Consider the following 72,089-nt stretch of genomic DNA (forward strand, 5'->3'; position numbering starts at 1 on the left):
CATGTGCTGCGGCGGTCCGCCACCTGCTCGCTGGAACGATCTGTTGCTGCGCGGCGACCGCCAGACATGCCGCGGCGGGCCGCCACCTGGGCGCAATTTCCAGCGCGAATTTTTCTAAATTTTTCGAATTTTTGCCCAGTCAAGCCTCGACGCGAAATTTTTCAAGGTACGTTTTTTTCAGTAGTTTACTCACGTCCCTACCAACTCTACAAACTTATTTTACACTTTGTTGTAAATAAGTTTGGGGGGATGAAGTGGTGGACCGTGAGTTTAAGTGTTTGTTTTAGGAAGTTTCTTTTTGTTTTACAGTTTTTGATTTTTTTTTTTTACTTTTTTTTTCAAAACCCCGTAGGTGAATTTTGTGTTCTAAAAATGTTTTCTTGAATCCATGTCGTGAACTTAACATGAAGAACTTAGAAACACGCATGCTTAAGGACACACTTTAGACCGACTTGCCAATGATAATACAATCCATCTATGTTTAAGTGTGGCTTAACGTCTTGATTTGATGGTTTGGTGAAAAGGTGCATAATTAGTGAATTGCTTGTTCACATTGAATCAAGCTTTATACCTTGTGAGGATTTGAGCCTAAATTTCATTTTTGTGTGATTTATCTCCATTCATGTATTTGTTTCTAGAACTTTCTCCTAGTCTTGCCTAAGTTTACATAGTGTTTAAGTTGATTTAGGAGGATGATTTACCATCTTTTCTTAGCCTACTTTTATCCAAAAAATTTCGACCCTCTCAAAAATTTTGAAATATTTTTCCCTTTGTAGCCAATTTTGAGCCTTTAAGCCTATTCTTTGGAAGCCAACATAATGGGGACAATTTCTTGGGTTAGTTAGTTTTTACTATCTTATTTTATAAAGGAATTGGAGAGATAAGGTGAAAGTATATAAAGTAGTGTGCTTAATGTAATGAAAGTACAAGTTGTGAAATTGAGAAAAATTCCAGATATGTGCTTGAGTTTAGAAAAGAAAGGAAAGGATGCGTATGAAAAAGTAAAAAATAAAATAAAAAGAAAAAGTGTGAAAGGTTGTGAAAAGAAAAAGAAAATCAAAGGATTGGAAAGTGAGTTGAAGGAGAAAAATAAATAAATGTTAAAAGTGTCTTGAGTTTAGAAAAGTGGAGTTATTTTTACTCTACTTGGGATATTTTTATTTTTAGTCACTTTTTAGCCAAATATTCCTCGCCTACCAAAGAGCCTACATTACAACCAAAGATAAAGACATTTTTGACTTTTGATGCTTAATCACATCTAGTAGAGGAGGGAATAGACTTTGAGCAAGCCTATGGTAAACTTTGCATGATGCATGATTTGAGTGCTTATATACACATTACCTTCATACACTTAGAGAGTGAGAGAACACTTCCCATCTTTGGAAGTTTGCCACATGTGAGGGCTTGAATTCAAGGTGTTCCACGAGTTAGTAATGAAAGTGCACTAATAAGTCTTGCTTGATTTGATTGCGTTAATGCATGCTTAATCTATTCTTTCATCTTTCGAGGCAATTATGACGTCTAGTCCTTGTGCAATCCGTGCGCCTATTTTTGTGTCTTTATTGTTTTGTTCGAGGACAAACAAAAATGTAAGTTTGGGGGAGTTGATACGCTCGGATTTTGCACTATTTTAAGGCCATTATTTGGTCCTTTTTTATGTCAAAGTCACTCTACACGTCCATTATTTGCATATTTTGTCTATTTTGGTATTTTGACGTGTTTTGTGAGAAACGTGCATAATTGAGCCGAAAAGGGAGCCAAAACGCAAAGTCTGGAAATCTGGAGTCAGACGGCGACCGGCGACCCCCGCGGATGTGTGCGGCGACCGCCGGCGCCCGGCGGGCATATCAATGCAGCGGTCCGCCTCGGAAAAATACGCTTGGAAGAGAAGTCTCGTCCGGAGACCGCCGGAAGTCGTGCGGCGTCCGCCGCCGAGGGAAAAGACTCTTTGGAGTCCAACGCGGCAACCGCCGGCCAAGGTGCGGCGGCCCGCCGGAGAAAGGCGGTGAATCCGAGAAGCCCTAGATTTGTGCCCAGATTTACCATGTTTTGGAGATCTTTTCCTTCTACAACAAGGATTGACTTTTCCCTATAAATAAGACCTCAAGCTTCATCAAATGAGAGAGCTTCTACTTGCAAAATACTTCATAGACATCAAGAGCTAGATTACTTCACTTGTGCAAGGAGTTGGAGAAGGATTTAAAGAACATCAAGAACGACAAGGATTCAACCTACGGGTTTTATTTGCTTTAGTTTTATGTTCAAATTGTTTTCCCTTCAATCTATGTTTTTAGCTTATTCAATTATGTGTAACTAAACTCATAGGATTCAAGGGATGTGTTAGTAACGACTTTGGTTACGCAAGTTATTTTTTCTATTTAATATCCGTTTTGTTTTTACTTTGTTTCTTCCCTAAGTAGTTCTGATGTTGCATGATGGAGTGACACAATCTTGTATGATTTAATATAACTTGCTTCATAAGTGTGACAGAGTTCTAGCGAGTTAGATCCACTTAGTAGACGCTACAGTTAGCTTCCCTTAAAACGGCACTGTTAATTGAGAGTGAGGACTTTTCAAGGGTCTTAGGAGCTTTTTGGAGTTACGTGTTAGGATTGACAACCCTAATGTTGTAATCAACGTTTGTATCGCATGAGCATAAGCTAGGTGACTCGTCCTTTCAAAGTATAAACTGTGCTAGGGTATTGTAGTTGGAATTTGTATAACCATAACTGTGAACGCACATCCCTGGGATTCCCTTATATCTATCGCTTATCTCCGTGTTTTATTTGCTTTTAGTTGTTTTATGCTTTTTATTGTTTCTAGTTTTCAAAAGTTTTCCAAAACCTACTTGTTTTTCCAGATAGTAATTGAGTCTTAGTAGAGGATAGAAACTTTGTGTTTGCCTTCCCCGTGTTCGATATCCGGTACTAACCTTTAGCTATACTATATATCCTCTGTATACTTGCAGGTTTACTTAGTGCTAATATAAAGTGCATCACAGATGTGTGTGGACCAATGTCAACCGAGGCAAGGTACGGTTTTTGATATTTCATCACGTTTATTGATGACTTCTCGAAAATTGGATACGTCTATTTGATGCGCTACAAGTCTGAAACTTTTGAAAAGTTCAAGGAGTTTAAGGCTTCCGTAGAGACGCTTCATGGCAAGAGTATCAAATGCCTGCGATCTGATCGCGGAGGCGAGTACCTAAGTGCCGAGTTTTTGGACTACTTATCAGAGTCGGGAATTCAATCCCAACTGACTGCGCCAGGGACAACCCAGCAGAATGGCGTAGCTGAAAGAAGAAATAGGACTTTGTTAAACATGGTTCGTTCGCTGATGAGTTATGAACGGTTACCAATTTCGTTTTGGGGACATGCCTTGCTATCTGCAAGTCATATATTAGACAATCTACCTTCTAAATCAGTTCCTACTTCCCCATATGAGTTGTGGACTGGGCGTAAGCCCAATCTAGAACATCTCAAAGTGTGGGGATGTCAGGCTTATATATTGGAAAATGATCCAACTAAGCTGGAACCTAGGACGGAGGTATGTGTGTTTATAGGTTACCCTAAAGGATCGAAAGCTTATGAATTCTATAGTCTCCGCGATAAGAAAGTAATTGTGAGCACCCATGCCATATTCTTAGAGGAAGACTCTGTAATGAATCATAAGTCCAACAGTGAGATATCTCTTGAAGAGCTAACTTCAGTCACAAGTTCCATTAACCAAGAACAGACACCTAGTGTAACAACAATTCCAGAAATTTCAACTAATACACCGAATGTTGTAGTGTCGCGTCGCAGTGGGAGGGTCTCTCATGAGCCCGAAAGATACATTGGTTTGACAGAGTGCATGGATCACTCCTCGGACAGCAATGTACTTGATCCCTGGAATCTTGTTGAGGCGCAGACAGATGTCGATCATTGCGAATGGGTGAAAGCAATGGATTCGGAACTACAATCAATGGTAGACAAAGACGTCTATGATTTGTCTATCCCACCCGAAGGTTGTACTGCCATTGGGAGCAAGTGGGTATACATACGTAAATGTGGACCCAATGGACGAGTTAAAGTCTTTAAGGCAAGACTAGTGGCTAAGGGGTATACCCAAAGGGAAGGCATCGACTACGATGAGACCTTCTCCCCAGTGGCCACGCTCAAATCAATATGTATTCTTTTGTCTATAGCAGCTTACATGGATTGGGAGGTATGGCAGATGGACGTTAAGACTGCGTTTTTAAACGGGAGTCTTGAGGAGACCATCTACATGGAACAACCCGAAGGCCATGTGGTAAAGGGAAATGAACAAATGGTTTGGAAGCTTAAGAAGGCCATTTATGGCCTCAAGCAAGCATCTAGATCATGGAACTAGTGTTTTGATCAAACTGTTCAAAAGTGTGAAAAGTTTGGATTCGGAAAGTGCCCTATTGAAAGCTGCGTGTATAAGAAGGTTAAAAAGGTAATGTTGTGTTCTTAGTTTTGTATTAGATGACATTCTTCTAATTGGAAACAATAAAAAGATGTTGTCATCAGTACGAACTTGGTTGTCCAGCCAGTTCGAGATGAAAGATATGGATGATGCGGGACACATTCTCGGTATCAAGGTTCTTCGGAACCGTGCAAAGAGAACGTTGTGCTTATCCCAAGAATCTTACATCGATACGGTACTTAGACGCTTTAGCATGCAAGATGCCAAGAAATGTTTCTTACCTTTTAGACATGGCATCCATTTATCTCAAGAGATGTGTCCAAAGACAACATCTGAGATAGCAGAGATGAGAAGGATACCATATGCCTCGGCTGTTGGTAGTCTCATGTATGCTATGCTTTGTACTAGACCTGATACCATATGCCTCGGCTGTTGGTAGTCTCATGTAAAGCAGAAATGCATTGCAGACTCTACCATGGAAGCCGAATATGTGGTTGCTTCAGAGGCTGCAAAAGAGGTTGTATGGCTTAAGAACTTTCTTGTGGACTTAGGTGTGGTTACGAATATGCCCAAGAGCATCACCATTTATTGTGACAATTTTGGTGTTGTGGCGAATTCGAGGGAACCACGGCCTCATAAAGGGAGCAAGCACATAGAGAGGAAGTATCATATCATTCGAGATATAGTGCAGAGATGAGACATACAAGTGGTCAAGATTGAGTCAGAAAACAATCTGGCAGATCCTTTCACGAAGGCATTAGCGGTCAAGCTGTTTGAGAGCCATGTTGAAGGAATGGGAGTTAGACTAATACAAGACCTCAATCCGCTTTCAGTATAAGTGAGAGAATTAGACGTTAGCACATTTTGTATACTCGAAAGTGTTTTGAGTATAAGTGGGAGATTGTTAGAGTTTGTATACTAGAAATCACGTTTCGAGTGATTGAATACTGTAAAACTCTTATTTTATTTCCTAAGGAATAAAACAGATTATTTTTGTCATAATGGTGTTATGTTTTACATTTAATGAGTGTTTATGCACGTTTAAATGTATAAGTTAACTTAACAAAGTCTAAGTCTTTGTTTTAGTAGACCGGTTGTGGGCGGCGTCCACTTTAATGTAACACAGCCAGTCCTAAATAAAAAATAAGAAGAATTTCACGACCTAGATAGAATTAGACTATCCATCGTGAAAGGTTGCACTGTCAGTCCGCATATTTCTAAGCCTTACTAAAATAAGATGACATTGGTGTGGTAAAGCACTGAACGGATCTAACAGCAAGACTTGTCCTTGGGCTATCTACTGAAAGGTGAGGTCTTGATAAATATTTGTTTCTTAATCAATATAGGTTAGCATTGAGCATACGGTATTGATTATGCATTACTTCTGTAGTGGCTGCTCGTAATTTTCCAATTAAAGATTATATTAAATTGTGGGTTCAATTTAATTAGTAAAAAGTGAATTGGATGAGCCCATATCCAAAACCTTCCATAGATCCCTGTCTGGGCTCAAAAGGAACTTAATATAAATAGGAGAATAAAAGAGACAGAAAGATAACACAAATCATTATTATTTTTCTCAAAATTTTCGCCCCCCCCCCCCCTATAGAGCTGGACGAATTTTTCCTATCCTCTTAGGAGTAGAATTTCTGTCTTCTTTATTTAAGTCCTAGTATTCCGGTGAGATCAGCCCACACTGATATTGGAGTACGGTTCGGGAACCAGAGAGAAGATTCGTGGTCTAGTATTCAAAGCGTCACGTGGAGAAGTCGCTAGCCATCATCAATTCTTTGGAGAATTAATTAGGTATTATTTCTGCTCCGTAGAAAAGCATGTTTTAGGTTTCAATATTCTTAAAGCATGATTAATTCAAGTTATGATAATCAACACGCGACTACGCTTCCACTGCCAGTTCCTTCACCTCATAGTCCTAAATCCTCTAGAAACCGATCCACTAATAGCATGAATAGAAATCAATGGATTATCATCATCATCAATAGGTTTATCAACTGCATTATCAGTTTTATTGTCTAGAGCTTCCCTATTGACAACATCATCTATTTCCAGAATGTATAACTGATTCCTAGCACACTTATGGCCTCTCTCACACTTCTCTTTGCAGCCATAGCACGAACTCTTTGCTTGTCGATCAGTCATTTCCTCCTCAGTCATAAGTCGCTTACTCTTGAAGGCAGGCATGATAGGGGTAGGCAACACGGTGGATTACCCGCATTAGTAGATGATAGCTTCGATTCCTAACCCCCCAAATTTGGGGCATAAACAACCGCACAACCTTTTCGACATAAGGCCGCAATCCATTTATGACATGACTAATAACATACGATTCAGATAGAAAAACATGACCCAAAAGTAACTCAAACTTATCTTGGTAATAAGAGAACGAACCCGTTTGTTTAAGAGATAGAAGCTTAGTCATTGGATTTTCGAGCAAGTGATCACCAAAACGCCCTTCCAAAGCTCGCATAAATAAAGACCAAGGAGTTTCCATCAGTTAATCCTGGTATTTGGACCAATTTTGGAACCATTGGAGAGCTCGACCTTCAAAATTAATGACCGCCGACCGCACCTTCGAATCATCAAGTGTCAGTTCGACGGAGAAGAAATGATCGTACCTTAGAAACCAGCCGGCCAAATCCTCTCCAGAGAAGATTGGAAACCCACCATAGATTTGCGTGTAGAGATATAAGGTGCTCTTGGTTGACCCCCTACCCACGCAACACTGTCGCCCGAAGCCAGCATCCGAGACATCAACTTATTCTATTGCATCTGCAAGGCAATGAACTCCTCGTGAAGTTCTTTCAACTGCAGATCACGCACCACCTCTGCACGATCACGGAGCTTATCCAGATCCTCCCTCCGACGATCAGTATCGATCAACTTAGCCGAGAGATCGGTCATAGTAGCGGCAAACATTGTCCCCCCTTTATTAAGGCTCATTTCGTGCATTGGTTATGGGGTTTGTGATTTCAATGAGCTAACACGCGTTTATAAGTTTAGGTGCGTAGAAAATCTGTCGGACCCAGGAAGCTGATACGAATTTACCAGGCAGATGGAATCAAAGGATAATCGAAGTGAAGTATGTCAATTCGAAACCTGACCTAGGAGATCACAACAGCGATGGTGGGAGTAGAATGAGAAGCGAAGAACATATTAAAGGATCTTTTGCGAAGGGAACAAGTGTAAAAGCAACAAAGAAAAGCACCCTAGGGATCCGAGCCTCAACGATAAAAGGAGACAACTATTTTGAAGAGAGGCAGCTTGTTCGGCCTTCCTTTTCGCGCGCGCTCTTCTTCCTCTTTAAAGAGTGTGTGTATCGTTGCGGCCTTCCTAATCAGGCCAGCCTATTTCTTCCTGTTTACCTGCAGAGTACGACTTAGTGGATCCAGTAAAATCTCAGGCTGATCAAGCTGAGTGGCGCCGACTCGAGTGAGAAGAAGGGAATAGCTGACTGGAGGGCGATCGAACAAAAACCTTAACACACTAATACTAACTAACTAGTATAGGGAAGTAACGATCGATCCCACATAAATGAGGCGTTGTGACATGTTTGTGTGATATGGCTTGGGGCTTGGCTGCTGCCACGCTTTACTTTGGAGGTGGGTTAAGTGTCTACTGGCTCTGGAAAGGAGAAAAACTAACTAAGCTGAACAACTAAAATACCCAACTGATCAACTCAAAAGACATTACTATAAAAAAAAAATACGCTCGGATTTTGCACTGTTTTAAGGCCATTATTTGGTACGTTTTTTATATTAAAATCACTCTACATGTCCATTATTTGCATATTTTATCTATTTTGATATTTTGCAGGTTTTGTGAGAAATGTGTATATTTGAGCCGAAAAAGAGAGTCAAAACGCAAAGTCTAGAATTCTGAAGTTCAGACGGCGACCGGCGACCGCCGCACGTTGTACGGCGACCGCCGGCGCCCAGCGGTCAGAGCTATGTAGCGGCCCGCCTCGGAAATTTACACTTGGGAAAGAGTCTCGCCCGGCGACCGCCGGAATTCATGCGGCGGTCCGCCGTCGAAGGAACAGAGACTCTGGAATGCAATGCGGCGACCGCTAGCCAAGGTGCGGCGGCCCGCTAGAGAAAGGCGGCGAATCCAATCAGACCTAGATCTGCTTCAAGATTTACCATATTTTGAAGATCTTTTCCTTCTACAATGAGGATTAACTTTTCCCTATAAATAGGACCTCAAGCTTCATCAAATTAGAGCTTCTTTTTGCAACATAAATTCCCAGAGATTAAAAGCTAGAGTACATCTTTGTGCAAGGAGTTGAAGAAGGATTTCAAGAGCATTAAGAACGACAAGGATTCAACCTACGGGTTTTATTTGCTTTAGTTTTATGTTCAAATTGTCTTCCATTCAATCTATGTGTTTAGCTTATTTCATTATGTGTAACTAAACTCATAGGATTCTAGAGATGTGTTAGTAACGACTTTGGTTATACAATTCTATTTTTCTATTTAATATCTGTTTTGTTTTTACTTTTACTTTGTTTCTTCCCTAAGTAATTCTGATGGTGCATGATTGAGTGACACAATCTTGCATGATTTAATATAACTTGCTTCATAACTGTGAGAGAGTTCTAGCGAGTTAGATCCACTTAGTAGACGCTACAGTTAGCTTCCCTTAAAACATCACTGTTATTTGAGAGTGAGGACTTTTCAAGGGTCTTAGGAGCTTTATGGAGTTACATGTTAGGATTGACAATCCTAATTTTGTAATCAATGTTTGCATCGCATGAGCATAAGCTAGGTGACTCGTCCTATCAAAGTAATAACTGTGCTAGGGTATTGTAGTTTAGAATTTGTATAACCATAACTGTGAACGCATATCCCTGGAATTCCCTTATCTCTATCGTTTATCTCTGTGTTTTAATTGCATCTAGTTGTTATTCGCTTTCTATTCTTTTCTGTTTTCAAAAGTTTTCAAAATCTTTCGGTTCTTCCAGATAGTGATTGAGTCTTAGTAGAAGATAAACAGTTTGTGTTTGTTTTCCCCATGTTCGATATCCGGTACTGACCTTTGGCTAAACTATTTCTATTATGTATACTTGCAGGTATTAATAGTGCTAAAAAATAGTGCATCAAAAGACAAACAGAATAAACGGGGTTGTCAGGCCCCTGCAGAAAGGAACGAAAAGTAAAATAACTTTAACAAAATCATCTTCCTCAACAGATCAGTGTAAAGGAAACAGAGCAACAACAGATCAGAAAAGCTGAAGAAGACGAAATGACTCAATTACAATGGAACGTATTAAAATGGCAAAATGACTCTATTACTATGGAACGGAGGGAGTACTTAAGAAAATAATATTATTTTGTTATTTATTTAAAATTTATAGTTTAGTTATTTTTTTAAGTTTAAGGTATTTTATATTTATTGATATTTATTTTACTAGTATATGATTATTTTATGAATAAAATATAGTGAAATACTCAATTACAAGAAATTTTTTTGATGGAAGGCATTTGATCCCACGGTCCACGACCTCGCAAATATGTTTATTTTGCTGATATTACAAAATGCAAGTTTTGAATATAATAACATAAATATCATTGAGAGTTGCGTAGTATTTTCAGTCTCATACTACATTTTTTTGGCTGAAGAGAAATAGGTATAGTGATGTTCTCTACATTTTTCTTTTTTGATTTTATTTTTTTATTTATTATAATTATTTATTAGTACTATCATATTTTTAAAATAATTACAAAAAAGTGTGTCTAACGTGGGACGAAGTATTAAATAATGTAACATAAAGCAATATTTATTAGGCTCTTCATTTATTGCATGAGTAATTGTCCACTAAACGAAATAACGGTAGATAATATTTGTGACATTCAATGCCACTTTTATAACTAGCCACCCATAACCTATTAATTTTGGAGTGATGTTAAATGGCCATAATGTGGCTGGCCACACACCTAAAAACTAAATAAAAAATTAGTGTAATTAATGCTAATTCAACAAAATTAATTCACCTCAAAAACAGCAAACATAATTGGGACAATTGTACCCTTTTAGTCGGGGAGATATCTTTTCATATATATAACGCACTTGTGTAGTTGCATTCTTTAAATATTTTTAATTATTATAGTTCATAAATACATCGGTTTTATATTATTAATTTATTTATTAACCATTTTATAGTTTGATTCCATAGAAGTAAATAGTATGATTGTATCGCAATATAATTTATTACTAATGATTAAAAATAAGAATATGTTAAAATCTATTAATGATAAACTAATGCCTTTTAATCTATTAATTTTTTATATTTGAGTGATTGTGGACTTAAACTTATCTTAAGTTCAAATGAAAATTTAAATTTGATCTTGTGTTTATGTAATTAAATAATTTGGGATTTCGGTCGTTATTAGATACTCCTACAATATAACTTCGATTTAGTTGAATAATTGAAATTTTTAATTTATGTATTAAATTTAATTGAATGATTGAGTAATTCAATTTATCTCAAATTCAATTACTGGTTCAATTGATTTCAAATTCAGCTAAAGACATTGAAGATTTCAATTCATCTTTGATTCAGTTTAGGAATTATAGATTTCAGTTAATCTCTAAATTCAGTTTAGTATTTAATTATTCAATTAATTTAGAATTAAATCAAATTTCTATTTTTTTTAAAAAAAATCTATTTCCAGTTGATACATCTAAACTTCAATTGATTGTAAAATTAGTTGAATACTATTTATTAAAAAAATACTATTACATTATTTTTATAGCTATTTTTATTCAATAATAATTGGAAATTATAACAATGTACGTATATAATATTACAAACTATAGCTATTTTTTTCTTATTTGTAATTACACTTACTGAACTATTCATCAATTTAATTTATTAATTAAGTATAATATTCGTTTGCCACCATTTAAACATTGAGATGGTTGGTTGCAATTGAATTATTTAGAATTACGTTTACAACATCTTCACGATTAAAAATTTTGAATTTTGCATATAGGCAATGTAATTAACAACTACCATCAATCCATGTATGCCCAAGAACAAAGTAGTGATTCAAAATACTGTACAAGTCCCTTAAAACAAAATTTGATGATGATATTATGTTTTTTTTTTAAATTTAATAAAAAAATGATGTGGCAATTATATAGTTTATTAAGTTAATTTAAATTATTGTGAGGTTATAATTATTTAGAATAAAATAATTAAACATAGAATAAACCCTTAAATTATACTCCATAAAATATGTAGTTAAGTAGTAGTATTTGTTTTGAAACAAATTAAAGTTATTAATTAATTTGATACATACAAGTACTATAATTTAATAATCATTGTTTTATAAGTAATTCAACCATCATCATCGGCTAGCAGCTCATTTTTTAAAAGTACTAAGCTTATACTCCATGTTAACAATTATAATATTAATTGCTATTATTATTAGATTATATCACACCTTATAATTGGAAAAATATATTACTTGTATAAAATATTATGTATAATTAATGTTATATTTTGATATTGTCATTTAAGTATTTTTTAAATATATTAGTATAGGGGGTGCATTAAAATGATAACACCTCTTAAAGTAACACTATACCACCATTCCTAGTCAATCATTTGAACACGTGAACGAATAATCAGCTACCATGTGGCAATCATAAAAAATGCCTAAGGGTAAATTTTCTCGGTCAGCAATATCCAATACGCTACACAACAATTTACAATAATTTTTTCTTGACCAGCAATATCCAATACGCTAGACAACAACCTATAGATTGATGTCTAGCGTTTATAATATTATTGACTACGTGGTGTCACAATGTCACTTTAAGAGGTGTTGTCATTTTAACACAAACCTATTAGTATATTATAGGCTATACATTAATATACTAATGCAATAGGGAAGGATTTTGATTTTTCTAAGAGAGTGGGAGATATGAGTAATTTCATGTTTTTTTCAATACAATTACTCTATTTTAAATTTTACTTTATATTTTTTGTAATAAAATTTAAGTTGGAACTAATAGTTATGCCGTGTTTAAATTTTGTACACGCTACTATAGTATTCAAAACCATAAATAGTACTATATTGATGTATGAAATTATATTCAAAACCATCAATATGAAATTATATTGATGTATGAAATTTATATCATAAAAAGTAGGTTTTTAATAAAATTGATAATATTAAAATATAATATGATAATATATAGTATCACAACTTATAAATTACTATTGACTTAAACTTTAGTATCGTATAATATATACAGTAAAAGATTTTTTTTAAAGAGATTAAAGTTTAACCATAAAATAAAAAATCAGTATAAAATAATTACTGAAAAAAATTATAAAAAAAAAGAAGAATAAATCTGAAAAGGAAATGTTAAAATCGGATTTGTGAAGAGAAATTAGAAAAACAATAACAGTTATATAGAAAGGGCAATAGTGTAAAATTATTAAGGCATTAATTGAGATATTTGAAGTATTAATATCTATGACATCCAAATTTACTAAAATGCCATTTTATGGCCAGCTATAATATGGCTACATAGCATTTCCCTTAACTTTAATATGGCTACATAGCATTTCCCTTAACTTTGTACGGCTAAAAATTCACAATCCACCTCACACTATTTATTGCACTTAAGACGCCACAATAGTGTAAAAAAGTGTGTTGTCATTTCCACAATTATATCTTTTTTTTGGCTGAATATAAACATCTTTTTATAGATTTTGATAATTGCAGAATTTCAAAATTTTTTCTTATCCTAAGGGGAGAAAGTGAAAGGTTTTGAAAGTGTATCATAATTTATTATTATTATTATAAATGTATGACATTTGGTAGCTTCTAATATAACGTGTTGTAGTGATAAAATATAAATTTTAAATATTGTATAAATAATAAACTTCAAACTTTTATTTGGATCATTAAAAAATATCAGATGGTAAAATAATAGCAACAAAAAATGTAAATACAGTTTCAACACAATGTCAACACAGTATCAACCGTCAAAATACTATGTTGACATTTTTTTTGCTATTATTTTATTATTTTTTGACATTTTCTAACGGTTCAGATCATAGTTTGGAATTTGTACAATATTTGGAGTTTGCATTTGATTACATCCAAATCTACAAATTCCTATCCTTTTCTATTATCGGCTGAATTTTTGAAACTTATTTGATTATATAACTTTTTATTAGTATAATATACTGCTGTTGTATACATTTGTGATTTTAAAACTTGATATAATGATTTGTTTCGTATACTTGTTTTGTCCATAGAAAATAGTTTCATTTGATTTAATAAGAAATTGGTAAAGAGGGAATGAGAAAAAAAATGTTAAAATAAGAGAAATCTCCCCTCGGGCATAGGCCTGTTTATCACAACCGCACTGCAGCTCCTGTGTATCACCTCGCCGCATAGTTTAGGGTTTAGGGTTCCCTTCAAACGCTCCAATTCCAAACGTCTCAAACTGACCCCCTTTTGGAATCTCCCCTTCCAAGTCATTATCCGCCACGCTGAATTCTGACAGGAAATGCAGCTTCGTCAGCGATTTCGAAATCTCTCCCGTCAGATCATTCCCTGACATGTCCAATTTCTCTAAATTTGTCAGATTCGAAAGCTGTTCAGCAATGCTTCCGGTCAACTTGTTGTTGCGCAGTTCCAATCTTTGGAGGAGCTTTAGTTGCCCGATTTCTGTCGGAATTCGGCCGCTGAGGTTATTGTTCCCGAGTTTCAGGCTGCATGGAAGGTTGAAGAGTCGGTTGTATTGAAGATTGTTGTATAGAAAGGGCAACGCGAGATGGCTCAAGTCTGTGCTGCTTTTGTCGGATATCAGCGCAGGCAGCCTCGTTATCTCACGTGGGATCTCTCCAGTGAGTGAGTTTTGAGTTAAGTTGAGGATGTACAAACTTGGCATTGATCCTACCCACGCTGGAATTGCGCCTGAGAGTTTGTTTAATGAGAGGTTCAGAACTTTGAGCTTTTTCAGTTTTGAAATCCAAGTTGGGATTTGGCCTTTGAGTTGGCATCCTCCTAGAGTCAGAATCTGCAGATTCTTGAAGGTGTCCGAGTGCAGCAGGTCGTCATTGTCGGGCATTCTCTCGTCGTGGAAGCATCTGTTGAGGAAGAGGACTGCCAGATTTTGGCAGTGTTTGAGTGTGTTCAGGGCTCCCACAACGTTGGAGAGGTGGTTTTCGGTAAGGGAGATGTGTGTGAGAGATTTGAGAGAGGCCATACAAGGAGGGACTTCGCCACTGAGCTGGTTGAAGGCGAGCCGGATTGCTGTGATGGACTTGCACAAGCACAGGGTGTCCGGGATGTTACCAGAGAAGGTGTTGTTGCCAAGATCAAGGGCTTGTAAATGTTGGAGTTTGGAAAAATTGAGAGTGGAGATTTGGCCGTTGAGGAGGTTGTTGCGAGGGAGGAGAGTGGTGAGGTTGGTGCATTTTGTTAGAGAGGGTGGGAAGGTTCCGTTGAGGTTGTTGGAGTGGAGTTGCAGTTGCTCTAATTTGGAAAGCAGCCCTATATTTTGAGGAATCTCACCGCTTAGTTGATTGGCATGGAGCTCTAAGATAATGAGGTTTGAAAGGTACACAATGGCCTTGTTGATTGACCTGGAAAGTTGGTTGTTATGTAGAGATATTTCTTGCAACTTTGTCAAGGTGTAAAGGTCGCGTGGCAGTGGACCCGTGAGGGAGTTGGAGCCTGCTCTGAAAATTTGAAGATTTGAGCATTTGGCGAGGGAAGGTGATGTAGGACCAATGAATTGATTCATGGAGTAATCCATGATTTTGATGAGTGGGGAGATGTTGCAAATAGATGAAGGATTGGAGGAGGTGAAACTATTGTTGCTGATGTTGAAGATGAGTAAATTGGATGATTGAAGGAGAAGAAAGGAGGGATCAAAGGAGCCATTGAAGCGGTTGCTTGAGAGGTCTAGAGTGTGGATGGTGATTGGGAGAGTGCGGATGAGTGGGCCGAAGAGGGAGTTGAAGCTCAAGTCGAGAGTGAGGAGGCGAGGAGGGAGAGCGGGGAGGAGGCCAGAGAGATGATTATGGGAGAGATTTATGTGGGCTAGGAAAGGAAGGCTTGGTATTGTGAGGGAGGTGGCAGAGATATTTTTTTCCGGCAGCCAAAGATGTGTGACACGAGGAGCGCCGTTGCGGGATGTGCAGGCTATGCCTTGCCAATGGCAGCAATTGGTGGAGGGAAACCAGTTGAGGCTGAGACTGAGGGGAGGGGAGTGGGAAGAGATGAATGTTAGTAAGGATTCTTGTTCTTGTTTATTGCAACTTAGTACATTTTGTGAGAGGAGGAACAAATTGAGAGAGGATCAGAAGTAACATGGGTTTGGCCATTTTGATTAATTTTTCTCCTTCTTTTCCCTTCATCCTCTCCTTATATATTCATTAGTGCAGAGGGAAATGGGATAGGTCCACCCTTATTAAAAGAACAAAAAATGGACACTTATTTCGAACAAAAACATGAAACACTTGCTTTTTACCAAATAAAATATGAATCAAGTTTAACTTTCCCTGGAAACTCCACTTTAATTATCAACCACAATCTTGAGTAATATTTGAATAATCAAGAGAATATAATTCTCATTAGTATCAGATTTGTTAGTCACTCTCATCATGACTAAAATCTCAACCTATTGAACGGAGGAGAATCGTATTACCAATTGAATTGCGGTTCATCGCCATATTAACTTATATCTATACATATATAAAGACACTTCTTTTGAAATATTCATAAATTTTGGCTATGAATTTAATTATTTATAAATTTTGGTGTATCAATCATGAATAAATTTTGGCGTAAAATTTCGTGCAGTTATGCAAGAAATATGTGCATTTTGTAACGGCCAATTATGAATAAATTTTGGGTTATTATTCTTGCAGTTAATTACAATTATTATATCCAATGACTGTGAACATGAAGGTGGTGTTCGGTTGCCATGACTAATTATCATAAGACTATCCATATAGGATTAAGTTGTATGATTAGTTTAGTTGGAGGGAGGAGGTTATGACTAATTATCATGAGACTATCCATCTAGGATTAAGTTGAGGGGGTCAATCTTATGAACCAAACATGATACATATTTAATCATGAGATTTAGTCTTGTCAACCGAACACCCCCGAAGGGAATTAATTTAGTATCATGAGAGTATCCGGATTTTCATAAATCCCATTACTATTTTATAATATATCTATCTATACATATGTAAACGGAGAATTTTAGAAAACAAATTAAAGAAATGGTTTTATGAATATTATAAAAAAGGTAAAATACATTCTTAGGTCCTTATACTTTAGTCAAAATGTTCATTAGATCCTTGTACAATTTTTTCGTTTTAATAGGTCCTTATACTTTTCACAATATTTTTATCAGGTCCTCGTACATATTTTCGTTTTAGTAGGACCTTATACTTTTATCGTAACTTTCATTAGGTCCTTGTACAATCTTTTGTTTTAGGGACTATTTTACATTTATCTTGGATAATAATCTAAATTTAATTGAACTTTTTAATATTCCATTATTTAACTTAGCATAGTCTATAAAGATAATATCATCTTGTTATTCAATAATCTCAATAAGTTGTAGAGAATAATAAAAAGATTAACCGTGATGATTGAATATTAAAATCGAATTTTTTTTAGAATAACTTCTGAATTTTCAATTGATTATTTATATTTATATTGAAAGATATGTTTCCCTGAATATTTATAATCATAAGATAAGTTAAATAATAAAATTAAAAGATTCATTAAATTTAATTAAATATAAATTACTATCTAAAATAAAAGTGAAAGAATATCTTAAAATAAAAAATTGTATAAGGACCTAATAAAAGTTATAATCAAAGTTTAAGGATCTACTAAAACGAAAAAATTGTACGAGGATGTGATGAAATTTATCAGAAAGGTATAAGGACCTATTAAAACGAAAAAATTGTACGAGAACCTAATTAACATTTTGATTAAAGTATGAGGACCTAAGAATGTGTTTTGCCTAAAATAAAATAAAAAAATAATTAACGATAGAAATTAAACGATTTTGGTTTTACAGCCAATCCTAATTAACACATTAATTTTCTCTTTATTCTACAACAAATGCTAATTAACCATTGTTTAATTAGAGAGATTTTCTTTCATTCTGCCTAATCAATACAGGAATAAGAAGAGTCAGTTAAAACAAAGCAAATCTCTATAAATATTCATTCACAAAATAATTTTTTTACTCAAAAGTTCAACAATTAAAAACGCCTTGGGGTTACACTGTTTACAAACATTTTTTATTTCTTAAATTGCATTTGAACTGTCAATATTCTGTTTTATTTTGAAAATATAGAAAATGTTTATAGTTAATTTAAGGAAACAATATAGAAAAAGAAGGGAAGGCAAGAGGAAAAGGGAGAAAAAGAAACCGATATATAAAAGAACGGAAGAAGCACTTCCAGAGGATTTGATGGTGAAAATTTAGCTTGCAACCATATAAGAAGATAAAGAGAAGAGGGAGGACTGCATAAACAGAAGAGGGAGGGGTACAGGCTTCATAATATTTATTTTATTTAGGGTAAGATAATTTTAAAATAACTAATTAATTTAGGAAATGAAAAATTTGTATGCCAAAACGAACTAATATAGAAAACGATAGAGATATTTTACATATGGAGTATAATTGTTTAGTATAATATCTTTATGTCATACTATATTTTGAATTACGTTTACGTGTATTATATATATCTAAATTAGTTAGAATCTATCCCTATAATTATGCATCTATCTCTAAAATTATGGAATTAAATTGCTATTAGGTTTTGAATTTTCAAACAAAATTCCATTGTTTAAAGTTTGATTACGATTTGAAAAATAATTCTACCATAATTACATGAATTAATTTATTTTTGAATATAGTATAGCTAATAAAAACTATGATAACTTAAAACATCGGGGAGTGATTAATTGCTAACTTATCATTTAATTGCTAATTACAACTAATTTAAGAGCATATGATTTTAGAAATCTTGTGATCTACAATTTGTCATGTGTAATTTCGTTTTTTTATTTTTTAATATTAAAAAGATAATAACAACTATCAAATTTAAGGTTTAGAAACACAATATCGATATAGTGTATGAAATACATCAACACAAAGACATAACAATGTCAATACGATTTCATATTGACATTGTACAAGCATTGTATCGACATATTATGTGTCGTGTACTGATATAAAGTTGTTAACGAAATTATGAAATTTTTTTATTTTTTTTCAAATTTTGACATCGGAACATATGCAAATGAGATCTCGTTAGAATCCTTATGAATTTATCTTTAATTTGATATATGTTGTGCGAAAAAATAATTTAAATCAAGAAAGTTATGCATTTTAAAATTATGATATATTTTTCAAAAGTTAGTTACAACTAATCTGTTAAATTGACCTTAATACCCTTATTGACATTTTTTATTTATAGTGCTAATGATCTAGATCCTTAATTTGAATATCTAATGGCTATTATTTAATTGTAGTTAGCAATTAAGTATTGATTTAGTAATATAACACTCCCCTACAATGCAAAATAATTATCCATCTATAATACATTAATTGATTATGTTCTATTTCTTACTTTTTAAGGTTGTTTACAAATAGAAGTATTTTTTTCATGACTTACGAATTATTATTTTATTTACTAATATTAGGTTTTATTAATATTTGTATTTATATATATATATATATATTTTTATTTGTTTTATAGTTCATCATTTTATCTTTTTACAATGATATTATTGTCCCCTAAATTTTATTTGTATATGATTTATATACTTTTGGTATATATTCCTAAATTTTTTAGTTTTATGTAATGATATTGTCACTTATTTTATTTATCCATGATATCAAAATGATAGAATGAATATATTCTAAGTTAACACTAGTTGTTATAGATTACAAGTTTGTAGATCATACCAATTCCCATGTCAAAAGAATTCGAATATGACAACCATAATTGCATATGAATTAATGAGAATTTTCATAAATGTGAATTAGGAATAGGATGCACGAGTCGCTATACATTTGTTCTTTGTCGTGTGAGAGTGATCTAAGGTAACGATGTACTATTATTATTAGTTTTGAACGATGTATTATTATTAGTTTTGAATTTATATTGCAAGTTGCGATATTTTATGATGACAATTATTTGTTTTTTATGAAGATTGAGATTTCCTTTTCAACCTATTTTTGGCTTTGGTCAATAAGTCCAGCATAATAATTACGTCAACTTGACATGAAAAAAAAATTTGTTAAAACTATTCAGATTTGACTGCGTGTCTTCGTCAAACTCCCTTTTTTTTCATTCCCCTTAACATAATTCATATTTCCACTAATAGTCTAATACCCTCTCCATCTTCCAAATATTGTCCTACTGTGATCTTGCAGCACAACACGAGTTTTAAAAATGTAACAAAAAATGAGTTGAAAAAATTAGTGGAATATGAGTCCACTTTTATATATTAGTTTTATAAAATGTGAATAGAAATGAGTTAGTTGAATATGAGATCCACTACCGTGAAATCAAGCTAGAACCGCAAAAAATCGGCAGTTTGGAACCGTGAAAAACCGTAAAAAACCGTCAGAAAACCGCAGGTTCGGAACCAAAACCGAAACCGGCGGTTTTGGAACCGGAACCGTAACCGCGAAACACCCTCGTGGTTCGATTCCGGTTCAACAATTTCCAAAACCAGAACCGGCGGTTCCGAACCGTAACCGCCGGTTCCTGAACCGTGGGCTCCTCTAGTAGTTAGTAGAATTCTGATTTTTTTTGAAGCTATATTTGATTAATTTCCCTTGCGCCCGAGCGGCCGAGCCCATTATTCCTTATTTTACCAACACCAAACCCATGGCTAAAATAATTAGTTAAGTAGTTAGCGATAATTATGGGTGGTTAAAAATACGGAAATATTGAAATACCGCTCTCGTAGTGAAAAATTATCGAGAATACCATATTTTTGTTTTAGCACAATATTTGGTAAGGTATGATACCTTAACAGTTTATTTCGGTACAGTAACAATATGAATTTTCATACACTGATATATGCCGAGGTATACTGAAAATATGATATATACCGAATTTTATGTATATACCGAAAATAATCAATAAAAATTAGAAAAATTTGAGATTGTGGAATGATGGAATCATTAGTTTCATAAAAATCATAATTGAGTTATTTTTCAGTACATTACTACAACTTTCGATAATATATAAACCAAAACTAAATCCAGTACAAAAATAATGGGATTTTGGTATGCCCTACCGTAGTCCAATATGCGGTAAAAGTTCGGTATATTGCAAAAGTAAGGCATACCGAATTTATAAAGTACGACATACCGAAAATACAATACGATATCGGTATTGAATTTCGTCATACTAAAACTTCGGTATATCGAAAATTCAGGTAAGGTAAAAATGTATTACTCCTTCTGTCCCATAAAAATATATGCACTTTCCATTTTTGCTCGTCCATAAAAATATAGGAATTTCCATTATGAAAAGTTAACACAATTTATTACCTCTATACATCAAATAGTCTACAACTATACCATCATTAAAACACTAATAATAATAAGAGTCTCACTATCATCTAACACTACTTTAGCTATTCTTTACATTCTCTCTCTTACTTTATCAATTTTTTCTTAATTCTCTTGTCATATCATATGCCCGTATTTTTATGGGATGTGGGTGAATTTTTTTGTCATACCAAATTTTTGATGAGGTATACAGTATATAGTGGTTTCGGTAATGTATATCGTACCGCCCAACCTCTGTTTGATCCTTAATTATTTAGCCTAACTAACCTGTGTTTCCCGTGAGTTGGCCACTAATCATAACAAGTGTGATACTCATACTCAAAACTATTAGGATAGTAATAAGATAAACAACCAACATACTAGTTTATGTAGTAACCGCCCTTTCAGCTATGATGGATTCTATACTAATTAACCTTAGTTTTTATTCCAAGCATGCTACAGCTATAAAACTAAGCAAATGACACCAAAACGACGATCATTGACCTGACAAGAATATATTGCACGAATACACGATCAGCATAATCTTCCATCCAGCCAATCCATAACACACTCACCACTTTTACCATTTCTCAGATAAAAATAATAAAAGTTCGACTTTATGAATTATTTGATTAATTATAAAATATTATTATTATTATTATTATTATTATTATTATTATTATTATTATCATTATTATTATTATTATTATTATTATTATTACTCTCTCCATCCAAAAAAATGGACTAATTTTACCATTTTGGTTTGTCTACCAAAATTAGATTAAGTCTAAAAATGGAAAGTTTTCAACCGATACTAATCATATACATCATTCTAAATATGAACCCCACAATCCACTAACACTCATTCCACTAACTTTTCCTTCTCTATCTTACTTTTTTCTATCTCTCGCTTACTTTACCAATTATACATTAAAACCCTTGTCATTTATCATCTTGTCTATTTTTGGTAGACGGAGTGAGTATCGTTGTTAACATTTATAAAATTACATTAACTTCACACACACCTATAAATATATCTTTAACTTTATATCTCTATTTAGTCTTAACGTGAGTACATTGAACTTTTGATTACATATTTCTAATAACCACTCGATAACTCTTAGGGGCTTCTTGGTATGATAAAATGAAATAAGGAGGATGGAATGGAGATGAGAATGGAATGGGGATGGAAATAAAATGGGGATTCCATTTCATTCTTATGTTTGGTGAATGTAAGGTTTATAAATGGAATTGAATTGTTATTCCTTGATTGATTTCATTCCTATGGTTGGTACCTACAAATAATATAGGATTGGAAAGAAATGAAATATGAATAATTAATATGTTGATTCTACAAAATAAATATTTATTCAAAAATATTTTTGTCAAATTATTTTGGATCATATTTATTTGTAATATACACGGAAAGGAGTGTGCGCAAATGTGGTGTATGTATGTGGTAGTGTGTGTGGGAAGGGGGGAGGGGTTGTGTGTGTGAAATGTGGGAATGAAGGTCATCCCTTAGCTAAATAGAAGGAATGACTATTTCCATGAGGAATGGAAAGATAATTCCTAAGAGAAAAAATACCAAACAAAGGCGAAAAATGTACGTAGGAATATCATTTCATTCCCTCACACACACGTTAATACATTTCCTATCATCCAATATTTTCACATTTCATGGAGACAATTACTATTCACACAATTCATAGAACTCTATCAATTATACACATGTAAAACTTATTTCTAATTTATTTTACGCATATTGGAGATAAAATATATTCCCACTATCTCTTAAATTTGTACATGTTGACTTAAGGCACGTGTTTTAAGAAAAGTATTAGAAAGTAAATCGAAAAGATTAGTTAATATGAGTCTTACTTTTAAATATTAGTTTTACAGTAAGATATGAGTGATAATAAATTAGTGGAATGTATTGTCCACTAATAAAAATTGGAAAAATTGAAATGATGTATGATAAATTTTGTGGGACGGGCGAAATGGAAATGTGCAACAAATTTTTTAACTGAGAGATAGGTACACACGGTTCAAAAACCGCCGATTCCGGTTCGGAACCAGCAGTTCACGGTTCAAGATTTCGGTGAACCTGAACCGGCCCACCAAGGGTCTATGCGGTTCCGGTTCCGGTTCAAAAAACCTGCGGATCCGACAACGGTTCAAAACCACCGGTTTCCGGCCAAAACCGCCGGTTCAGGGCCGGTTCGGCGGTTCACTTAATTTTATTTTATTTTATTTTTTTGCATAAACCATTCTTGATTTTCTCATTTACAGAGACATCCTTGAATGTTTTATGTTTCACTTTCAATGTAGGACAAATTATATTGAAGTATTTTCTTTTATAACTACATGTTTAGATCATTCATTCATCTTTTTCCAATGTGGGATACAAAACCTTCTTTTGTCTTCTCCTTTCCTTCATTTTTTGTATTATATATATAAACAAATTAATTATTTGAATATATTCTTGATAGATAAAAATAAACAATTATTGAGAAATATAATTTGTATATAGAAAAATATTTATTTGTATAATAGTTATCATTAGGTTTATACAATTTGCATAATAATTATTCTTTTAATGTGTATAATTGTATTTATTAGTTAATGTATGCATAAATATATAAACATAAGCAAATCGATAATGATAAAGAACTTTTGTAAAAGTTCATGTAATAATATTTGTTGTTAAATTATAATAATAGAAGATAAAGTACTAATAATACTAATATAGACAAAGAATGATGGGAGATCTATCATATATTTTCCTTTATTTGAGGCTTTAATTTTGAAGAGAGTGCATTGGATTATTCTAATTTATAGTTACATTAACATATTCTTTGATGTGTTACTCTTTCTTTCAATGTGGGATAAAAGTTATTATTTATAACTATATGATAGATCTCCCATCATTCTTTGTCTATATTAGTACTCTATCTTCTATTATGATAATTTAACAACAAATATTATTACATGAACTATTATTCATTAGTTCTTTATCATTATCGATTTGCTTATATTTAAATTTATGTATATGTTACCTAATACTACTATTATACACATTAAGAGAATAATTATAATACAAATTGTATAAGTCTAACAATAACTATTATACAAATAATTATTTTTCTATATAAAAATCATACTATTTCTCAATAATTATTTATTTTTATCAATCAAGAATGTATTCAAATAATAATTTTGTTTATATATATTACACAAAAAATATATATTACACAAAAAATTGAAGAAAAGTAGAAGATAAAAGAAAGTTTTGTATCCTACATTAGAAAAAGATGAATGAAAGATCTAAACATGTAGTTATAAAAGAAAACACTTCAACCTATTTTTTCCCACATCGAAAATGGAACATAAAGCATTCAAGGATGTCTCTATAAAGAGAAATAACCAAGAATAGTTTCATAGAATTCACAAGTCCATCAAATATATATATGCTATTATGAATTCCTTGTATTCATTTATTTGTAAAATTGTTTTTTAAATATAACAATCAATTTTTATAAATAAAAAATATATTTTTTTTAAATTTTAATTGAACCGCCGGTTCAACAGTTGAACCGGCGGTTTGGAACCGCCAGTTCCGGTTCCACATTTCTTTGAACCTGAACTGGCCCGCTAGAAGCGCCGAACCGTTTGCCAGTTCGAACCGCCGGCGACAGTTCCGGTTCCGATTCATGAACCGGCAGTTTCGAACCGCTGGTTAACCGACGGTTCGGTTCGGTTTGTGCATGCCTGCCGAGAGAGTCTGTTGTTGACTCACCACATTTGAGAATAAATGTCATTTTATCTTAATGGTGGCACATATAAGAGTTTGACTAAGTAAATTCTTGATCCAATTTTCTTATTCTCTTCTATGTTACACGAGTACACGACAATCACATTTCTCAAGATCAAGATAGTTTTATAGATATTCCTTTATTCATATAAGTTTTTCATATTCATTCAAACTTGGGTGACGTCCTAATCATAATATTTGAAATTTATAAAATATAGTATGTGATTAACAAAAGTTATTCATTTCTAATTAAATACATTAATATTTATTTTATTTCTACTTTTTTGTGTCCTTTCAAAATATCTATTAATAGATTTCAATCCGATAACTTTCTATTTGAAATGAGTAATATTTGTAGAATACTAATTTTGAGATGTTACAATATCATTATTATAAATTATATTTTAAAAATTAGAGGGAACATCTTTTTAGGTTTATGAATTTTGTCAATGTATCATTTTAGGTCCATGAACTTTGCCAATGTATCATTTTAGGTCTGTAAACTTTAAAAATTTCATTTTAGGTCCGTAAACTAAAAGGTAATATCATTTGAGGTATTTTGAACTTTTTTCGGACGAAAATTCCCTTAAGGCCTTCAAATGGCAATTTGGACAATCCAAATTTATAGCTATCTAATTTCAAAACAAATAAACTAAATATAATGAGGGAACATCTTTTTTAGTACATCAACTATCCTAAATGAACAAATTTGGTCCGTAACATTTCATAATATCTTTTGAGGTCCATCAACTATAAGTTAATATCAAATCAAGTACTTTTTTTGGCTATTTCCAATATTTTCATGACCAAAGTACCCTTAAGGCAATGAAGGGCAATTCAATCTATTTACTTTCTCAATTTCATTAAAGAATGTAATTTATTTTTCTCTTTTTATCCATCCACTTTCTTCTTTCTGAAAATTTAAGTTAATCATAATATAATATATACTACATTGAAATACAAATTTAATAAAGTAAAAAAAATATATGATTCACGAATAGTCAAGGGAATAGATATGATAACTATGAACAGTTTTCATGATGTTGTAAATGGCCTAATGATAATATTAAGACGCGACGTTATGGTATTAAACAATTGATAGCAACTATTAATTTTTATTTAATTAAACAATCATAAATTAATAATATATTCAACTAAGGAATGCCATTGTCTTTTTTATTGAATTGATTATTGATAATTTCAACTAATTTTTTTAGACTACAATTACTACATAAAAGTATATAAAATAAAACTTAGCTCTTTGAATTATTTAAGACTTTGTGTATGTTAATGAATTTTAATTTATTTTTAATTGTCAATTTTGTATTGCACTTAAAAATAACTTATTCTTCTATGTATAGTTTTAAGATTGAAAAATTAATATTCCATCCAATAAATTGAACTGCTTTTATATACAAATATTGTATAAGTATAATGTTTACATATATTTATACCTATGTTATTTCACTGTTGGAAGAGTGAACTACAAAATTGACCCCTATGTATGGTGGATCGAACTCTGGAGGTACCTATGTTTCAAAAAACGCCTCAAACACCTCTATGTATGGGCATAATATCATTTGAAGTCCTTTTTCATTTTTTACGGTCTTTCATTTCGTTCACTCCCTTCTTTTTTTCGGAAAATGCCACTGAGGATATTTCAGTCTTTCCAATATTTCATCATTATTTTTCATGTCGCATTAATTGGGATATTGACTACATGGCAGGCTTTTGGGTAGTGTGTCTAGGGGGATAATTTGATATTATGTTTTGGGGTGGAATTCAAAAAGTCACATGCAAAGAGGTTTTCGTTCCCTCCTAAAATAAGAATAAGCTTCCATCCTAGTACACTCTCACTCTCTCGCCCCTCACTCTTACTCTTAGCACTTCGCTCTCTCTCGCACAAAGACACAAGGGTTTCAGTCTCTCTCTATCTCTCGCGCGCACACAAAATGGGATGCAATCGTGGAGCTCCCCGGAAAGGAGCGACCTACGACGGCCGCGACGGTGGTGGCGATGGCCGAAGAGGAGAGGCGTCTTCGTCAAGGCTTCCGGAGACGATTATCCTAGAGGACGAAGTTTGGGTTCTCCGTCAGGCAAAGCTAACCAACTTCAACCCTTACGACGAATATGGTATGATTCTCGACCTTTACATGCTCATTTTTCGTATTTCATCATTTTAGGAAATCGTGAAAACGTAGGGTTTGTATCAATTTTAAAGTATTCCCTCTGTCCCAGAGAAGTCGGCATACTTTGAAAATGGCACGGGATTTTAGGAGGTTTTGTTTTGTGTGTTAAATGGAGAGAGAAAATATAATTTTTATATTCATGTGAGAGATAACTTTTTCCAAAAAGGGAAATGTGACATCTTTTGTGGGACAAACTAAAAAGGAAAGTGTGCCATCTTTTGTGGGACGGAGGGAGTAGGAAATAGGAATTTTTGAAGGTTTTTTTTTTTTTTTTTTTTTTTTTTTTTTTTTTTTTTTTTACAGGAAGTGATGCTCTTTTTACCATCAATATGCATCACGGCGGTGTATTCCACAGCAGAGATGTACGTTGGTGGGAGATTGAATTATATCGACAAATGCGACACTACGCTGTTCAATCTTTTTGAGCTATCGTCGATCATGGTCGCGTTGGGTTACCAGCGGAATTACATTTGCGAGTGGTACTACTGTGACCCTGAAAAAAATGACGAGTTAGTCGGCCTAAAACACGGTGAGCCTAAACACCCACTGTATGATGAAAAGCATATGGATCGTTTCCTTTCGTTGTTAGGCGGTAAGTGGAAGGAGATTCACGTTTATAGCGTGGAGATCAGCCATGTAGAGGCCGTGGTGAAGCTGATGGCAGATGAATTTACAATTTTGGAGAAGTTTGAACGGCTGCCCAACAGTGGAGTAGTTATTGAAGAGATAGAGGAAGCCCCTAAACCGAAACCAAACCCCAAACAGGAACCGATGTGTAATGCCGAGCTGAAGATGTTGTGTTGGTATGTACCTGATCCTGAATTCGAAGAGTACCTCCGAAACAGCCTCGAGGAAGACAAGAGGCTAAGGAGGAGTCTAGAACAGGATGGATTGTTGGGTGAAAATTTGATGGGGAGGTTGAATGAGGTTATTGGTGTTTCAGATCATGGGGCTGATGTAGAGGGGGACATTATGGAGGCAATGGGTGCTACGGAGGATGGTGGTGTTGCTATGGAGTGTTCTGTTCAAGCTGAAGATGTTGTGCATTCAGATGAATCTGTGCATGCATTTGTAATGGGCCACCCTGTGGTGTTGGAAGAGGTAATAAATGTGGGTGTGTTAATTGAACTAAATCATACTTGGGTATGTATAATGATATTAATTTTTCAACATGTGTATCTTTTATGTTGTTAGGTTGTCATTGAAATCCCAGTTGTGAATGAAATTCCTAATTTGGATGACATCCCAATTCCAGATGAAATGCCAAATGCAGCAGCGGTTAGAAGAGATAGAGGCAAGGCGCCTATAGATGATGAGTCATTGGGAGAAGCGGACTTCATGGACTTCTTCGCTGATATTGACATGGTAATGCTATTTTAACGCCCCGAAAATGGTCCTAGAAAAATTGTTATTGCAATTAAGAAAGCAAAAAAAAGAGGCTTATAGTGAACGACACTATGATAAAAATAGTGATATATTGAAAATCTACAACATGTTTGAGTTATTTATATATTGGATTTTTTCTTAAATTATTGATAACAAAGAAGTATGTGTGAGTATTATCTTTGAATTATTGGTTAATATGTTATCATTGAATGTTGAATATGATGTTTTGATTATTAGATTCAAAGTTAATATGTCATGATTCCAAGATCAATCAAGAAACGAAAGTATAGGAAAATATTAGTTAGAAATATGATGTTTATAATATGAAATTTATTAAAATAGAAGTGGTATTGAAGATTAGAAATGACCGAGAACTTTATTTAGGTTGAGCCAAATATTGTGAATATTATTAGCTTGATTTAAATTCATACATGTATTTTAGACTTGATAAAGTGCACAATGTAAAAATTATTAGAACTAATAATGATCAACTGGTGCATCTTTAAAATTTGATAAGAATGACTAACTTATAATTTTATATAGCAAATCCATTTGTTTAGATTTTTTTTTATCATGAATATGATCTGGAATAAGGTATGAGTAATAAGGTGAATTAATTTTCTAAGGGAGACTAGTTACTGTAAAACGTTAGTTATATAATTATAACCAAAATATAATTAGTGAGATATAGGTATACGTTGTAAATGCTGGTACATGAAATATACTATGTAATTAATCATGAGATTAGTGTCATCTATATGAAAATGAGGCGAATAATATGTACGAATAAGATTCTATATGCTCTTGTGTGTGATATTTGTATCTATGTGTAAAATATATGATTGAGGAAATGTTTTTTAAGTTTAAGTTTATGTTTGCTATGCAGCTTGACATTTTAAACTTTCATGAGGGGATACTTGGCAACATCCCAATCGACGGTTCCAATACTTGTTGCACTATGGCAATGGAGGTACTACATGGACTACATAGAAGTTGTCTTCACATATAGTTGTCAATTTGATAAAAAATTTTGGTTGATGTTTAATTAGTCATTGTTTTGGTTTTGTTTTAACAGAGTCAAACTGAGTGCACAAATGATGGTTCTGTTGTATACCCTGGTCATGAAGAGGTAACACTACCAAGTCCTTGTTCTGATATAATTGAATCCCTTGGTCCTCGTTTTGATATAATACTTATTCATGATGCCTTGGTTGAAATTTTTATACATGCCTATTTGTTTGTGTAGGTTGAAAGAGAAGTTAGAGAGCCTGCTGGTGAGAATGAGGAGTATACAGTTGGTATGGAAATGGACGATGATGAATGCCCGTTACGTGATGAGGCCAACTATGATGAGGAGGACGACAACCTTGACCAATTCATATCTTTGGCGCATATGTGTCGTGATGAACAACTCTTCACAACTTTCTTTGAAAGTTTGATTGCACGTGGTGCTGCAGGTTCTTCGACCGACGGAGGTCCGCCAACTCTTGGAGCGAGTAGTGAATCTAGAAGAGCGGGAGAAAGAGGATCAATAAGAGACGAATGCGCACCAATTAAAAAACGCAAGTGTATCCCTGTTGTCGAAGCAAGAGAAGTGCTAACTGAACATCGGAACTCAAGTGGTCCACTAAACGATTCGCCGACTGCGGAACTAAGGAACATCGAAAGTTCAGATGAAGATGAAGAAGTGGTTGGGAAAAAGGGTGGTCGGAGGAAAACAGCTCACCGAGTTTTCCAATTGACTAATAATCTATGCCCAGATTGGTTTATTGGTGATCTCTTTCCTGATAAAGAGTCGGTGTTCGAGGCATTAAGGCAATACGGAGTGATGAGTAGGCGTCCAGTGTATATGGCCAAGAATGAAAAAGAATAAATGAGGGCCAAATGTCGTGGTGCTTACAACAAATGCAAGTGGTTCGTATACTGGAGAAAGAACGATACAGAAGACTTTGTAGTGAATACATAGCAGAAGGCTCATGCATACACATGCTGCCTTGTGAATACCAACCGGTGGATATCGGCTAAGTGGTTGGGAAGGAGGTACACTGAGAAAATTAAGGCCAACCCCCACATTCCTCTACAAGCGATTAGGAAATGCGTGGACGAGGATTTCAGCTCCACACTGAGTCGAATGAAGGCCTACCGTACTAGGGAGTACGCACTTGAGGGGATATTTGGTCGAGCGGGAGCCCAGTACAAGAAGTTGTACGACTACAAAGGTGAACTCCTGCAGACTCATCCTAACTCCACCATTGACATGTTTTGGCTGTTTCATATATATGCTGGGGTTTGGTGCCCCTTGCACAGCAGAAGACTTGTACAAAATAAATAAATCAGATACGGATCTATTTGACCGATTATGCAATTAATCAATTCACACGTTAAACAGATAATTGCATGCTAGAACGCAAATAATTCATGCTTAGAAAATATAAATCCTAAACATGATTTCTATGGTTAAGAGTTACCGATTTGATTCTCCAAAGAATCGACGATTACTTGCGCCTTCTCCACGATGATCTTCAATACTAGACCACAGATCTTCTGACTGGTTCCCAAACTGTATCTCAATATCAGGGTGGGCTGATCTTATCAAAATACTAGGACTCGAATAAAGAAGACAGAAAAATCTCACGGAGGAGAGCTGAGAGAATTTTCGAGCTCCTCTCAAATTAGAGGGGAACGAAAATTTCTACTACTAATAAATTAATTCTGTCTCTCCTTTATTCTCCTATTTATATTAAGTTCATATTGGGCCCAGTAAGGGATCTATGGAAGGTTTTGGATATGGGCTCCCCCAATTAGCTTTTTACTAATTAAATTGAACCCACAATTTAATACAAGCTTATATTGGAATATTACGAGCAGCCACTACAGAAGTAGTATTGCACTCCCCATCCAAATCCGAAATTACAAGTAATTCGGGTTTCCGTTATTTATATTATTTATTTCCCGCGCTTAAGATATAAATGTCCATTAATTAATTGAAGTCTGCTATGGACTTAATTAATTAACATCTTATTAATTCCAAGAGTGGACTCAACAGCAAGAAACACTTATTTATTATTCATGGAGTAATAAAACTCCAACTGGCCAGTTTCCGAATAATAAAACCTTGTTCAAGCTCCTCTTGAGGACATTATCAAACGAGACTCACCTCGCGCACGATTCAACATAATTACAATCCTAGCACCGCTAGATATTAATCACCACTACCCAATATATCAGGATTATTGGGTTGCGAAAAACCCGCACCATTTGATAAGTCAAAGTAGTGCATAATCAATACCGTATGCTCAATGCTAACGTATGTTGATTAAGAAATAGTTATTTATCAAGACCTAGTCTTTCAGTAGATAGCATAAAGACACGTCTTGCTGTTAGATCCATTCAGTGCTATACCACATCAACGTCATCTTATTTTAGTAAGGCTTAGAAATAATCGGACTGACATTGCAACCTTTCACGATAGGTAGTCTAAGCCTATCTCGGGTTGTGAAATTCTTCTTTTTCTTTTGCAAAGCATTGCATAGAACCGACCGTGTTACCTTAAAATGGACGACGCCCACAACCAGTCTACTAAGCAAAAGACTTAGACTTTGTTTGCTTCTTATACATTTAAATGTTTATAAAACATCTTATAAATGCACAAACAAACACAATGTAATAATATATTGATTCTATTCGTGCGAGACTTGCTCAAAAACATGCTTTTCAGTATACCAAACCTAACAATATATTGACCAAATATGATATTATGTTTTACTAAACATAGCCACGTCATTTTTGTGTCTTTTTAGGGACTCGGGTTGGTAATTGCCCAGAAGTACCCACAAAGTGAGCACCGATTATGTCTCCAACACATGTACAATAACTTCAACAAAAGATTTCTAGGTGAAAAGTTGCGCAACACATTGTGGGGGATCGCTGGTTCCACCACTGTCGAACAGTACGAGAGGCGGATGGAAGCCCTGAAGGTGAAGAATGTTGCTGCCTACAATTACTTGGTTGCCGCTGCGCCAAAGGAGAAATGGGTGACTGCATTTTTCTCTGAGCATGCTCGTTGTGACTCGTTACTGAACAATATGTGTGAAACATTCAACTCGAAGATCGTTGAGGCTCGCGAGATGGCTATCATCACCATGTTGGAGGAGCTTCGGACTAAGCAAATGCAGAGGATTCAATACAGGGGGAAGTGGATTCAAACCTACGATTATCCAGTTCCTCCCGTGATTAAGGAGTATATCGAGAAGGAATCAAAGCATGCTGGTTCTTGGCGGGCAATTTTCAATGGTGATGATTCTTACCAAGTCAGTGGACCCGGTGGGCAGTTTGTGGTCAACTTGAGGCACAAATCATGCACATGCAGGCGGTGGCAGATACGAGGTATTCCATGCGTACACGCCGTTTCGTGCATTCTCAAAATTGACCGAGAAATCACGGACTATGTATCTCCGTACTACAAGATAGATTCCATGGTACTTTTGTACCGGAATGTACTTTACCCCATTAATGGGGTTGACAATTGGTCAAAGTCATCGGAGGTCGGGTTTGACCTTGAACCACCACGCAGTAAACGACAACGTGGGAGGCCTAAGAAGAATAGATCAGAAAAGACAGTGATAATGGTTCGATATGACGGTGTGGAATGTCTCCAGCGACAGATGTCGGCCAAGTGTGGGTGGTGCGGAGTTATTGGGCATAACAGGCGAACTTGTTCGAATGATCCCATGAATACATCAACTAGTTCGTCGAATGTGCGTCCACATGAGGTAAATCTGTTTTGTGTACCTGAAAAGATATTTAATCTTCTGTGGGGTGCCAAAAATGAAATCTAATTTTTTGTCTTCTCTTAGCATAACCAGAACGAATGTCAATCTCAAGCTCCTCCAGCTGCTGCGCAAGGTGAATCATCAAGCCACAGGCAAGGGCAAATGAGGCAGGAGGTACCAATAACATACAGGAAGAGAAGGAGCACTGCCCAAAGATGTGGAAGGAGGGGCAACGATGATTAGGTCATGGGATGGTCCAAGGTTTTTTTTGGAAAAGGCAAGAATGGTAACTTTATTTTAGAAACAATCTTCAGTTGAGAATTTTTCCCACTCACTTTTGTTGTTACTTTTGGAACAATATTTTGCTACTCTACTCTACTTTGCCCAACTACTCTACTCTTTTGGGTATTTTAACATTATATTTTGGGAAGTGTATGAAGAAATATTATCTTGCATGCCTTTATACATGTGACAATTTAATAGTCTATACAAGATTTACCATCATTAATTAGGATGCAATTATAACCAATTATTTGAATACTTGAACTTCGTATAAAATACTATGCTTCATGTTCACATGTCTAGTTTAAAATTAATTAAATCATCATTATTATATCTCATCCTTTATATTCATTCTATCATTGAAACTTTATAGCTGCATCTCACAACTTTACTGTCTCTTCATTGTTGACTTCAATATCCAAAAACCAATAATAAAAAGCCCCGCCACGTAGCACAGACCCACTCAAACAATAGCCAGAGATTCACTTTCATCAAAAAACTCAAATTCATTCACTAAAAATGGCGAAAGCCAAGCGGGGGAGAAAACGACAACAACTCCAATTTTCAATATTTTCAACTTCTCAACACTAAGAATTTTAAATCAAGAAATCTTAAACTGCAATAGACAATCAACAAATCATATCCATTAACTTGAAAAAGTCAGGAAAATTGCGACAAAAGACAAAATTAAAGCTGCAAAACAACAACACAACAAAAAATGCTCTACACCTTCGGCCTTTATTCTACGATTCCCAACTTCACATTTTGCAATAGGGCTTCTAACGTTGTCGATAGATGTGGGATAGCGCCATCTGAAGAATCTGCAACCACCTATTTTGCCTTTGTTCTCACAGGTAAAATACAGCATACCAAACGTATCCTTTCTTGAATTTGAGACAATTTTTAAAACAGCTTTGTTGCCACACCAACACTTTTCGTAGTTAAATCTGAGCCACCTGCAACCAATTTCGCCGACATTTGACGAGTTCACCGACTGGGTTGACATTGAAGAAGACGAACGACGAACACAACACTAATTACTTTCTAACAAATAAAAAACACATAGAGAAGAGTGCAAGAGAGAGAAGTAAGATGTGAATTTCAGAAAGAAGAAGAAGATGTTTATACAAAGATACCAATATTTTTGTAAAGTGTGAAAATTGGAAAGACTGAAATGGCCTTGGAGTGGCATTTTCAAAAAATAAGGAGGATGGGAAGTGCATGGAAGACAGGCATTTTCAAAAAATAAGGAGGATGGGAAGTGCATGGAAGACAGTAAAAGTGAAAAGGGACCTCAAATGATATTATACCCATACATAGAGGTGTCTGGTGTATTTTTTGAAACATAAGTACCTCCAGAGTTCGATCCACCACACATAGGGGCTAATTTTGTAGTTCACTCTAATATTAAGTATAGTACAAGATCTAAAATATTATAAATAAGTAAAACTAAACGTAAATAATTCATTGTATAGAATATTAATATCGTTAAGATATTTTTATTTTAAAAATTAAATTAGAGGGAACATCTTTTTTGGTACATCAATTATCCCAAAACTATACACTTTAATTAAAATGAGAGGGTAAATAGATTGAATTGCCCCCATGGCCTTAAGGTACTTTGTGAAGAGTACAAATAACATGGGACGGAGGGAGTTTTTTTTATGGCAAATTTTAATTATATTTAAATTCAATTTGAATGGTAATTGAATTAAATAATAGTAAAAAAATTTGTTGGAATCTAGGTCTTTGACGCAAGATGAGTGGAGAAAGAATTGTCTAAATTGCCATTTGAAGGCCTTAAGGGCATTTTCGTCCGAAAAATGTTCAAAATACCTCAAATGATATTAACTTGTAGTTGACGGACCTAAAATGATATTTTCAAAGTTTACAAACCTCAAATGATACTTTAACAAAGTTCGTGGACTTAAAAAGATGTTCCCTCCAAAAATTACTATAACATTGATTATCAAATATCTTTTGCAAGTCAATCTAATTATACTCTTATATTATACCCCCTCCGTACCTATTACTTGTTCCAATTTCATTAACTTATTTGATTCAAATATTATTTAATATTAATATATAAAAATATGAACTTTTCTTTTATTTTTTAAAATATGCGTATACGATTAAAATAAGACACATATTGAGGCCGAATGAGTATTACTTAGTTAGGGGTGTATTATATTGATAACTCAATCTTAAATTGCTAACCATAACTAAATGATAGACATTAGATCATTAAATCAAGGCACACGATCATTCAATTACGAGTATCAATACTTGTAAAGGTCAATTACCGATATTAATGTCAAGTAACAACCAATTAACTATAACTAACTTTTAAAAAATATCCCAACACTGTAAATGCATATAACTATCTCGATTTAAATTATTTTTTCACACAGTATATCAAATTAAAGATAATTTTATAAGGATTCCAACGAGATCCTACATGCATATGTTTCGATGTCAAAATTTGATAATATTTTTCGTGAATTTTCATATAATTTGTGAAACAGTTTATACCAATACAACTTGTAGAATACTGTCAATATAATGCATGGATAATGTCAATATGAAACTGTATAGACATTTTCATACATTCGTGTTGACTTATTTAATTTATTATATTGATATAATGTTCATAAACCTTAAATTTGGTAGTTATTTTTATCTTTTTAATATTAAATATGAAAAACGAAACTACACATACATGGGCAATTTATAGACTATTAGATCTCTAAATTCCTATGATTATAAATTTGTTGTAGTTGACAATTAAGGGGTGAGTAAGCAATTGATCACAATCCCTAGTTAGTTATAGTTATTACAAAATTGAATTTCAAATCACGCCCAAAACATATAACGTTTAATTTTTTTTATGACATATCAAGAATATATTTTTACTAAAATAATATTTAATTTTCATATAATTAATAAAATAAAATTCATACTCCCTCCGTCCCACAAAAGATGTCACACTTTCCTTTTTAGTTTGTCCCATAAAAGATGTCACATTTTCTTTTTTGGAAAAAGTTCTCTCTCACATGAATATAAAAATTATATTTTTTCTCTCCATTTAACACACAAAACAAAACCTCCTAAAAATCTCGTGTCGTCCCACAAGTGTGACATCCTTTGTGGGACGGAAGGAGTACTTTTTTTCATTTATTGATTATGAATTTTGAGTATTTGGTCCTAGTAAGCATGATATATTTCTAAAAATTTATAATGTCATACAAAAAATTAACAGTGATAATAAACTGATCAAATTTTAAAACTACTTTAATTCTGCATTATTTTTTAAATTGGGCAATCCAGTTATTTCTCTTTAAAGATACAAAAGTGATAATAAACTGATCAAACTTTAACACTACTTTAATTCTGCATTATTTTTTAAATTGGGCAATCCAGTTATTTCTCTTTAAAGATACAAAATGATGCTATTCTTGAAACTCAGAAAAAAGTCCTCTAATCACAAAATTTAATTCTTGCATGCAACTACTTTGAGAAAACAATAGCAATTACTCCCTCCGACTCAAGATATTAGACTCGTATATCACTTTAGGGTGTCGCAACATAATTGGGTCATTTTTATTTATAGTAAAAATCTACTTTATTACTAATTCTAATTATACCACTAAACAACACCTCATAAATTCTTGTGCCAAAAGAAATGAGTCTAATATCTTTGGACAAATGGAACAGAGGGAGGACTATTTTTGTGAGTGTGTGTAATATTTCCAACCTAAACAAGAAAGAATGGTGATAATTTATTTGCATATACACGGATGAGAATGAGAATGAATAAACGCATACTATGATTAATTACTAATCGACTACCAACTCTTGAAGAAGAGTAAAGTAGTACCTCCAACTAGTCCAACAAAGTATCCCAATCCAAGAGGCAATTGCATATAATACCAAAGACTCTTACTCCCGCCATCTTTTTCTTCATAGGGCCTAGGCCTGTTTATCACAATCGCGCCGCCGCAGCTTCTGTGTATCACATCACCGCACAGTTTAGTGTTCCCTTCAAATGCGCCAATTCCAAACGTCTCAAACTGACCTCCCTTCGGAATCTCCCCTTCCAGATCATTATCCGCCACGCTGAATGCTGACAGGAAATGCAGCTTCGTCAGCGATTTCGGAATCTCTCCCGTCAGATCATTCCCTGACATGTCCAGTTTCTCCACATTTATCAGATTCGACAGCTGCTCAGGAATGCTGCCTCTCAAATTGTTGTTGCTCAGTTCCAATACTTGGAGGAGCTTCAGCTGCCCGATTTCTGTTGGAATTCTGCCGCTGAGACTATTGCTCCCGAGTTTCAGGCTGCGCGGCAGGTTGAAGAGTCGGTTGTACTGAAGATTGTCGTATAGAAAGGGCAACGCGAGATGGCTCATGTCGGTGCTGCTTTTGTCGGATATCAGCGCAGGCAGCCTCGTTATCTCGCGTGGGATCTCTCCCGTCAGTGAGTTTTGAGTTAAGTTGAGGACGTACAGGCTTGGCATTGATCCTACCCACGCCGGAATTGCACCTGAGAGTTTGTTGAATGAGAGGTTCAGAACTTTGAGCTTTTTCAGTTTTGAAATCCAAGTTGAGATTTGGCCTTTGAGTTGGCATCCTCCTAGAGTCAGAATCTGCAGATTCTTGAAGGTGTCCGAGTGTAGCAGGTCGTTGTTGTCGGGCATTCTCTCGTCGTTGAAGCATATGTTGAGGAAGAGGACTGCCAAATTCTGGCAGTGTTTGAGTGTGTCCAGGGTTCCCACAACGTTGGAGAGTTGGTTTTCGGTAAGGAAGATGTGAGTGAGAGATTTGAGAGAGGCCATACAAGGAGGGACTTCGCCGCTGAGCTGGTTGAAGGCCAGCCGGATTGCAGTGATGGACTTGCACAAGCAGAGGGTGTCCGGGATGTTACCATAGAAGGTGTTGTTTCCGAGATCAATTGCTTGTAAGCGTTGGAGTTTGGAGAAGTTGAAAGTGGAGATTTGGCCGTTGAAGAAGTTGTTGCGAAGGAGGAGAGTGGTGAGGTTGGTGCATTTTGTTAGAGAGGGTGGGAAGGTTCCGTTGAGGTTGTTGGAGTGGAGCTGCAGCTGCTCTAATTTGGAAACCAGCCCTATGTTTTGAGGTATCTCACCGCTTAGTTGATTGACATGGAGCTCTAAGATAATGAGGTTTGATAGGTTCACAATGGCCGTGTTGATTGGCCCGGAAAGTTGGTTGTTATGTAGGGAGATTTCTCGGAGCCTTGTCAGGGTGTAAAGGTCGCGTGGCAGTAGACCCGAGAGGGAGTTGGAGCCTGCTCTGATAACTTGAAGGTTTGAGCATTGGGCGAGGGAAGGTGATATAGGACCAATGAATTGATTCATGGAGAAATCCAAGATTTTGACGAGTGGGGAGATGTTGCAAATTGATGAAGGATTGGAGGAGGTGAAACTATTGGTGCTGATGTTGAAGATGAGTAAATTGGATGGTTGAGGGAGAAGAAATGAGGGATCAAAGGAGTCATTGAAGCGGTTGCTTGAGAGGTCTAGAGTGTGGATGGTGATGGGGAGAGTGCGGATGAGTGGGCCGAAGAGGGAGTTGAAGCTCAAGTCGAGAGTGAGGAGGCGAGGAGGAAGAGAGGGGAGGAGGCCGGAGAGATGGTTGTGGGAGAGGTTTATGTGGGCTAGGAAAGGAAGGCTCGGTAGAGTGAGGGAGGTGGCAGAGAGATTTTTTTCAGGCAGCCAAAGATGTGTGACACGAGGGGCACCGTTGCGGGATGCGCAGGCTATGCCTTGCCAATGGCAGCAATTAGTGGAGGGAGACCAGTTGAGGCTGAGGTTGTGGGGAGGGGGATGGGAAGAGATGAATGTTAGTAAGGAATCTTGTTCATGTTTGTTGCAACTTAGTACATCATTTATTGAGAGGAGGAACAAATTGAGAGAGAGGATCACAAGGAGCATGGGTTTGGCCATTTTGATTAATTTTCTCCCTTCTTTTCACATCATCCACTCCTGAGATAGATTTGAATATTGGAAAGAACTGACTAGGGTGGAAAATAATGATTCATTGGTGTAAAGGGAAATGGGATAGGTCCACCCTTGTTAAAACAAGAAAAAATGGACACTTATTTCGATCAAAAGCATGAAACACTTGGTTTTTACCAAATAAAATATCAAATCAAGTTTTAACCTTCTATAATTAACTTAGTTGGAGTGAGTGGAAGCTCAACTTTACTCAACCACAACCTTGAGTAATATTTGAATTATCAACAGAACATAATTCTCATTACAAATATCAGATTTTTTAGTCGATCTTTATGCTGACTAAAATCTCAACCAATAGGATGAAGGAGAATCGTGCTACGAATTGAATTGTGGTTCATTGCCATATTAATCTATATTATAGATTACAAGTTTGTAGATCTTACCAACACCCATGTCAAAAGAATTCGAATATAACGACCATAATTGCAATGAATTAATGAGAATTTACATAAATGTGAATTAATGTGAATTAGGAATAGGATGCACGAGTCGCTATATATTTGTTCTTTGTAATATGAGAGTGATCTAAGGTAACGATGTATTTATTAGTTTTGAATTTATATTGCAAGTTGCGATATTTTACGATGATTATTATTTGGTTTTATGAGGTAATGGTGACTAATGAGTCTAACATAATTATGTCAACTTGACATAGATAAAACAAAATTAAAACTATACACACTTGACTGCGTCAACTCCTTTAATTGTGCATTCCCCTTAACATAACACATTGTTTAGCAACACGTTTTTTTCCTAAAACAAGGAGGAATCAGGGTAGTTAGTAGAATTCTATTTTTTTGGAAAAATTATTTGAATTTGGAAGAACAAAATGGGGGTTGCAACTAAATTCGATTAATTTCCCTTATTTTCAGACCAACACCAAGCCGATGGCTAAAATAATTAGTTAAGTAGTTGCGATAATTACGGGTGGTTAAAAATACGGAAATATCGAAATACCGCTCTTATCGTATCAAAATTTTTTCAAGAATACCGTATTTTTGTTGTACTGCAATTGTTCTTAAGGTATGATACCTTAGCAGTTTATTTTGGTATAGTAACATTATGAATGTTCATATACCTATATATCCCGAGGTATACTGAAAATATGGTATAACCGAATTTTAGGTATATATAAAAAAAATCAATAAAAATTAGGAAAATTTGAGATTGTGGAATGATGGAATCGTCAGTTTCATAAAAGTCATAGTTGAGTCATTTTTCAAAATATTACTACAACTTTCGATAATATATAAATCAAAACTAAATCCAATACAAAAATAATGGGATTTTTATTTGCCGTACCGTAGTCCGATATACTGTAGAAGTCTGGTATACCGCAAAAGTAAGGTATACCGAATGTCAAATGACATACCGAAAATGCAGTACGCTATCGGTATTAAAACTCGTCATGCCAAAAATTTGGTACACCGAAAATTCAGATAAGGTGCGCTCTCCATTTTTGTCTGTCCCATAAAAATATGGGCATTTCCATTATGGAAAGTTATCATAATTTATTACCTTTGTATATCAAGTTATTACAACATTTACAACCATTAAAACACTAACAACAATGAGGGTCTCTCTATCCGCTAACACTATTTTAACTACTCTTCACTTCTCTCTTATTTTACCAATTTTGTCTTAATTCTCATGAAATATCATATGTCTATATTTTTATGGGGCGGAGAAATACTTTTTTGTCATACCAAATTTTTAAATATAAGATATACAGTATGATGGTTTCGATAACGTATATCGTACCGACCCTGCTTGATCTGTAATTATTTAGCCTTATTAACTTGCGTTTCCATTGAGTTGGCCACTGATCATAACAAGTGTGGATCTCGTGGGTACTCATATTTAGAATCATAGTCAGAGCTATTAGTATAATAATAAAGATAAACAACCAACTTATTAGTTTATGTAGCCACCGCTATCATGATTAGGGCTAATTAAATATACCGAAATATTAAAATACCGCATTTACCGTACCGGAAAAATACCTAAAATATCGAATTTTTGGTATACCATACTTTTCGGTATGGTATGATACCTTACCAAAAGATTTAGGTACGGCAAAGGTATGAATTTTGTATATACCGCGGTATACCGCATTATACCGTAATTACGGTATTTAATAATTATATATATTTAACCCATTTATTATTTATAATATTTTATATTTTCAAATTCTTAAATCATTGATAAATGACGCTGTGTTTTTATTAAATAAATACTCCAAAATGAATAATGGCTTATTTTTCCTTCTGAGATTTGAGTTTCAACAAATACAATGAATCATTGATATTTATTACTATTTGATTTAAATTTAGTTAGTATTATCCTTTGGAAGTTATATGAATTTTGAATGTCATGAAGTATGTTTGATTGTGATGGAATTTTATCATTTTGGACATTTTCTAGATAGATAAAATGTTATTTTTAATATTTTATATATCAAACAGGTATGACTTGCGGTATAGCGCGGTATACCGCATCACGGTACTATACCGAATGTCGGTAAGGTAAATGTTTTCATATTTTGATATACCGACTTTTCAGTATACTGAAATGCGGTATACCGAAAAAATCGTACAGTATGGTATCAAGTTTTCTCATAGCGTACTTTTCGGTACGGTATATGGTATGCCCATCTCGGTACGGTATACCGTAATCACGATGGAGCCTTTACTAAACTTAGTTTTTATTCCAAGCAGGCTATAACTATAAAACTAGTTTTTAATCCTAGCATGCCACAACTATGAAACTAAGCAAATGACGTCAAAGCGACGATCATTGACCTGACAAGAATATACTGCACGAATAAACGATCAACATAATCTTCCATCCAGCCAATTTATAACACAATCACCACTTTTACCAATTCTCAAATTAAAATAATAAATATTCGACTTAGGAATTATTTGGTCAATTATAAAAAATTATTATTATCATTATTTTTGGTAACATTTATAACTTCACACACACCTATAAATATATCTTTAACTTCATATTTTTTAAATATAAATACTCCCTCCGTCCCAAGGTATTAGACCAACTTTCCTTTTTGGGATGTCCCAACATATTAGACTCATTTCCTTTTTTAGCAAAAAACATCTATCTTATTTTATTCTCCACCTACTTTTTTCTCTCTTCTCTCCCCTACTTTTTCCCTCTCTCATACTTTACTCTCTCCACTTAACTATTTAAATATCAATTCCTTAAATCATGTGCCCAAAAGAAGTGAGTCTAATACTCCGGGACGGAGGGAGTAATTAATATGTTGATTCTACTAAACAAATATTTATTCAAAAATATTTTTTAAAATATTTTAAATCATATTAATTTATACTATACACGTAAATAAGTAAATAAGTGTGTGCATATGTGGTGTATGTATGTGGTGGTGGTGTGTGTACATGTGGTGGGGTGTGTGTGTGTTGTTGATGTGCATATGTGTTGCTCTGTGTGTGTGGGAGAGGGGGTCGTTGTGTTTGTGAAATGTTGAAATAGAATGATTATTCTTTAGCTAAATGGAAGGGATGACTACACCCATTGAAAAATTGAAAATTGAGTGGTGATTCCTAAGAAAAAAATACAAGAAAAAACATGTAATGGAGGTAAGAATATCATTTCATTCTACTATTCTACTATATTAAGTAGCCCCTTAGTTATACCTCATTATTAGTGTCAACTATGCATTAATACTCTTCCTATTTATCCAATTTTTTAACATTTCATGGAGACAATTTACTATTTACACATTTCATGGAGCTCTATTAATAATACACATGTAAAACTTATTTCTAAATTATTTTACGCATATTGGAAATAAAAATATGTAATCCCATCGTTCTTTAAGTTCTGCACATGTTGATAGGGCACGATTTAAATATTAGTTTTATAACTAAATGTAAATCAGAATGAATTAGTGAAATGTAGAATTTATTATTAAAAATAGAGTAAAGGCCAAAATTGGTCCTGAATATATGATCATTTTATGTTTTTGGTCATAAACATTATTTTTTGGATTTTGTGGTCATGAACGTATGAAATTTTGATCATTTTGGTCTTCCAACAACATCTCCGTTAAAAACTAACGGTCAACGAGTTTAATCCCGATTTTGACAATGTTTAATTCTGATTTTTTACTCCCTAATTAATTCCCTAATTATGAGAGAAACGAAAGAAAATTTGTGAGAAAGGAAGTTAGGTGAGCTCGGCGCACAAGTGTCTATCTCAAAATCTCAAAATCTCAAAATCTCTCCTTTTGTTTGTTAGGAACATATTCATCCAAAAAGCTATTGTAGTATTTATACATTATTACTACTATAATCAAAGCCTAACCAAACTAAGCTGCTACCAAACAAAGTACAAACTGAAAACACATCTAAAACTAAAAAAATCCTTAAAAATCCAAATTCGAAATCAATCAATTGGCTCTGCCAGCGTGGCACATGAATATGGATTCGAGCTCCGGTGGATTGAAGAACTCCCTGGCTCCGTTGAAATGGTAGGTGGAGACGGGGAGGCGCTTCCTCGGCGGTCGCGGGGAAGCTTCTCCGGTATTCTCGACTCACGCGCCGTCGGTGTAGCTCCTCCGCCTTCGTCGTCGCCGCTGCAGTCTCGTCGTTTCAGGGCTTTGTGGAGATGGGTTTTAATGGAGCCCTAATTTCAAATTCGATTTGAAATCCCATGTGGAGAAGTTGTTGAGCTCAGGATTTGATTTTCTTTTAGGGGGAAAGGAGTTGTTTTTGGGTAAATTGAAGAATAAGCAAAAAGAGAAAAGGTTTTTTCTTTTCTCTTTGATTTGTGTTTGGGAAGTTTTTTTTCCCTCTCTTTAATTAAGAAGTAAAAAATTAGAATTAAAAGTTAAATTTGGTCAAAATCGGGATTAAACCCGTTGATCGTTAGTTTTTAACGGAAATGTTGATGGAGGACCAAAATGATTAAATTTGCATACATTCAGGATCACAAAATCCAAAAGATAATGTTTAGGACAAAAAACGTAAAATGGTCTTATGTTCATAATCAATTTTGGTCTTTACTAATGTTAAAAAGTGTAATATGAAAATTTTTGTAGGACCGATAAAAATGACGTGACAAAATTTTAGGAAATTATTGAGGGAGTATCTATTGTTGACTCACCACGTTTCTCGGCACTTTTAGAAGTTAGTGAATTGATTAAATGTCATTGCACATATAAGAGTTTGACTAAGTAAATTCTTGATCCAATTTTCTTATTCTCTTCCATGTTACACGAGTACACGGCAATAACATTTCTCAAGGAATGCATGCATTAAATACTTGTCAAATTTATCAAATTAGTTTTATAGATATATAAGTTTTTCATATTTCATTCAAACTCGGGTTACGTCCTAATCATAATATCTAAAATTTATAGAATATATGTCATTAACAAAAATTATTCATTTCAAATTAAATATCATTAATATTTATTTTATTTCTATTTTTTTTTGTCCTTTCAAAATAGGGGTGTCGAAATGGGTAGCGGGTATTGGGAAACCCTCAATCCGACCCGCTACCCGCCGGGTAATGGGTATCCGTTACCCGACAACAATGGAAAACGGGGCGGGATCAGGTAGTTTGTTTTAAATTTTTGCGGGTATGGATATACCCGCTACCCGCTCGGTATACCCTGTTAAACCCGATAATACCCGTTATTTATAGGGGTTTGAAATATTTTATTTTAGTTAATTAGTTTCAAATCCATATATACTCCCCGATGATACACTTTATTTCCAATTATTTATCCGCTACCAAATGAAGGATTGCAAGGTTGGTGAAAGTGAAACTTTTATTAGTTTAGTGTCTTTATATTAAAGATTTAAAATCTATAGACTTTTAGTTGAAGTTATATATATTTAGACTTTTGATGAAAGTGAATTATTTTTTATTTTATATTAGACTTATGAATGGTGATTTAATTTTAGACATGCTTGATGTTTCTATCATATTTGCTTATTTGAAATTTGGATTTGCATTATATTTCATACATAGTCATATTATATTTAAGAGATGAGAAATCATCATATTTGTGCATAGTTAATAGTTGGAATTATGCAAATACAACAAAGTAAAAAAAATATAAATCTAAAATCGTAGTGTAGCAACTAGCAACAATCCCAAAATTCATTCTATAATTTCAAACATGTACAAAAAATTATTGTACTCCCTCTGTCCCACTAGAAATGAAACGTTTTCCTTTTTGGGTTGTCCCATTAAAAATGAAACGTTTCTTAAAATAGAAATAACTTTATCTCTACTTTTACCTCTCTCTTACTTTACTCTCTCTTCTTTAACTCACAAAATAACACTACATAAAATCCTGTGCCGAAAAGCAAACGTTTCATATTTATTGGGACGGAGGGAGTATTAGATGACTAGCATTGATGAAGTGAAAACTAAAAGCATAATGCCGTTGAATAATATAATACACAATTCAAATTATGTGTGTGGGTTTGGGATACCCGATGCGGGTATGGGTTACTCGTTTAACTATACGGGTCGGGATTGATTAGTATAATATTGAAGTTTTCGGGTACGGGTACCCGCAAAATCGGATTTGGGTACCCGTTTCGCCACCCCTATTTCAAAATATTTATTAATAAATCTTAATTCGATAACTTTCTTATCATGAGTAGTTTTTGTCGAAGCCTAATTTTGGGATGTTACAATAGTATTGTTATAAATCAACATATCTTAAAGATTACTATAACATTGATTAGTTAAATATCTTTTGCAAGTCAATCTAATTATACTCCTATATTATTCTCCTTCCGTTGCCATTATTTGTTCCAATTTTTTATTTTGATCTGTCCTTTAATAATTATCTCATTTATTTTTTACTATTTTTAGTAATGTATTCTACATTTTATTAACTTATTTTATTCACATTTTATTTAATATTAATGTATAAAAGTATAAACTATCTTCTATATTTATTTTTTTCCGCACTTTTCTTTTATTTTTTAAAATCTATGTATCAGGTTAAAATAAGACTACTTAGTTATTGCAAAATTGAATTTCAAATCACGCCCATAACATATTTACATGTTTAATTGATTTCTTTTATGACCTATAAAGAATATATTTTTACTGAAATTAAATTTAATTGTCATATAATTATTAAAATAAAATTCATACTTTTTTTATTTATTGATTAAGAATTGAGTACAACTCCCTTTTGGTCCAAAACATATAGTCAAATTACGAATTTGGTCCATTGCATTTGTTTTTCGATTTTCAGGTCCATAACATACGAAATTGTTCTCGGTTTGGTCCTTTTTGGACGGCACCGTTAAAATGCAGAAGTCAAACGTTAATTAGCAAAAGTTTGATTAAATTAAGCTTAAAATTAGATTATTAGTGACTAAATAATTTGCTAATTATTTTCTTAAAAAAATATACCAATAAATATATATATTTTTAATCGTGTTTTCATCAAATCTGTTCATATGATGTAAAAAACTTATTTGGAGCTCACTTAAACATTCCATCAAACAATTGGTGTGCACTACGCTTTAACACAAAATTCAGCATAGCAGCAGCATGAATCTTGCCGGAGACCCGCCAGAAATGCACGTCAAATGCTCCGAACAGAACCACTATCTACCATTTCACACAGCAAAGCTACTTACCCGCCCGGGCATACATCGCAACGGGTGAGTTTTGCACCAACAAATACAAAGATTCAAAGGCGTAAGGAGTCCAGAATGGGTAGATATTCTATCACCCAACCGGGTGATTTGTTAGTTTCAAAATCTACCCGGCTAGCTAGCTCGCAAATGCATCGAAGAACAAGTTCGAATCTCGAAGAAGAAGAAGCAAGCTAGCTTACAAATGCATCGAACTCAAAATACAAATTTCAAACAAAAACTAGGATTTTCATCAAATTAATTCAACATACAAAATATCCCAACAACAACTACAAAACATGGAGCATATACAACAACATACATAAATTTCTCAAATTTGGCCTTCTCCTTCGGAGGAAGTGGCGGCTTACGAGAAACCGAGCTCGCGTCTAATCTTCGTCCTCCTCTCTAATTCGGGGTCATCGGCGTCAATCGGAGGTCGTCGGCACCCTTGTAAGAATTATGGTTTGACTTTGACTCGTCATTACTAGAATGTAGCTCTGCTTCGAATTCCACGGCGGGGCTAGGGTTCGACTACACCAACCCACCTTCGGGACTAGGGTTAGCTACCGACGGACCAGGGCCCTTCTCGCCTTCATTCTCAGGTGGATCCACTTCATTTTCAGGTGGGTTCGGCGACGACGACTCCCAACTCATGGTTGGAGAGAGAATACCTTATATTCACGAGAGAATTGAAGCAATAATTGTAGAAAACAGAAACGAGAGAACAAAAACCCTAACCTCTTGATTTCAAATTTGTTTGCTCAGTGTTCCTAATTAAGGACGAAGTTTTGGTGGATTCTTTGCTACTGTGTGGGGGAAGAAAGAACGAGAGAAGAAAAGAAGAGAGGTAAAGTGTTAAACTAAATAATTGTTATTTTAAAGAAAATAAATATTTAGTATTTTTTATGAAAACAATTAATTGGTATATTTTTTAAGAAAAAAATTAGCAAATTATTTAGTCTTTAATAATCTAATTTTAAGCTTAATTGAGTCAAACTTTTGCTAATTAACGTTTGACTTCCGCATTTTAACGGTGCCGTCCAAAAAGGACCAAACCGAGAGCAATTTTCGTATGTTATGGACCTGAAAATCGAAAAATAAATGTAATGGACCAAATTCGTAATTTGACTATATGTTTTGGACCAAAAGGGAGTTGTACTCTTAAGAATTTTGAGTATTTGGTCTTGGCATGATATAAACTGATCAACTCTTGAAGAAGAGTAGAGCAGTACCTCCAACTAATCCAACAAAGTATCCCAATCCAAGAGGAAGTTGCATATAATACCAAATACTTCTACTCCCGCCATCATTTTCTGCATCGGGCCTAGCCCTGTTTATCACAACCGCGCCGCCGCAGCTTCTGTGTATCACATCACCGCACAGTTTAGTGTTCCCTTCAAACGCGCCAATTCCAAACGTCTCAAACTGACCTCCCTTCGGAATCTCCCCTTCCAGATCATTATCCGCCACGCTGAATGCTGACAGGAAATGCAGCTTCGTCAGCGATTTCGGAATCTCTCCCGTCAGATCATTCCCTGACATGTCCAGTTTCTCCAAATTTGTCAGATTCGACAGCTGCTCAGGAATGCTGCCTCTCAAATTGTTGTTGCTCAGTTCCAATACTTGGAGGAGCTTCAGCTGCCCGATTTCAGTTGGAATTCTGCCGCTGAGACTATTGCTCCCGAGTTTCAGGCTGCGCGGCAGGTTGAAGAGTTGGTTGTACTGAAGATTGTCGTATAGAAAGGGCAACGCGAGATGGCTCATGTCTGTGCTGCTGTTGTCGGAGATCAGCGCCGGCAGCTGCGTTATCTCACGTGGGATCTCTCCCGTGAGTGAGTTTTGAGTTAAGTTGAGGGAGTATAAGCTTGGCATTGATCCTACCATGCCGGAATTGGGCCCGAGATTTTGTTGGAAGAGAGGTTCAGAACGTTGAGTTTTTTCAGTTTTGAAATCCAAGTTGGGATTTGGCCTTTGAGTTGGCATCCTGCAAGAATCAGAATCTGCAGATTCTTGAAGGTGTCCAGGTGCAGCAGGTCATTGTCATCGGGCATTCTCTCATCGTGGAAGCATCTGGAGATGAAGAGGGCTGCCAGATTTTGGCAGTGTTTGAGTGTGTTCAGGGCTCCCACAGCGTTGGAGAGGAAGTTTTGTGAGAGGGAGAGGTGTGTGAGAGATTTGAGAGAGGCCATACAAGGAGGGACTTCGCCACTGAGTTGGTTTAAGGCAAGCCGGATAGCCTTCAGGGACTTGCACAAGCAGAGGGTGTCCAGGATGTTACCAGAGAAGGTGTTGTTTCCGAGATCAATTGCTTGTAAGCGTTGGAGTTTGGAGAAGTTGAGAGTGGAGATTTGGCCGTTGAGGAAGTAGTTGCGAAGGAGGAGAGTGGTGAGGTTGGTGCATTTTGTTAGAGATGGTGGGAAGGTTCCGTTGAGGTTGTTGGAGCGGAGTTGCAGTTGCTCTAATTTGGAAAGCAGCCCTATATTTTGAGGAATCTCACCGCTTAGTTGATTGGCATGGAGCTCTAAGATAATGAGGTTTGAAAGGTCCACAATGGCCTTGTTGATTGACCCGGAAAGTTGGTTGTTATGTAGGGAGATTTCTCGCAGCCTTGTCAGGGTGTAAAGGTCGCGTGGCAGTGGACCCGTGAGGGAGTTGGATCCTGCTCTGAAAACTTGAAGGTTTGAGCATTGGGCGAGGGAAGGTGATATAGGACCAATGAATTGATTCATGGAGTAATCCAAGATTTTGATGAGTGGGGAGATGTTGCAAATAGACGAAGGATTGGAGGAGGTGAAACTATTGTTGCTGATGTTGAAGATGAGTAAATTGGATGGTTGAAGGAGAAGAAATGAGGGATCAAAGGAGCCATTGAAGCGGTTGCTTGAGAGGTCTAGGGTGTGGATGGTGATGGGGAAAGTGCGGATGAGTGGGCCGAAGAGGGAGTTGAAGCTCAAGTCGAGAGTGAGAAGGCGAGAAGGGAGAGAGGGGAGGAGGCCGGAGAGGTGGTTGTAGGAGAGGTTTATGTGGGCTACGAAAGGAAGGTTTGGTAGAGTGAGGGAGGTGGCGGAGAGATTTTTTTCCAGCAGCCAAAGATGTGTGACACGAGGGGCGCCGTTGCGGGATGTGCAGGCTATGCCTTGCCAACAGGGATTGGGAAGAGATGAATGATAGTAAGGAATCTTGTTCTTGTTTGTTGCAACATAGCACTCCATTTATTGAGGATAGAAACAAACTGAGATATAGGGTCAGGAGTACCATAGGTTTGGCCCTTTGATTAATCTCAATTATTTTTCTTTCATTCACTCCTTATATCATTTATATGTAGGGCCGGGGAAGAATACCGAAAGAATGATATATCGCTCGTATCGTATTGAAAAATATCGAAAAATTATCGAATTTTCGATATATCGTAATTTTCGATACGATACGATATCGTATCGTACGTTTTCGATTCGATAACGATATGAATTTCCTCGTATCGCGATATATCGTTTTATATCGAAAATACGATATATATCGAAAATTTTCGATATATCGATATTTTCGATACATATCGATATTTTATTTTCGATATATATCGATATTAAACAATATATCGAATTTCGGTACGATATATCGAAATATCGATACGATAACGATATGAAATTTTTTTATATCGAAAGTTCGATATATCGAAACTTTCGATACGATAACGATATTCAATTCTTTCATATCGATATTTTCGATACGATACACGATACAACGTTTTCGATATCGACCCACCCCTATTTATATGAGAGAGATGGAATCATGATTCCTTGGAGCATAGAAGAATGGGATAGGTCCCACCCATGGAGACATGGATTTGGATGCAGTGGCGGAACCAGCGTAGGACAAGCCCACGCTCCAGCGGGGGCTTCGCCTGTTCCTAATCACTAGTACCACTGGAAACTCTAAGGGCGCCGCCTAGTTGCAGAAACTCGGTGGAGTGCTGAAGGAAGACGATGAAGTTGAAGACTTAGGTTTTGATGTTGGGCTTGAATGGTAAAATTGAATTAATTAATTGGCCCAATAACATTTAGTAGCCTAGCTATTAAATAATGCACTCCACTATTTAATTCCTGACCAAATATTTGTCTAGGTACTGCTCCTGTATTTGACAGATAATGACCCATTATATTTATTTATGTTATCTATTAATTGGCCTACAAAATTATACTATTAATTTGTAAATTCTCATGTATCAATTATGTATGGCGTATGAATTTAATTCCTCATATCATCAATTCATAAATTTATTGTGTGTATTACTCCTTATTAGATTGTGTTCTCTCTATTTTTGATTTGTTTACTTTATTTTTAATGTTTTATAATAATTTCTAATGAGAGCAAGAGTTTAGGGATATGGTTTCGTAAAATTTGTAATATTTTCATAAATTTATATTCCTTATAATTTTATTTTGAATGATTATATTATTTTTTTAATCAAAGTGTCCTAGAATTTTGGCGCATGATTTCACTTGAGAAAATGGTGTTCTCTTAAACGACAAAAGGGTTATATGTAAAATTAAATATTAGTAATAATTAAAATACTATTATCATTTTTAATTATTTTAATATTATTAATATTAATATTTTAGCACCGGCTTGTTTATAATTGTTTTAATATTATTAATATTAATATTTTAGCACCAGCTTGTTTATATTTCTGGTTCTGCCACGATTTGGATGGTTTCATTTTTTTTTAAAGTTTTCTATGTATCACTGTGATATGAATTTAAATAATTTCGTTTTTCTTGAATTCTACTGTATATATAACTGCAAATGGCATATATCAATATTACGCGTAAAATATAAAAAGAAGAAAAAATTGGACAGTTATGTGAACAAAACATGAAAGATAACTAGGTCTACCAAATGCAAATTCAAATCAAGTGCAGCCTTCATATAGTGATCATATCACGTCGAGCTAGCGCATAAATCTTTACTTTACTCAACCAAACCTTTAGAAATATTATGCAATTGATCAATTGCTAACTAATTATCATGTCTAAATTAAAGATAAAATTTTATCAATTAGATTAGAAGATATACGGCTTGAAAATTGAAATAATGCTAACTTTAAATTAAAATTAAATAAATTTAAGGAGATACTAATGTCAATTCTTATATATGGTAGTTAAAATTAACTTCTTTCTCGTTCCTTGAAATTGTCTTTAAACTTTAAATTTACGTAACTCTCTCAATTTAGAATAATTTTTGTGAAAAATACATCAAAATAAAGATAATTTCATAATTATTCTAACGAGATCCCAATTGCATATGTTCCGACGATGATCGAATGATGAAATTTTTATAATTTTTATTTCGGTTTTCGTATATGTTGATAAACAGATATCAATAAATGCATCAACAAATTTCAATATAATGCATGTACATTATCAACAAAACTGTGTTGATATTTTCAGGTACTTGTGTTGAAATTCTTATGCTGTGTTGTACACTATGTTGATATAAAAAAATCGTAAAAATTATTATGTTATAATAAATTAACTATTCTACACTTCTATTGATATTTTATCTACAACTATTTATTAAAATCTGTGAGCTTTAATCATATCCACTTATTTTTAAATCTAATAGTGTAGGATTGGTCTTAATTGTGAATTGAATACTATATACATTTTAACATGATTCTATTTCAATAATCAAGAAAATATAAATCTCATTGCATATATCATATTCTTCGTCTCCCTCCATATGACTCCAACCCCAACTTATTACATGGAGGAGAACATCTTATAATTGAATTGAGTTAAATCATCATTTTAATTTATACTCCAGTGTTGCAAGTTTATAGAGTCCACTAATAAGGCCAATTTTATGTATCGGTTATGGGGTAAATTCAGTGATTTCCAGGGTCTAACACATATTTTAAGTCAGGTATAGAGAAATTCGCCAGGCTTAGGAAATGAAGAAGAAAATCTGCCAGGCGGAGTAATCAAGAAGAAAGGAGAGCAAAAGAGCATCAATTTGCCAGACGGAGGAGACAACAAGGAGAAGGGCAAAATGGAGAATTCAGGAAGAGTCTAGAAGGCCAATTCCCCGTCTATAAATACTGGAGCACGTATCAAAGCAATCATACATCATCTGCACCATTTTCACGCTCCAGCTCTTAGCTCACTTATTCATACACTTTTCTCTACACACTGCACGCAATGGGGTAATTCAAAAGGGGTTCGTCGGTTGTTAGTTTTATTCGTTGTGTAACACCGTCCTCACGGAGGCGAAGAAACAATTGCTATTTATTTTCTATTTTTGTGTTGTTTGTGCCGAGACTTCGACGTTTGAAGCTCGGCGACTGTTGAATTGTTGTTGAATCACCGAATATTTCAGTTATGGCAGTTTATGTTTCATTTTGGTTTCCGATTTATGTTGATCTCTATTGTTTATTTGCTTTAGATGTTTTTCGCACTTGATCTGTTGGTTTGAAGTTGAATCGTGGTTTAATTATTGTTGATCAGAGTGAATCTGTTGAATCGGAGTTGACAGAGATGGATTTCGTTGTTGTTGCATTCGGATTGCTTGGATCCGAAGTGGATTAAGCATCCGACGTTTGGATCTGAAACAGGGTGATGGAATTTTGCATGGTTATGATAATTAGTTTCTGTTCTTTCGTTTACTTCGTCTAGTAGTTGTAGATCTGCTCTATTTTCCGGTTAATCGCAAATTCTGACATCCGATTTGGTATGCTCTGTTCCGATCTGGTTTATTGCTCTATTTTCTACATGTTTATGCTTATCTTGTTGAAAGAGATGAAGATCGTTGTTAGTTAGAGTCAGAATTTCGTTGCTGCAGCTTTTCATCCGTACTATTTCTGATTTGGGAAAATAGTCCCCACTGCATGCTTTCGTTTGCTTAGTTGTTATTAGGAAATCCATTCACTAGGTCTAGTAAGTTTCAGTTATTGGGTTCTACTCTCTGTTTGATCTCTGCTTTATGATGCATGTGTGCGCTGTCTTTTCCGTTTTCTAGGTCTAGCTGTTAGATTAGGTAATTCTACATTTTCTCAAGTCTAGTAGTTAAAGTTCAGAACCCAAAATTGTGTGGCAGCAGCCAACCCCATATTCCCAAGTCCTTTAGATTCAAACCCGCGCCCTATCCTTCTCTGTGATCGACCATTTACTTCTCTATACTAATTTAAAGTGTAGGGGTTGAGGTTTTCTTTGACAGTTGACTGAGAGTGAGTCCGACGACCTGAATCTTCTCGGTTAAGATCTCCTAGGTCTTGTAATCTAGTAAATCCTCTTGACCTGAAGGTTGTGAGATACCTGATATGTACTGTGCTCTCAGCCTGACCATTGAAAGTGGAGGTTTTCGGTGTCGAGTGTGTTAAATACAAGTGTGTATCCAACTGATCAGGATGAAAATTCCAAACTAGCTGAGTCGTTGGTACGACAACCGGAACCTGGTATCAAATAAATTTCCTCAACCCACTTCTAGTGGTTAGTATAGTGGAGGTAAGGGTCGAATCCCATGAGGATGGACATGTTCGGATAACTGTAGTGATATTCCTGGGTGGTTTTGGTTAGCTACCACACTTTTGGGGTTGAGATTCTACCTAGACGGGAAATAAAGATGGTACTCTATTGACTAGTGGGCGTGAAAATGACCGACATGTGGTTGTGTTCGTGGAAATGGGGAACAAAGTATCTCAGAGGCATGTGAAAAGTAGACAGTTACTAAATGAGGAAACTTAGACAACATGGCATATTTGGTGGCTGGGTGGCTTTCTGACAGGTCTGGATGGTACAACTGAAAAGTTAAAGACAAAAGTAAAAAGTAACCCAAAAGTAAAAGTGGTCCAAGCAAAAGTAGATTGTAATGTTTTCTTCTTCAACAAGTATTAACAGAAAACAATATGAACACAAACTCCATAACTAAACTCAGATTCATAAATTCAAACTCAAGATCCATTAATTAAATTGCTCAACTTAAGATGAACAGCTGAAACTGCAAATTACTTCTACTCAAATGAAAACACATGCAAACACTTAGAAAATAAAAGCGATAACTAGATCTAACTTTCCTAGGCAGAACGAAGCAAATTCAAACCAAAGAGACATACGAAATAGAAACTTCATAGCTTAAACGTTTGCATATTCACCAAGTACTTCAAAAGGCAGCAAAGATGAATGTTTGCAACAGATTCAACGAAGAAAGCAAGTAAAGATTAAACTAAAAAGTGAGTAATGATTGTTTTTGCCACTCCGGGCGGTGAAACTGCTATGCTACTACGACGAACTGGCTGGAACGGTGGTATGGCGACTTCTCCGGTAGACTTCTGGATATCAAGTGACCATAGTTGTGGCGAGGAACGAGAAACTGGACAATGCTGAAAGACTGATCTCTAGAGAGAATTCTACTAAGTGTAGTGGTTGGACTTTTTTGAACTTCGAGTTCTTTCTCTCTCTCCAAGTTGCTTCTTTTATAGGGAGGCTTGCCCTTGTTTTTAGGGTAGACTTCCTTCGCAATTTGACTTTTCTGCCCCTTGTTATTGATCATTTCAACTATCGTTATTCTCCATCTCGAGCCTTTTCTTTGGCATGCATCCTGGTCAGTTTTGCACCCTTCTTGCGCTCTTTTCACCTGCGACGTCCGAACTGTCTCCTACTGACTTGGATCCCATAATCCTGCACACTTAAGCAACTGTTTTGCAGATAATACATGCATTTCACGACATACTGACCAGTAACCAAGGCTTAGAATACGACTTATCAACCATCATCCACCAAATTCGATTGTGAGAACCATAACTACATAAGAATTAATGAGAATTTTCATAAATGTGAATTAGGAATAGGATGCACGAGTTGCTACACATCTGTGTAAAAGTTTCTTTGTCATGTGAGAGTGATTTTAGGTAGCGATGAATTATTACTAATTTTGAATTTATAGCAAGTTGCGATATAGTAGATTATTATTATTTCGTATATGCAGATTGAGAGATTCCTTTTCAACTTATTGTTTAATGGTTAGCATAGTAACTAATGAGTCTTAGCATAATTGCGTGATTTTAGGTAGCGATGAATTATTACTAATTTAGAATTTATAGGAAGTTGCGATATAGTAGATTATTATTATTTCGTATATGCAGATTGAGAGATTCCTTTTCAACTTATTGTTTAATGTTTAGCATAGTAACTAATGAGTCTTAGCATAATTGCGTCAACTTGGCTTGCAATTTGGAATACTTGTACACCCTACACTACAAAAGACTTAGAGTAATTTTTAATGACATAAAAATTGATACGTAATTATTGAAACTTTTTTAAAATAACAATAATTTAGGAGGCAAAAGAAAGTGTTTTTAAATGATAAACAAATTAACTTAATCTTGTGCTTTTTTAGACGTTTCCATTTGCGTCTTCTAATTTAAGTTGGGATATACTCATTGGAACTCTACATTATAAATGTTACTATTCTCTTTCCAACAGACTTGGTACTCACATGTTCTCTTTCCAACACTAATGTATTTAGAAAGACAAATTAGCATTGTTAATTACATTAAAAAAAATTCCGAACGATTTTTTTTATTTTAGTGCTAATTTCTGTTTTAATTACAACTTTACAATTGATTAATTACTTTTACTAACATAATTCATCCACCCACTAAAACATTGTTTATCTAAACAATTTGTTTTTCCTTGTAAACAGGAAAAGTAAGGAGGAAATTTTTGATTTTTTTTTAAACATTATGGGTTTATTTGGTATACAAAATTGGAATTGAATTGTAATTAGAATCTATGAAATTGAATTTGGAGGTATTTATAATTCAATTCCAAATCATTTGTTCGGTAAAATAATATATTACCTTCGTCCCCTAAAATTTGTCCCACTTTGACCCGGCACGAATTTTAACAAATGTAATGAAAAATGAGTTGAAAAAGTTAGTGGATTGTGAGTCCTACTTTTATATATTAGTTTTATAATAAAATGTGAGTAGGAATGGGTTAGTCGAATATGTGGTCTACTACCAAAAATGGTAAAAGTGAAATGGGACAAATTTTGGAGGATGGACGAAAATGCAAAAATGGGACAAATTTTCAGGGACAGAGGTAGTAATTAACATGAAATTGAATTTGAAGAAATTATATAACATGGGTGGGTATGTGGTGTGGTGTGGTGTGGTGTGTGTATTGTATGTGTCGTGTGTGAAAGTACTCAATTTCGTACACCCTCCATCCCGACCTAATGGAGACATTCTATTTCGACACAGAAATTTAGTTTTTTTTTTCCATCAAAACACCTTTCGGTGGAGGATTCGTGGGCCCCTCATCCCTATATTTCAATGCAAGAAAATTACAGTGCTAGGTTGCGCCCAAAAGTGGCGTACCGGAAAAAGACTATTACTAGAGTATGAGCCGGTCCAACCATCGAAGGGTTGGACCTCCTCATATTCTTGTGTACAAAGCAAAAACTAACACTTAATCGGATTCGGGAGGATCACTTCGCAGGATAGGGACCTCGCGTCTTTCCAGACTAGCCATCGCTTTGATGATATTTGGACAGGAGTTTGCGTCCATGGTATGTATAATGTAGCCTATTTTCATTGAGCCCCTGTTTCGCCACCTCCCTAGCCGGCTTGTTTCCTTCTCTTCGAATTGTCGAGAATCTCAGGGTGAGATCTCGGCCAAGAAGCCTTATCCTGGCTGTGTCGTGTCTGGTCTCCGCCGGACCTGCTCCCCCCATGCAAGATAGCCAAGGTTTGAGCTGATTCCATTTCCACCCAGATGGAGGATCCATACTGCTTTGCTATCTGAATTCCCTGCACAATTGTCCGCATATCGACATCCAAAGGAGATTTTTCTTGGATGGGTAGCGAGAAAGCCATCAACACATGTCTGTCTGCGTCTCGAATCACGCCTCCTCCTGCCGCTTGCCCGGTTGCTGCGGTGAAGACTCCTTTAATGTTGATTTTAATCCAAGTCACCTCCGGAGGAAGCCATCTAATAATTCTTGGTCGGGAAGGGATTCGCCTATCCTCTGCTCGAGCCCTGAGCAGAGCATTCGTGTTGCATCCACACCAGTTTCTGTTCCCCAGCAGCCCCAGAGTGCCGAGGTTTTGAATGTGCGATTGCACTTGCCAAATGATATTTTGTGCTCGGAAACAGGCGTCGTTGTGTCTGCAATTATTCCGCTCGGACCAGGTGAACTAGAGGATGAGGCAGGGCAAAATCCTGGATAAGTGCATCTTAGCCGTTTGTTTCAATCTTTTTGACCAAAGTTCCATTCTGACCGGAATAGAGTCTGTATGCCTAAGGGGTTGACGAGGCCCCTTGAAACACCTATCAAAGAACCTCCAGACTTCTGATGACCTTCTCCCTGAACGAAGAGGTGTGTCAAGGTTTCGACGTTTGGGTTCTCCCAGCAGCAGAGACATTTCGACGCTAAGGAGATTTTCCTCCATTGGAGCTTTGCGTCAACCGGGACCCGGTTGGAGAGCAATCTCCAAACAAAAATTGACATGGAGACCGTGATACCTAAGTTCCATCAGTCTTTCAAACCGAGGATCTCAGGCCGTCGGGACAGAAATTTAGTTAGTGGTGTTTAGTTAATTAAATTATTTAATAGTAAAATAAGAAAAAAAGAAAGTAAGAGAGTTAATAAAGTAAGAAAAAAAAAGTAGGAAAACTGATAAAGTAAGAGAGATAGGAGGATAAAGTAGGAGAGATGAGTGAGTTAATTATTGACAAAAGAGGAAACGCCTCACTTTGATGGAAATGTACCAAAAAGGAAAACATCTCACTTAGGCTGAGAAGAAAGAAGTGTCTATTATGAGTTCTAATTATATACTTTGATATGTAATTCAAATCGCGTAATATCAAATATTTTTTGAAACCAAACATTAGATTTTAAATTAAATACTCCAATTCCAATTCCACATTTTTAATTTAATGATAAACAGTCTATGTGAATTTGGAAGAACAAACTGGGGTTGCAACTATATTTGATTATTGCCATATGGCTAAGCCCATTATCCTTAATCATCAGTCAATAGTCATCACCTCATATGAAACTTTTAACCCGAATAGAAATAGACAGAGAAAAATAAATCAGCCATAACAAGGGGTGAGTACAATACTCAAAATTCAAATATTTTGTAGGTTTTGTTGGATTTTGAATTGAGTCAGAATATAGTTTTATGTAAATTTGAATTTTCAAATTAGACATATTTTAAAAAACTAAAAAGAATTGGAATCGAAAATTTAATTGAAAATACATTGGATTTAGCTTTAATTACTATTCTCGGTTCCACAAGAAAATGCACTATTTCTTTTTTAGTCCGTCCACAAGAATGTGCACTTTTTAATTTTAGAAACTCTTTTCTTTCTAATGAGGTGAAACTCATTCTCCACTAACAATATTTTAATTACTTTTGCTCTCTACCTCTTTCTTACTTTATCAATTTTATATTAAAACTCATGCTGAATCCAAATAACATATTCTTTTCAGACAGAGAGAATAATAATTTTACCATTCAAATGTTCATTTATTATAACCAACACTAGAACTACTAAAGCCTAAATTGGATTAAAATGCATTCCTCCCATTTTTTCACTATTTATCTAATGGTCTCTAAACTATGCGTTTTGCACGACAGATGGTCCCTAAACTTAAAAAATATCGTAGGTAGTCTCTGAACTAAGGTGTAATTACATTATTTATATTTTTTCACCATTTATCACAATTTTGCACCAAAAATGCCCCCAACGCATGAAGGGAATTTATGGACTTTCATATCTAGGTAGTGGATTTGATATTTTCTTTATTTCTCTCTCTAGTACAAAATATAATATTTTGTTTATAGTTTGAGTACCTAAAATGATATTATTCACTCCATTTTTTCAATCACTTTATGTCGGATCTTCTTTCTCTCTCCTTCTCCAAAAGTTTTAGAAAGTAAAAGTTAAAATAAAAAATATTACTATGAAATTCTTAAATATATTAATTATAAAAATTAAAATTATAAATTTAATTATTAAAATAATTTGTAGCAAAATTAATTTTGATTTTGATTTGATTATTTTTGTAATATTAAAAATTAAAATTTTTTAATTAACACTAAATTTTTAATATTTAATTCTTGCATGCAACTACTTTGAGAAAAAAAATCCGCAATTATTAATTTTTGTGATTGTGTGTATTATTTCCAACCCAACCAAAAAAGAATGGTTGTGATGAGGATGAAATTGAATAAACACATACTATTATAATCGACTACCAACTCTTGAAGAAGAGTAGAGTAGTACCTGCAACTAATCCAACAAAGTATCCCAATCCAAGAGGGAATTGCATATAATACCAAATACTCCTATTCCCGCCAACATATTCTTCATCGGGCCTAGCCCTGTTTATCACAACAACCGCGCCGCAGCTCCTGTGTATCACCTCACCGCACAGTTTAGTGTTCCCTTCAAACGCGCCAATTCCAAAAGTCTCAAACTGACCTCCCTTCGGAATCTCCCCTTCCAGATCATTATCCGCCACGCTGAATGCTGACAGGAAATGCAGCTTCGTCAGCGATTTCGGAATCTCTCCCGTCAGATCATTCCCTGACATGTCCAGTTTCTCCAAATTTGTCAGATTCGACAGCTGCTCAGGAATGCTGCCTCTCAAATTGTTGTTGCTCAGTTCCAATACTTGGAGGAGCTTCAGCTGCCCAATTTCTGTTGGAATTCTGCCGCTGAGGCTATTGTTCCCGAGCTTCAGGCTGCGCGGAAGGTTGAAGAGTCGGTTGTATTGGAGACTGTCATATAGGAATGGCAACGCGAGATGGCTCAAGTCTGTGCTCCTGTTGTCGGAGATCAGCGCCGGCAGCCGCGTTATCTCATGTGGGATCTCTCCCGTGAGTGAGTTTTGAGTTAAGTTGAGGACGTACAAGCTTGGCATTGATCCTACCCAAGCTGGAATTGGGCCCGAGATTTTGTTGAATGAGAGGTTTAGAACTTTGAGCTTTTTCAGTTTGGAAATCCAAGTTGGGATTTGGCCTTTGAGTTTGCAACCTGCCAGAGTCAGAATCTGCAGATTCTTGAAGGTGTGCAGGTTGTCGCTGTCGATGTTGGGTATTCTCTCGTCGTGGAAGCATCTGGTGAGGAAGAGGACTCCCAGATTCTGGCAAAGTTTGAGTGTGTTCAGGGCTCCCACAACGTTGGACAGGTGGTTGTACGAAAGGGAGATGTGTGTGAGAGATTTGAGAGAGGCCATACAAGGAGGGACTTCGCCCCTGAGCTTGTTGAAGGCGAGCCGGATTGCTGTTATGGACTTACACAAGCATAGGGTATCCGGGATGTTACCAGAGAAGGTGTTGTTTCCGAGATCAATGGCTTGTAAGCGTTGGAGTTTGGAGAAATTGAGAGTGGAGATTTGGCCGTTGAGGAGGTTGTTGCGAAGGAGAAGAGTGGTGAGGTTGGTGCATTTTGTTAGAGAAGATGGAAAGGTGCCATTGAGGTTGTTGGAGTGGAGTTGCAGCTTCTCTAATTTGGAAAGCAGCCCTATGTTTTGAGGAATCTCACCGCTCAGTTGGTTAACATGGAGCTCTAAGATAATGAGGTTTGAAAGGTTCACAATGGCCTTGTTGATTGGCCCAGAAAGTTGGTTGTTATGTAGGGAGATTTCTCGCAGCCTTGTCAAGGTGTAAAGGTCGCGTGGCAGTGGACCCGAGAGGGAGTTGGAGCCTGCTCTGAAAACTTGAAGGTTTGAGCATTTGGTGAGGGAAGGAGATAATGGACCAATTAATTTATTCATGGAGAAATCCAAGATTTTGATGAGTGGGGAGATGTTGCAAATAGATGAAGGATTGGAGGAGGTGAAACTATTGTTGCTGATGTTGAAGATGAGTAAATTGGATGGTTGAGGGAGAAGAAATGAGGGATCAAAGGAGCCATTGAAGCGATTGCTTGAGAGGTCTAGAGTGTGGATGGTGATGGGGAAAGTGCGGATGAGTGGGCCAAAGAGGGAGTTGAAGCTCAAGGCGAGGAGGGAGAGCGTGGAGGAGGCCGGAGAGATGGTTGTGGGAGAGGTTTATGTGGGCTAGGAAAGGAAGGCTTGGTAGAGTGAGGGAAGTGGCTGAGAGATTTTTTTCCGGCAGCCAAAGATGTGTGACACGAGGGGCACCGTTGCGGGATGTGCAGGCTATGCCTTGCCAATGGCAACAATTGGTGGAGGGAGACCAGTTGAGGTTGAGGCTGAGGGGAGGAGTGTGGGAAGAGATGAATGTTAGTAAGGAATCTTGTTCTTGTTTGTTGCAACTTAGTACATCATTTATTGAGAGGAGAAACAAATTGAGAGACAGGGTCAGGAGTAGCATAGGTTTGGCCATTTGATTAACCTCCATTATTTTCCCGTCATTCACTATCATTTATATGAGAGAGAGATGGAAAATCATGATTCTTTCTTGCAGTGGAAAATGGGATAGGTCGGGTCCACCGTCCACCCATGGAGATATGGATTTGGATGGTTTCATTTTTATGGAAGTTTTCTATGCATCAATGTGACATTGATTTGAATAATTTCATTTTTCTTGAATTCTATTGCGTGTATTACTGCAAATGGCATATATCAATATCACGCGTCAAATATAGAAAGAAGAAAAATTGGACTCTTATTTGGAACAAAACATGAAGAATAACTGGGTCTACAAAAAAAAAAATCAAATCAAATGCAGACTTCGACACTTCGTATAGTCAATTCATGTGGAGCGCGTGAAGCTATACTTTACTTATGTGGTCCACGGCCTTTGAGAAATACTCCGAGATTAGGAGTATTTGAATAATCAAATACATAAAGTTGTATGATCATCCGTAGCGGTGCTCGCTGGCACGGACGCCGTCCGTGCTGCTGGCGCGGTGTCCCACTGCTCGCCGCTGCGCTCAATCCGCTGGCACGGTGCTGCTCGATGCATCGAGCACGTCCGTGCCAACGAGCACACTGACGTGGCGCAATTCTATTTACCAACGGTATATCCGTTAGATTTTCCTTTCTTTTCTCTTTAAATCGAAAATAATACCAAAAATAAAAAAAAAATTGGATTCCCAAAAAATATAGCGGTTTATTACCTTTTTTTTGAATTTTTTTTATTTTTTTATCCCAAAAACATCTATAAATACACACATTCATAGTGTTTTTTTTTTAAATTTTAAGAATTCAATTATGAATTTTAAATTTTTAAGATTTTAATTATGTAATTTTTAATTTATTTTAATTTGTAATAGTTATCGGGGTATTTTTAATATATTTTAATATTGTGGAAATGTTTTTCTTTAAATTAAATAATGGAATGGTGAGATCCTTGAGCATGTCCTTGCGGAAGAGCATGGATGTGGGTGCAAGTGGATCCTGAGAAGGAAATATAAAACTGATGGTACTATTGAAAAGTACAAAGCTCGCCTAGTTGTAAAAGGCTTTAAGCAGCAAGAAGGATATGACTTCTTCGACACGTATTCACCCATTACGAGAATCACTTCCATTCGGGTGCTTCTTGCGATTGCTGCTTTGCACAATCTTGAAATTTACCAAATGGATGTGAAAACTGCATTTCTAAATGGTGAATTGGAAGAAGAAATTTATATGGAGCAACCTGAAGGGTTTGTAGTACCTGGCCAAGAAAGGAAGGTATGCAAACTAGTGAGGTCTCTATATGGATTAAAACAAGCGCCTTTGCAATGGCACTTGAAGTTTGACAATGTAATGTTGTCAAATGGGTTCACTATCAACGAGTGTGATAAGTGTGTTTACATTAAGAACACAAATAATGGCTTCGTTATTGTGTGTCTTTATGTGGATGATATATTGATTATGGGCAGCAATAGTGCCATTATCAACGAGACCAAAAATATGTTGAATAGAAATTTCGACATGAAAGATATGGGTCTAGCTGATGTGATTCTCGGAATCAAGATTAAAAGGAATCCTGAGGGAATAGCTTTGACACAATCTCATTACATTGAGAAAGTGCTTAAAAAGTTTCACTCCTTTGACTGTGAGCCAGCTAAGACTCCATTGGAACCCAACGTGCATTTGAGTAAGCACACGGGTGAGCCTGTAGCTCAAGAAGAATATGCAAGGATCATAGGGAGTTTGATGTTTATCACAAACTGCACCCGACCAGATCTTGCGTGTACGGTGAATAAGCTGAGCCGATTTACGAGCAACCCAAGCAAGGAACATTGGAAAGCTCTGCGTAGGGTTTTGAGATACTTGAAGTATACTCTTAACTTTGAGCTGCAGTACACAAACTATCCCCAAGTACTTGAAGGGTACTGTGATGCAAATTGGATCTCTGATTCAAAAGACTCGTTTTCGACGAGTGGGTATGTGTTCACTGTGGGGGGTGGAGCTGTTTCGTGGAAGTCAACGAAACAGACGTGTATAGCTCGATCCACCATGGAATCTGAGTTTATCGCTTTAGACAAAGCAGGGGAAGAAGCCGAGTGGCTTAGAAACTTCCTAGAAGATATTCCATGTTGGAAGAAGCCAGTGCCGACAGTAGTGATACACTGTGATAGCCAAGCGGCTATAGGGAGAGCACATAGTGGCTTATACAATGGTAAGTCTCGACACATTCGTCGGCGACATAATACCGTGAGGCAGTTGATCACAAGTGGTGTTATCGCAGTTGACTATGTAAGGTCAGTGGATAACTTAGCGGATCCGTTAACGAAAAGTTTAAACCGTGATCAAATGCATAAATTGCTAAAAGGAATGGGACTGAAAACCACATTTTAAAAGATGATTATAGTGGTAACCCAACCATACGATTGGAGATCCCATGGGCTTGGTTCAATGGGAAAACAAAGCTATATGACTCTAGTTGTAACACTCGGAAGATATTTTATCTTCGCCCATTCTTTTGAAAGCATTGAGTGTTGTAACCTGCATGTGGTAAGAGGCTAAGTTTTGACTTTTAATGATTCTTAGAAGCCTCGAGGAGGTGGGTATTGCAGGATACCTGGAAAAGAATCACCTATGTAAGTGAAGAAGTGTGGGCCGCTTCAATATGTGAATCACTTATGAATCCAAAGTGGTGTTCCATGGCCAGTAAAGGACACAAACGTGAGAACTGATGAGTTTGTAAATAGTATTGTGTCAATATTATTGTCTCGGTATACACCAAGGAGGAATGGTTCAAGGCATCACGTCCACCAGGCCGCCGGTATGCCCGATAGTGTTGACTATGGAAAGTTCAAAGCCCCAAGCTACTATTCCAAATGCAATATTGTTTCTCGAGGATTGAGCGAAGAGTCTGCATGCACGCATACACGTCTTGTGTTGGTTTGAGCTGGCAGTGCTCTAACCAATGTGGGGGATTGTTGGAAATGTGAGAATTTGGAAGGTTTTCAAACCTTTCATTTTCTAAAGTCTTTTGGCTTTTCAAGTTAAGGTAACCCCCAAGTGGTTTATGAGGATCCTTAATGCCGAGACTTTTGGAGTGGTCTCTCATATCCTATAAATAGGTGGGTTTGAGAGATGAGAAGAACACCAACAGAAATCATTCTCTCTTTCTCTAGCTCTCTACATCATAGTGTGCATTGATAGGAGCATTGCATAGCTCGATTCTCGGAACTCCATCAAGTTCGCCGGTGCCTAGCGGGTTTGAGGTGCTTCTACACGCTAGGAGGAAGTCGTTTTATCTTTGGGGGCAATACGCCATTCCGTGAGCACTAGCCGGGGCGTAATTTGTCTTGCGGAAAGAGGGCTTCCCTCGACTCGACTTATAGTTCGGTTTGTTTTATTATTTCCGTTGTAATTTTCATTCCATTTATTGTTATTATCTTCCTTCGATTGTAATAGTTAGAGTACCGCCTGTAACGGCTTGGGAATTTTATCTCGTTATTTCTAACAAAAGTTATCTCTCCCATGAATATAAAAATTATATTTTCTCTCTCTTAATTTAACACACAAAACAAAACCTACTAAAATCTCGTGTCATCCCACAAGTGTGACATCTTTTGTGGGATGGAGGGAGTAGCAAATATGACATTGCAAATATGAAAATTTTGCTTATTATATAATACATAAAGCCATAGGGTAGTGATAAAATGCAAACTATATATATTGTACAAATTGCAAAGTTTTCAACGCAGTGTCAACACAACGTCAACATAGTGAAAAATTTCAAGATTTTGATGTCAACGCAATGTCAATACAAAATCAACACAATGTGAACACGGTGTCAACCGTTGACACTGTGTTGATATTTTCTGTTGCTATTATTTTATTATTTGTTGATATTTTTTAACGATTCAGATTATAGTCTGAAGTTTGTACAATATTTAGAGTTTGATTTCGATTACATTCCTCTAGCCTTATACACGTACATATATATAGGTATACGCTATTCACGGATCTAATTTTCTATGAAGTTAAATTTTTCACATCAATTAAAAATCATCATTGTTGTTATTGCGCATAATTTATTTTTATTAAATTTTAATCGCCAATTTATGTGATAGGATTTTCTTTTAATTTTTTTATTGTTACCACGCACATAATATTTGATGGTATTATTTTCATTTTCATGAAAATTTTGCATATTTCACATATAATGCATATATGACCACATGGAAGCATTAAGGTGCTACCATATTTAAAATGACAACGTACCACTAATTCTAGCCCTTAGATCAATAAGATGGACGCCTAGAATTGAATTGATGAAATAGAATTCGGATTGCAGTCTTATGTGTTGGATATTGCAGGCGTGAGTATTTTAGTCAATTCCCAAATATTTAAATCAGAAACGGATTTGGTAATATGTAAACTGTAAATACTAATTGGTAATACTATAATATTCATAGAATAACACTACAATCTGGTAAGGTGAAAAACTATTACGAATGATGCAGACGCGTAACATTACATTATTCATAGAGTAACATTGCAATATTCATATGACACTGTAATATGGTAACAGTCCAGACTGAAAATAGAGAATACCGATTTTTCCCTTCAGAACTTTTTTTATATTCCAATTAAATTAAAAAGGTTGCCACATGGTGGTATGCTGTCACGATAAAAAGTGGTCGTTTTAAACATCCTTATTCAGGGTCCTCTTCTAATGTTTATAATACCATAATCCAAAACTAGGACTAAATCTACACCCGTAGATTTTAAAATGAGTGGATGAGATTAAAACTCACAAATTTCAATAAATAGTAGACAAAATATCAGCAAAAGGGTAATATTGCCATTATGTTATCATATGATTATTTTCGTGGTTTTTTTTATATCAACATAGTGTATTCCAAATATCAACAATATGGTATGAGGATCTCAATACAAGTACAAGAAAATATCAACGCAGTTTTATTGATATTTTACAAACATTATATTGAGATTTTACGTACACTATATTGAGATTTTTTTGTGCATTTGTTTGTGGATAAAAATCTGCTTATCAACATGTACGAAAATTGAAATATAAATTATCAAATTTCATCACCAGAAAATCGTCGGAACATATGCAATTGAGATCTCGTTTGAATCCTTATAAAATTATGTTTAAGTTGATACTCCCTCCTTTTTTTAAAAATAGCAACTCTTTCCATTTTAGTCCGTTCTTTAAAAATAACAACTTTCAAACTTTCTAATTTAGGAAATCTTTACACCCCTATACATCAATTTATTTACCACTTATACCACCAATAAAGTGGGCACCACAATCCACTAACATTAATTCCATTACTTTTTTCTTTCTCTCTCTCTTACTTTACCGTTTTTTTTCCTTTCTCTTACTTTAACAAATTGTGCATTAAAATCTGTGTTGTTCCAAATGTTTCTATTTTTAAAAAACGGAGGGAGTATATTTTTTGCGAAAAAATAATTTAAATCGAAAGAGTTACATTAATTTAAAGTTTTGGTATGATTTTGATGAGAGAGAATTGACATCAATACCCTTTCAATTTATTTATTAATTATTTAAATTTAAAATATAATACACTTGTCATTATTTTAACCATGAGATCTTTTAATCTAATAGCTAAGAATTGATTTTATTCTTGAATCGTTAATTTGTTAGCAATTGATCATGACTCTCCCTATCCATATAAACAATTTTGCCCGCAGAGGCGTAGCGCAGTTGGCAACGGAGGGACAGATTTTGCTGCAATGAGTCTGGGTTCAAATCCCACTGCTGTCGTGTAGTTGCTTCCATCTCTCAAGTACAAGTGTGAAGAGGCCTTGAGAGATGGGCTTCTGGCAGCCAGTGGGTTAAGGCCTCCCCCTTAACGGACTACTGTATATCCTGATTTAACCCCCTCACGTGATGTCGAGCCGAAGTGTGGAGGCCGCCAAGACGACAGAATCACCTCTTTTTTGGCTGCAATATAAACATATATAGCTAACGGAAGCAATTCAAGTTGATTTGAAAATTTTGCATGTCTCATATATTTAATGCATATAACATATATACAGACATAAATTAAACATACTTCATACTCCCTCCGTCCACAAAAAATAGAGCAATTGGTTTATGGCACAAGTTTCAATGTAGAATTGGTAAAGTAAGAGAGAATGGAAAAAAGTAAAAGAGAAGGAGAAAAAGTAAGTGAGAAGTAGTGTTAGTGGAATGATGTGTAGGGTTATTATTTATTGAAAACTTTCCATATATGAATGTGCTCTATTTTTTGTGGACGGCCAAAAATGGTAAGTGTGCTCTATTTTTTGTGGACGGATGATGCACTATTTTTTAGCACTAAATAAACCTGCAAGTATACACAGTATATATAGTATAGCTAAAGGTCAGTACCGGATATCGAACACGGGAAAGGCAAACACAAAGTGTCTATCCTCTACTAGAACTCAATTACTATCTGGAAGAACGGGAGGTTTGAAAACTTGTTGAAAACTAAAAACAATGGAAAGCAATTAACAACTAAATGCAAATAAAACACGGAGATAAACGATAGTGATAAGGGAATCTCAGGGATGTGCGTTCACAGTTATGGTTATATGATAAGGCTAATTTCATGCATCGGTTATGGTGTGAAAAACGTTATAATTTGCTGGGTCTAACACGTTTCCTAAGCCAGGTGTGTGAAGAAAAATCGCTAGATCGAGGAAATGCTGAAGGAGATGGTCTAGCGAAGGAAAGGAATGAAGTGAGCAGGATTTAAAATAAAAGAAAGCGTGACAGAGGGAGTCAATAGCTGAGGGCAACAAAGTCTTATCTATACCTCGCTGGGCCCCACTCCAACGCCTATATATAGAAGAGCATGCAACGCACATCATATCACTTTTTTTCACTCTCTTCTTAGCTCACACACATTACACACACTTGGGAATGGGAGATTTGGGGTAGTCGGTTACGAAGGGTTACTTTCTTTAGAAGTTTCGCAGTTGCAACACCGTCCGAGTGTGGACGAAGATACAATCCCTCTTAATTCCAGTTGTTTTACTCTTTTTGCTGTCGAACTTCGCTTTGGTTGATTTGCGTTTAGTTGTTAAATTTCAAGTTGATTTACGTAGATCTCGCTGCTGGAAGTTTATTTTCACAAGTATTATGTCGATATCTGTTTTATTTTGATATTGTGGTGTTTGACATGGGAATTCGGTGATAGATCTGTGGTTATTTGACCGATTGGAGGTTGTTGATCGAATCTGAGGCGATGAAGTGTTTCTGTTGGTTGGAGTTTGAGTTGGACGCTTGGATCCGGAGTGGATTTAGCGTCTGAGGTTGGATCCGAAGTGAGAAAAGGAAGTTGTTAGATGGATTAGAGTTTTCTTCTTGTTTTCTGTTTTACTTCGTCTAGCGTCTGCAGATCTGTCCAGTTCTTCGTTGATTATGCATTAATTTGACTTAGAATTAGTTTGCTCTGTTTTGATTTCGTTCATGTTGATTTTCTTATGAGTTTTACGCAATTTGGTTGTAGAAGATGATGTCGCTGTTAGTTAGTACGAGAGTTAGTTATTCTGCCAGCTTTTCGTCCGTACTCTGTTTTTTTTTTTTTTTCAGTCATGGTCCCCACAGTCAGTTTGTTTCCTAACTCTAAGTAAGTAGAGTAGTTTCCTTAGATCTAGTGTTTGAGCAGTTATTTTTCTCGCAACGTTCTCTTGTTATTTCGCCTAGGTCTAGTTATTAGCGTAAGAGTTTTAAAATTCCCAAGTCATGTTTAATTTGTTTTCCTCAACCCAAGAAAAAATGTGTGGCAGCAGCCAACACCAAAAACAAATCCAAATCCTTGAACATGAGTATTACGCATCCTTCTCTGTGGGATCGATCCCTACTTCCCTATACTAGGTTTAGTAAAGTGGTTGAGGGTTTTTGAAAGAAGTGCTCCGTGTGTCCGACGAACGGGATTTCCTGCGACCAACGAGTTCCTAGACTGCGTGATCAGAATTGAGGACGGAGGATCCATTTCCGTTCGAGTCAGAAAGTGAAAAGGAGTGTAATTCGTCGACAGAGGAGAACCCAGGGTCGTCAACAGAACCAGAGCATTCCGAGACCGAGGAGGAGGAGGACCCGAATATGGCTCATCTGCTAGATCCCGATCTGGAAATAGGGTCGCTCACCACACATCTTCACGGTGAACCCGCTCATGCTATAGTCTCGAACCCACGATGGAGGTCGATCGATATCAAGACGAATGTACTTGGAGTTCTACCTACTTTCTCTGGGCGTAGGAACGAATGCCCCTATGAATTTTTGAACGAGTTCAGTAAACTATGCAGCATTCAAAAGCGACAACGAGGCAACAGAGGAGGACTACCGTCTTCGAGCAATTTCGTTTGCTCTCAAAGGGGAGGCGAACACTTGGCTGCTAAGACTTCCACCGGACTCGATCAACACGTGGAAGGATTTTAAACTAGAATTTCTGGATTACTTTTTTCCATCCAACAAGACGAATGCCTTGAAGAAGGAGATTCAGGAGTGCAAACAAGAATACGATGAGTCTCTGAGTTCTTATTGGTCCCGTTTCAAGGGGCTGCTGGATGCTTGTCCGAACCACAGGATGATAGAAGCGGAGACTTACTATCTGTTCTACGAAGGTGCAAACCCTAAATCAAAGGACTTGATGAACTCCTCGAGCGGGGGAAATTTTACCAAGAATAAGGCAAGTGAAGCTCGGGAAACCTTGGGAAGGCTGATCGAGGCAAAGAAGGCCTATGATAACCCACGAAGCATATTGAGGAGAGGATCAGCTAATGCAGTGATGGATCAAGAAGACAAGAAGGTGGAAGATAGGATTGATAAACTGGAAAAGGCCTTGCTAAATGCAATTGAGAAATACAATCCGCATGCTCCAGTGGAAATTGAGAAACCCCCTGGTCAAGAGGAAAGACAACTTCAACCATACTACAGTCAGCCCTGCGAAGGGGAGTGTCAAGCTCAGGCGAATTCGATGGAAAGTTGGAATCCCGACGGAAGTTGGAATCAAGGAAGACAGAGGGACGCCCCATGGAGGACTCACCCAAACATCAGATGGACTTACCATGATCAAGGCCAGCCACCTCCACTTCAGCTCACGAATTATGCACACCCTCCGGAGAGGCAGTCCAACTGGTCAGGGAAAGGTCAAGAGGGACAATTGCAGCTGGGGTACAGGAATCAAGATCAAACTAATTGGGGAAACAGAAATCAGAACAATCCAGGGAGTTCCTATGTGCCACCTCATCAGAGAAATAACCAAGGAAACTACCAGAATTCCCAACCAAATCATCAAGGGAATCAAGGGTCTGGTAGCCAGTACAATAACCATCAGGGAAATCAAGGGTCGAACAACCAATACAACAATCATCAAGGCAACTATCGTCAGAACCAAGGTCAAGGACCAAATTCTGGTCAACTCAATTCCAGATCACAGAGGAGTTTGGATGACATGGTCCATGATCTAGTGAATTCACAGCAGTTCATGCAGGGTAACCTGCACTCCAACAATGACATGGTG

The 72,089-nt window shown here is 35.7% G+C and overlaps 4 protein-coding genes and 1 pseudogene across 4 annotated transcripts; 1 reads left to right on the forward strand and 4 right to left on the reverse strand.

Annotated features, from left to right (window-relative positions):
* Positions 1–13,781: 13,781 nt before the first annotated feature.
* Positions 13,782–15,738, reverse strand: LOC125195378 (annotated as a pseudogene).
* Positions 15,739–32,276: 16,538 nt separating this feature from the next.
* On the forward strand, positions 32,277–33,428 carry LOC125195387. Its single transcript, XM_048093542.1, has 2 exons — positions 32,277–33,185; positions 33,270–33,428. Exons 1-2 carry the CDS (start codon positions 32,277–32,279, stop codon positions 33,426–33,428), a joined length of 1,068 nt encoding a protein of 355 aa, XP_047949499.1.
* A 3,884-nt stretch (positions 33,429–37,312) lies between these two features.
* LOC125195398 (receptor-like protein 2) lies at positions 37,313–39,430 on the reverse strand. The gene has a single exon (XM_048093552.1). The coding sequence runs from the start codon at positions 39,428–39,430 to the stop codon at positions 37,313–37,315; it is 2,118 nt and encodes a 705-aa protein (XP_047949509.1).
* Positions 39,431–48,366: 8,936 nt separating this feature from the next.
* LOC125195407 (receptor-like protein 2) lies at positions 48,367–50,375 on the reverse strand. The gene is made up of 2 exons (XM_048093560.1): positions 49,115–50,375; positions 48,367–49,043 (listed from the first exon to the last, which is right to left on the reverse strand). The coding sequence occupies exons 1-2, from the start codon at positions 50,373–50,375 to the stop codon at positions 48,367–48,369; spliced, it is 1,938 nt and encodes a 645-aa protein (XP_047949517.1).
* A 9,934-nt stretch (positions 50,376–60,309) lies between these two features.
* On the reverse strand, positions 60,310–62,226 carry LOC125220117 (receptor-like protein 2). Its single transcript, XM_048122256.1, has one exon. The coding sequence runs from the start codon at positions 61,948–61,950 to the stop codon at positions 60,424–60,426; it is 1,527 nt and encodes a 508-aa protein (XP_047978213.1). The 5' UTR covers positions 61,951–62,226; the 3' UTR covers positions 60,310–60,423.
* Between the last annotated feature and the right edge of the window lie 9,863 nt (positions 62,227–72,089).

The sequence above is a fragment of the Salvia hispanica genome, chromosome 1, assembly GCF_023119035.1.
Source record: "Salvia hispanica cultivar TCC Black 2014 chromosome 1, UniMelb_Shisp_WGS_1.0, whole genome shotgun sequence".
NCBI classification, from domain to species: Eukaryota; Viridiplantae; Streptophyta; class Magnoliopsida; order Lamiales; family Lamiaceae; genus Salvia; species Salvia hispanica.

Coding starts and splice junctions, on each gene's coding strand:
- LOC125195387 (XM_048093542.1), top strand. CDS start 32,277: ATGTACAATAACTTCAACAAAAGATTTCTAGGTGAAAAGTTGCGCAAC. Junction 33,186..33,269: donor CGAATGTGCGTCCACATGAG/GTAAATCTGTTT, acceptor GTCTTCTCTTAG/CATAACCAGAACGAATGTCA.
- LOC125195407 (XM_048093560.1), bottom strand. CDS start 50,375: ATGGAGTGCTATGTTGCAACAAACAAGAACAAGATTCCTTACTATCAT. Junction 49,044..49,114: donor AGGCCAAATCCCAACTTGGA/TTTCAAAACTGA, acceptor ATTCCGGCATGG/TAGGATCAATGCCAAGCTTA.
- LOC125195398 (XM_048093552.1), bottom strand. CDS start 39,430: ATGGCCAAACCCATGCTCCTTGTGATCCTCTCTCTCAATTTGTTCCTC.
- LOC125220117 (XM_048122256.1), bottom strand. CDS start 61,950: ATGAATAAATTAATTGGTCCATTATCTCCTTCCCTCACCAAATGCTCA.